Raw genomic sequence first — 72,089 nt, forward strand, 5'->3', positions numbered from 1 at the left:
TTAGTTTCATGATATGCATTTCCTTATATTTTGCTTTAAACTGAAAATACGTACATTTGATGGTACATGAAATTAAGTTCCTTAAATCAAAACAAACAGAAGAGATAGTTTTAACTTAATAGTTGATGTGAGTGAGTTGCAGGAAATGCCGGAGATGTAGTTTAGAAAAGCGCTGTTAGGCATGCAATACCTAACAGATCAGTAACATGCATAATGTGTGCCTTCTCCTTGGTGCCTCAAACAACTGACTCTCAAACATCTCTTCATACACCACAGCTTCCAATCTTCCACACCATTGATAACTTCCACCTATGTGAAGCATTCTAAACAGTCCAATCTCACATTCAATGTCAATCATCTAAAGTGGGCACTGCAGCCTAGTCTCTGACCTATTCTAAAATGTTTGGGGGGGGGGGGGCGGGGCGTAAAACCAATCACATCGTGACAGATGGTCAACTAACTCATTATCAGTGACCCATTTCATTGTCTCTTGCCCAACACCTGAACATGAAATAAATGTTTCTATATCAAATATAAGTAGTTAATAATGCCATAGTTGGTATATGGAGAGGGGGGGGGGGGGGGGGGGGGGGGGGGGGGGAAGGGATGGTGGCTGCAAGAGAATGGTACCCGTACATATTTTGTAATAGGTTTAACGCACAGCTATCTGCTCTTCCTCCTTTTCAAAATTATTTCATGGTTTGGATCACACTGGAGACAGTTCGACAATGACTTTATACCTAGGTCACATTTGCCGCGGCGGCCGTGCGGTCTGAAATATCTACGGCCAATAGCATTTATAGGACCGCCGCAGCAGTCCCACGGTCACATACGGTAGCGGTCACATAGCCGCACGGCGTATTTTGAATTTTTGGAGACAGAAAATCTGCGACTGCCGCACGGCCTTTGTTTGGAGTGATGACGCACGGTCGCCTAAAGGCGTCCTTGCGGCGGCCGTAGATTTTTGACAAATACTAAGGCAGACGCAAGGTAGCCGCAAGGTGCACTGAGGCGGTCGAAGGGGGACAATACGGCGGCCAGACTGATGCTACCGCTTCACCCCTGGAATATATAAAACGCAAGACTCCCGTACGCCCGACGCACGGTCGCCGTTGAACTGCTCTCCGGCATGGCTACCGCGTGTCTAATCGCTACGACGAACCTATACATGAAAACAACTCCGCGTTATAATCACACGGCGACCCGTACGGCCTGCAAAGATAGGAATACACCAGGGTGACCCTGAGGCCACCGCAGATTCTCTGCGGCCGCCGCAAGTATCTTTCGATTTCGGGGGCGTACGTCCGCCGTATCCTAGCCGTAGAGCAAATGTGATCTATGCATCAGTCATGTTAGTACAGGAATATAGGCCAAATCGGCAATAATTAATTTTTATAGACAGTAAATTCTTCGTGATTTAGGAAAATAACGATTGTTATAATTTATTAATACGTCTTCGGTCGGTTTCGGTTGTGTCTTGAAATCCACCTATTGCAAGCGTTGGCTGAATAGTAAATTAGGTATAATAGTTTTCATCATTTGGACATCAGCAACTTTCAAAAAGCTGATTGCTTGATAATAACAATCACAGTTGTAAACATTTTACATGCTTTGTACAAACAAAGCATTACAGGAAACAAAAAAATCATCTCGATGTCGATCATGAAATTACATCTAAACACATCTAAAATAAAATAAAATAATATCAATTTACCCCCCCCCCTTCCTCGCCCACCACCCCTTGCCAATCAAATTCAAATTAACATTTTATTGATTTCAATCAAACAGATAGGATCATTCTCATTTTTTCTTATACATCGGATAACAAATTTCAAGATTATAGTGTAACATAGATAATTGAGCGTAAGAGTAAAGATAGCATTAACCAGGAATGACACAAGTTAACATACTACTGCATGTCTCAAGAACAAGAACATGATTTATTCCATGACCTATGATCACAACAAACCAAGGATAGATCGGCTTCATGTTTGTTACGAACTGGCCTCGAACGTGATATATCTGCTGGCAACCGCCTGCAAATCATACAAATTTTAATTATCATTGATGAATTAAAGGGATAGTTGAGTTCTGTTTTCAGACCGCAAATGCCTTCAAAGTGCATGGTTATTGCTCTTATTCTTATCTATGACATTTATAGTGCCCTTTTAGAACCTAAAATTGCTATCCCTTTAATCAGGACAAGTCACAAACTTAAATCACAGACCTCGCTATGCGCCCATTCAGAGAGGCTCCGCTCAAAACACCTCCCTGGCTCAACCAATGTGAATCATAGGTAAGATATATCCAGAGGCGTCGCTAAAGGGGAGAGTGTGTGTGTGTGTGTGTGTGTATGTGTGTGTAGTTTGACGTGATGCTACGTAGACAACAAGGTGTCCATTCCCATCGCTTCTAGCCTGTGACGAGAAATACGTTACCGGGTAAGTACGCCGAAAACCAAAACACAAAAGTGTATGTGGGGGGAGGGGGGAGGTGCGACATGCACCCCAACTGTCAGGATATTGTCAGTAAAATTGCGCCGCCATGGGGGGAAATGAGAATAGGGGGAGGAGAAAAATGAGAGGGAAAGAAAACCAAAAAAGGAAAGGAAAAGAAAAAGAAAACATGGGTTTAAAATTCGCAACCACGTGATTCGAACCCGCACTCTTTTCAATCACGCTACTCCGATTGATTGATCAACCATGTTGCTCATTTATATAAATAGCTACGATGCTGACTAGTCTTGACGAATTAAACCGTATATTTATGTGGTCGAGGACAATGACCGTGTGCGCATACGCAAGTACAGTCAAACCTGCTTTAGTGACCACCTGTCTACAAAGACCACCTGTCTACAAAGGCCACATTTGTTGTTTCCCTTGAAAATGTTTTTTTCTCATTGAATCATGTACTAGAGGAACTTGTCTACAAAGACCACCTGTCTACAAAGGCCACTTTTTGAGTTTCCCTTGGGCGGTCGCTATAGACAGGTTTGACTGTACTATATATATAAATCGTAGGAAAAATAATTCAACCCCCCCCCCCCTGCCCCGGCCCCGGGTTTACAGGGTTAAATTTGTAGACATTGGGTAATTGGCATTAATATATTCGTCTGTAATTGGCGGTTATAGTTTTGTCGGTAATCGGTGGCTTCTACACCCCCCCCCCCCTAACTAAAAAGGCCTAGCGACGCCCCCTGGAATCTGATATGAACGCAGATACAGTTCAGGGATTTAACTTCAAAAGAACTCGATTATCAAGGACAACAAATATTTGGTATATGGCGTTCTTTGATAGGACACAAGTACCACACTTACAATAGACTCTATGCGTCATTTTTGTGTTGTGCCCTCCAATGCGTTTGTAATACGGTACTACTGTTTTGAAAGCAGAAATAAGTACTGGTACTCCGTTCGTGGTGTCCAGTTGAGTGGAGTGGTCATTCCTGGCATGCTAACTCTCTAGCTCATCACGACGATAGTGTGTCCCAGTGAAAAGGGAAATACGGAAAGACTTCATAACTATATACACTGATCAGAGAATACCCGAATATGTTACCCAGGCGAGTGAACTATGGGGATTTCCTACTCCTTGGACTCGCAGCCCTGAGCTTCGGCCCCAAACTTTCGGCTGGTCAAGGCGACAATGCTCGTAAGTTCTTTATCCGTTCCTTTTTCCTTTAAAAAAAAAAAAAAATTGTCGATTTGTTTTCATTCGCTCTACTTTTCTTACAAAGTTAGGTAACCATTTTAAATTGTACTTCTATCATGTCTAAATACTTTTAAAATCTGTTTTGCTTAAATCCACATGTGACATAGTCCACCCCTTCCTGTTTTTCTTCTCCGTCTCTCTCTTTCCATCTCATTCTCTCTCCTTCTTTCTCACTCTTTCTCGCGTGCTTGCTATATCTATCTATCTGTCCATAAATTCATTTATGTATCTCTTTCATCAGCTCTCCCTTCCTTTATTGTATATTCCTTTAGTGTGAGTAAACTTGATAGCTCTATACTCGGTTATTTTACCTGATAAAATTATTAGGGGGGGGGGGCAGTAGCAAGGAAAGGCGTAGGATAACCATAATTTTCCATATGCGCAAAAGACTTATATCTACTTGCTCACGCTTGACATTATATTGTTGCTGCTAATTTACTTTTTAATAAAACCTTTCAAGCCGTCGCCACGACCATGCACTACCATCACCACTATTCATTACTGCTACTATATTGGGCTTACTATGCCATACCATACACCACCACCACCACTAAAGATACCACCACCACCTTCACCTCCACCATACCACCGCCACCACCACTACCATCACGACAACGACTACTAAAACAACTACTCCGACTCATACTACTTCTACTAGTACTTCTACTACTACTACTTGTACTACTATTACTACTACTACTACTACTACTACTACTACTGCACTCTAAAAACTGAAATGTTAAATATTAATTTAAAAGGGCCGAAAAAAGAGTGACCACTCTTTCAAAATGTCAGATTGTTTCTTTCAACCTGCTAGGTTCAACCTTTATAGTGTTGGATTCAGCACGTTCAAAGTGTTAATCTACCATTTTGAAAGAGTGGTCACTCCTTGGCCCTTTTAAATGGTGATTTAACATTTCAGTTTTTAGCGTGTACTTCTACTACTACTACTATTTCTACTACTCCTATTTACTTACTAATCTACCATTACAATCTACTACACCTTTCGCTATATTGTGTACTAATAGGCCTTCTACTAACACGCTAGTTGTAATACAATAGGCATAATACTTATCGTTGACATTATAACTACTACAATTCAGAAATACGTATACGGATACGCCCTTCTACATGTATTATCATTGAGTGTTTTCCTAATCAACACTGCACGCAATTAACTACTAAAGGGCTACCATAAAAGTATACCATAAAAGTATACCATAAAGGGACGTGTATTACTGGTAGGTCAGATTAATTAAGGGGATATTAAGGGATATCAACTCGGTTTGTATCCGGTGAGTTTTGTTTTCTCTCTACTAGCATCCGGTCGTATAAAGTGAACATAAAACTACTTGCAGCAAGAAGCATTCAAATGCGAGTATCTTGTCTAACAGAAGAAGTTTTTTCCTTTTCTTTCTAGCAAACTATATTTTACACAGGAACATATACATTTGAAATTATTAGTTAATACATTAAAAAAAGATAACTTTGAATAGATTTAAATTAGTTGTTCAATTTGTTTATTATAAATTCTTACTATATTAATCGACTCTCTACTTTGTCTGTTTTCCACCTCTTTGACTCTAAATAATTCATATTTTATTATCATGTGGTAACTGTATTTTTTATTATTATTATCATTATTATAATTATATACAGGGCAGCCCAATCTGTTATGCACTATTATGCACATGTATGCACTGTTCTCCCATGAGGCCCTATACACGTATATATTTCATCTGCATATAGTGTAAATACATAAACTTTTTAGTAGACCCCTCCACATTTTCTTATTACGTATTGTTGTTCGACCATCTAGACCTCATCCTGTTCATTATGCTCTGTATTGTTTTCTCAAACCAATATAACTATTTGTTATAAACTAGAATAATTTGTGGAATATGAATAAATAACGATAAATGTGATGGTTTTATAGAATACACCATGATAATGACTTATCAAAATCGTGGGAGTAATTTTAGCTTGCAAATGAGCTACATACATCTTAACATGCAGTTGATATGCATTCATATTTGAATATCATAATTATTAACTTATCTCGCGTTGATTTCGATTCACGATAAATCTATCGACCACTTTCTGAAATCACTTAAATATGATTTTATATATATTGTCTTCTAAAGTTTACACGTCCATTTATCTATTGCGTATTTTGCAAATAAAATGATTTCTTTCTTGATTGTATATCATACAGTGTAAAGTCTGATATCATAAACTTTAATTCCAACATCCATGTAGTTTGTATGAATCAGTCAGAAAGTTGGGTTATCCCGAGGGAACTTGGTCCTGTGAGAGATTTTTCATTTTCTATATTTGACCGTAAGCAATGTCATCGGATGCATGACGGGTAACCTATTTATTGTAGCAAGGTTCAAGGTTCAATTTCGTTTTTAGCTTCATAGGCATGGCGTGGGATATAATCATAGCAGACGTGTATACAAAAGGCAGGCAAGCGTTAAATATCCCGACACCCTATACAGTGCGTCCCAGAAAAAACGAAACCGAGTATTATAGATGTTTTATCATAACTTAATCACAATTATAATTGATAAATGACACATATTTGTAAAGCTTAGATCCTCTTCTTTCATTTGATACATCTCATATAATGCACATTTCACGCATGAGTGATTAAAATGAATTTGAAGAGAAGAAACCAGAAAGTCATTTGGCGGACGGTATCTGAATTTCATAGAGAAAATCACATTTCCAGAAAGTTGAGTTTCTGCCCTTTCATACATGTATGACACCTCAATAAGGAAAGATAAGCTAGGAATAAAAGAAGTTCTGTTTGTTTAAAGTAGTGCTTGCATTTCCATAATTTTATAAAACGAATTCGTTTTCACTGGCTGTCTGCCGAAGCAACAAACGGAGTTAAGTCTTTTGTCAATTCTGCTTGTTGCTACGGCAGGCAGCCAGTGAAAACAAATTCATTTGATAAAATTATGGAAATGTAAGCACTACTTTAAACAAACAGAACCTTGTCATTCCTTGCTCATTTTTCCTGATTGAGGTGTCATATGAAAGGGCAGAAACTCAAATTTCTAGAAATGTGATTTTATCGTTGAAATTCAGATACCGTCCGCCAAATGACTTTTTGGTTTCCTCTCTTCAAATTGATTTTAATCACTCATGCTTGAAATTTGCGTCATATGAGTCGCATCAAATGAAAGAAGAGGATCTAAGCTTTACAAATATGTGTCATTTATCATTTTATCAATTATAATTGTGAATAAGTTATGATAAAACATCGATAATACTCGGTTTCAGAAGGAAGAAAGTTATATATATATATATATATATATATATATATATATATAGTCACGCCAACGAGACCGAGAACACATAAAGCGATCAATGCACTTTACCCTGATACCCAAGTCACACCAACGAGGCCGACACCAGACCGACACCAGACCAAGCAAACAATACACATTACCCTGATACTCTAGTCACGCCAACAAGACCGACAACAGACCGACAACAGACAAAGCGAACAATATACATTACCCTGATACCCTACCCACACCAACGAGACCGACATCAGACCAAGCGAACAATACACATTACCCTGATACCCTAGCCACACCAACGAGACCGACACCAGACCGACACAGACCAAACGAACAATACACATTACCCTGATACCCTACCCACACCAACGAGACCGACACCAGACCGACAACAGACCAAACGAACAATACACATGACCCTGATACCCTAGCCACACCAACGAGACCGACACCAGACCGACAACAGACAAAGCGAACAATATACATTACCCTGATACCCTAGCCACACCAACGAGACCGACACCAGACCGACACAGACCAAACGAACAATACACATTACCCTGATACCCTAGCCACACCAACGAGACCGACACCAGACCGACACAGACCAAGCGAACAATACACATTACCCTGATACCCTAGCCACACCAACGAGACCGACACCAGACCGACACAGACCAAACGAACAATACACATTACCCTGATACCCTACCCACACCAACGAGACCGACACCAGACCGACAACAGACCAAACGAACAATACACATTACCCTGATACCCTAGCCACACCAACGAGACCGACACCAGACCGACAACAGACAAAGCGAACAATATACATTACCCTGATACCCTAGCCACACCAACGAGACCGACACCAGACCGACACAGACCAAACGAACAATACACATTACCCTGATACCCTAGCCACACCAACGAGACCGACACCAGACCGACACAGACCAAGCGAACAATACACATTACCCTGATACCCTAGCCACACCAACGAGACCGACACCAGACTGACAACAGACCAAACGAACAATACACATTACCCTGATACCCTAGCCACACCAACGAGACCGACACCAGACCGACAACAGACCAAACGAACAATACACATTACCCTGATACCCTAGCCACACCAACGAGACCGACACCAGACCGACAACAGACAAAGCGAACAATATACATTACCCTGATACCCTAGCCACACCAACGAGACCGACACCAGACCGACACAGACCAAACGAACAATACACATTACCCTGATACCCTAGCCACACCAACGAGACCGACACCAGACCGACACAGACCAAGCGAACAATACACATTACCCTGATACCCTAGCCACACCAACGAGACCGACACCAGACCGACACAGACCAAACGAACAATGCACTTTACCCTGACACCCTAGCCACACCAACGAGACCGATATTAGACCGACTTCAAAATTAACATTACACTCTATAGCCAAGAATAGGTCGGTATGGAGTTGTGATTAAAATTACAACATTTCCTGTTGGTCATTGGTTTAAACGAAGGAAACAAACGCACAATATTGGTTGAAAACAGGAAACTACGTTTTGCATCGTATCATTTCTTGTGTCCAGGCGTCATGGACGTACGATAGAAAAGTGACTAACGACTTTGGAACTCTATTTTTTAAAATAATTTTCCAGAACAAATGCAGAATGATTCACAAGGCGTCTTTTATTGTAATCACTTAAGAATGCCTTATTTATTTTGTTGGGTAAAATAAGTATCCGCCTTGTTTTTCTTTTGAAATACTATTCAACTCCGTCTATTTTCGTGAATAAAAATTGTGATTAAAAGGATACCTTTTTATCACAATTTTTATTCACGAAATTAATAGTAGAAAGGAATAAAAATTAGAAACTTGAAATCCTAACTGCTCTTGATTTAATTATGAAACTGGATGAGCGATGACAATGAACTGAACATATACATTTATAACTAAAAAATAGCATACATATTATTTGTTCGCGGATAATATCAAGGAGTTTTAAAAGCTGGAGTCCTATATCTAGCTCATTCCCTTTGAACCATCTTCGAAGTATTTTGAAGTATGTCAGGCATGTGCTTAACTGGGTCTTCCTTGTAAATACGTAGGCAAAAGATTCCTGCCTATAGCTGCAAACTAACGGGCCACTTTCAAAGGGATATATGCTTTTGTAATGATAATTACTTTTCGCTACCACTCGTCTGATAATAGGGACTTTTAGATTTGCACGTCGACATAGGGGACTGCTACGTGTGACGTCATTTTAAGGCAATGAGACGTCCTTTTAAAGTGCCCATGACATCGAAATACAAGTGTATTCCTGTTGGTGTGCAGTCCTGCATACATCTCATATTTTGATATGTAAACTTCTGAATTTGTTTCATAGATTTTTAAATATTTTTTGAAATATTTGTTTTCAAACTTGCTAAGCTCCACCCCAAAACCTCCAGATCTCATTCCCCTTGTGACATCATCTGTCAGTCATCAATGAGCTAACTTGAGAAAGTGGCATGTAACTTTGCCAAAGTTGACCACCTGTACAATACCACACACAATAGCAACATATACGTTGCTATGTCAGACATGTCAGACTAAACTAATATTCTAGAATAGACAATGGTATGTAATTTCCCCAAACTTAGCACACGTTCATAATAGAATTGCATGCTTCCATAATACATCATCATTACCTTTGTCTTCCTGGTGATGCTACATCATGTTTGACATAGCAACTTGTATGTTGCTATTGTATTACGTATTGTAACAGGTGGGGAATCTTTAGATTGATGGGCAGAATGCAATAAATTTCTCAAAACAACTGAAATTATTCTTTGGGGTTAGTTCATCTCTCAATTGTTATTATTGAATTCGTACTTGTAATGCATTACCATACTATTTCCCCCCCGACTGTGACTACCGACCTTGAGCATTCTATTCTAAAACTTACTTTTCTACTCTTCTCATTCTTCTTCTGACTCCGATTCTCTTTTTTCTTACATCGATCATCCATATCATCTCATTGTTTTTGTCTGTCTAATTTTCTTTTTGATTATTATGCTTCAGCCTGATTACGTATGGCACATATCAAAAATAATTTTGAGGAACTTAAACTCTACAAGCTTGTTACATGCTTGTCTTTAAGTTCCTTTTTTTAACATGTAATTTCAAAATTATCAATGCAATACAAACTTATGCTGTGTATGTATCTTTATTGTTCATGAATTTGTTAATGTATTGTTTTTTTCATGTGAAATGAAGGAATTAAACTGAAAACTGAGACTGACTCTTCATAGGTTCTACTTTCAGGTTTACAAAGCTTTCTTTACTGTCCTTTTTGAATCCAAGTTAAGTAGTTTTTTAATTGATTTCAATTATTCCCAGTACATTAAACGAGTATAGAATATCTACACACAGCTCAAATATAGTTTTCATGATACGAACCTTGCACTACCAATGTCCTTTTGCATTGACAGTACTGAAAGGCAAGTCTCATTTTATCGAAACCATACCTTCAACCAGGCGCGTACGCAGGGGGTGGGGGAGGGGGGGGGGGGGAGGGGGTTGAACCCCCCTTTGGTATTCTTTATGTGTGTATTTCTGAGGACCCCCCCCCCCTTTTGGTATTTAAAAAAAAAAATTATACCAATGGCTGACCTAAAAAAGTTGACCTCCCCCCCCCCCCCAACGGAGCAAAATGTCAAATTTTCAAAAATTTTGAGACAAAAAAAAAAAAAAAAAAAAATCATCTTACCCCCCCCCCCCCGCTATTCAGTGGCTGGCTGAGTCGTTGCGAAATTTTCGACCCGATTCAGAAATGTTAACCCCCCCCCCCCCCCCTTGAAAAAATCCTGCGTACGCGCCTGCCTTCAACCAACCTTGATCAAGAGAAAAAAGTGAACTCTTTGAATAAACTCGGAAATGACTTGCAAAGCGGAAGCTCGAAAGAACCAGAAACAGAGTTATTGGTCAACGTGGATTGATTATCGAAGAACGGATATTTACATAAGCTAAAATCACTATGAACATGGCGGACAAAGAAAGAGGACAAAATATACAGTTCCTCAGGTAGAAAAGGAACATCCCTTCACTGCTATTATGTAAACATGTATAGAACAGGTGAATATGCATGTGACACCTGTTCTACACATTTTTACATAACAGCTGTGAAGGGATTTCCTTTGTTTACCTGAGAAACTGTATATTTTGTCCTCTTTCTTTGTCCGTCATATTCATAGTGAATGTTGGATAAATATTTGTGTTGGTTTATACGTACTGTATTCAGTGGTAAGTCGTCCTATTCCACTAAAATCCACCACGATACCAGGATATGGCCAGTGGTATACAGGATGACCAACAATATTATGTATCGCCATTGTTTTGAAAAGTATTTGGGTTTGTCATCGCACGTCAATTTTTTTTTTTTTACTGCAAACTACTTTAATAAACATTCGCTCCCAACATGTTGGAATGGTATATAATAGCCTCATGACAGTGCGACATGAAATGATCTTGGTTGTCATTTTGAAAAGAGAAGTTCCATCCATGGAATGTTGCACCGTTTCTCTACCCTCCCCTCCCCTTTCTCTCTCTCTCTCTCTCTCTCTCTCTCTCTCTCTCTTTTCATATATACAAATACAATGAATATATATCTATACACACATACTAGCACACACTCACACCCACAAACATATATATATATTATATATATTATATATATTATACGTAAAGAATCGAAGGATATATCATAAGAGAAAGTACACTGCACTTAAAACTGATTCATTTTTGTCAAACAAAAGGTGAATTCTGGTGAATCAATGGTTTTGATTTCGGATCTTTATGTTAACCTTGCGGTAAGAAAGCAGTGTACACGAAATCACGGTCACTGAACACACTGGACAAATATATGCTGGTTTTCTTCTGTAATGCAAATCTTATTGGTTCTTCATGCTATTGTTCCGAGTGTTAGAGTTTGGTGGAGTCACGCATTCCCGCCGTTCATCATAACCATGAATTGTGAATTCAGCCATGGAATTTCGAACGATTTCTTTAGATGTGCGTTATTGGCACTATTTCAGTGACACCATCTAAAAATCTCTCTCACTTTGTGAGTGTGTAGAATTGAGCTCCATCATTTTGTATTTGTATTTGTATTTATTAACATTTATTTCCTTCTCAACGGTACAATATGAAACACAATGTATATATAAATTATATATGTAACAATGATTTCAACATAGAGTATACAGTGAATAATTGAGATAACAGAAGGAGGCGAAAACCCGACTAAAGCATAGCTTGAGTTGGGAACGCCCATGATAAGTTACTGAGAGAAAATTATAGATATTATTATGAAAATTACGTATTTTATAACAGAACGTTGATAGGAATAAATGGATGAAAAACTGAGAAGAGAATTAAGTATAGGAAGGCATGTTCACTTATAGAGAGGAAGTTAACTCAATTACATATTCCGAATCCGAGCCCTCCTGTGCTGTCCTGGGCTCTGCATGTGTTTACGATTGCATCATAAAGTCTAAAATAGACAGCCCGTACATTCATTAAAAACAAGCAAAATCAACAAACAAACAGCAGCTTCATCCGACAACATTGTCATGGGGAAGATACAGATCGTACCTAGCAACAGCTAAGGCGTGTACGTAAGTGATCAAAAAAAAAATCGGTCATATAACATGTTATTGAATTCTACAAGAAGTCACTTGCACACATAAATACAAGAACATGTATTAATATCGAGCAATTAAATACATTTTTGGCTTACGGGAAAAAGTCTGCAAGGAGAGCTACTTCTGTATCAAATTGAAATCTTCGGGTCTAGGAGATGAATGTTGGCAGCGCTTCTCGTATTATATGTATGGGTTTCAGAGTTGCATTGAAAATGATAAGATCACTAAATTGTGATAGGAAGATGTTGTTTATGCTTTTATACATGAACATGCCCTGTTGATGCAAGTTGATATCACTGAATCTCAAACAAATAATTTGTTACAGACGGGACCAGTATGGGAGCGATAGTGCGTTCCGGATATTATACGAATCCTCTTCTTCTGCAATAGTGTAAGCTTTTGAATTTTGTACTTGCAGGAATTCGCACAAACAAGATTACAGTAAGACAAATATGGAAGTATAAGAGCACAATATAACATACGTAGAATGTGATTGCGCAAAAGATGTTTGCGTCTGGCTATAATGTCAATGTTTTTGGACACCTTACTTTCAACTTCGTGAATATGGTATTTCCAAGACTAGGAACTATCTAAATAAACGCCGAGAAATTTAACTTTATCTACCTTTGGCAATATGATCTTATCAAGAATAATATTGAAATCATTGAAATCTGCATTCTTTCTATAATTGTGAAAAATCATATAATTACATTTCTTTACATTTACAGATAATTTATTAGATGTGAACCATTCACATATATATGCAAGACCTGCATTTACTGTATCCATAAGAGAAATATATATGTGTCGTCTGCATACAGTATAAAAGCTAATTAATTAGCAGATTTATAACTATCATTCACATATAATATAGATAACAGTGGCCCAGGAAGCATGTTATACTGTCCTAAACTCCGAAATAGAAGATTGATACTTACATGGTAATCGAATGTTAAGATAGCTTGTGAACCATTTATGAGCTACACCACGTTTTCCATAACGATATAGTTAAGATAGTAAAATATATCTATAAAAACTCAAATTGCAAAATTAATTTGCTTCAAAGGCGTCTATGACATTATTAAAAAGACTGGTAAGAGCCATACATGTTGAATAATTCCTACGGAAACAATATTGATGTTTATTGAGAATAGAATGTCTGTCAAGGAATTCAATAGTTCTTTTATAAACAATACGCTCGAATAATTAAGAGAAGACTGACAGTACAGGAATAGGCTCATAGTTTTTAAATTCACGATTGTCACCAAATTTAAAGACTGGTGTTACTTTAGCTTTCTTTAGCTCATCTGGAAATACTCTTTCTAACAATGAAAGGTTGAATATATGGCATAGTTGTCTTCTTTATTGTTTCCAAAAGTACTAATGTTACAAATTTCGTTTTCCCTAGTAGGATATAACTACAAAGAGTCAACAGGTGGATCATTTATATACTGTAAATAATTCGTTTGGGTACCTGGATTTTATTTGCTAAAGATGGATCTATTCTTGCGAAGAAGTAAAAGGAGTTCGAAGGGGTTCTGTAGCGATGTGCCCGTTATAATTACATTAGATTTATTAAGTACAAATTTGTCATGGAAATACTGAGATTTTGCTTTACAAGTTAATCCTGTGAGTAGGTTACGATAATTTGTATACGCAGAAGCATTTTGGTCTGATGGGCTACGTAAACAAATTTTGTATAATTTATTCTTATGTTGGTTCGACTGTTACAGTTCATTCGTTATCCAACATTTTAATTTCTTTCTTTTTTCTTCAAATACAATTGGAAAATGCTATCATACAAGGCACAGAATATATTTAAAAAAATATTATTATAACTATAGTTTGGATCTTCTGCAGCATATACATCCCTCCAGTCGACTTCTTGCAAATCCCTAATTAATTAAGGCCTCAATATTTCTCTGATTTATAATTCTGTGATCGATGTTTACTTTCGATGATTTTACATTGGAACATTAAACTTTGAAATGGAAAAGACGGGCAAGTGATCAGATACATCACAATACAATAGACCAGTATCATGAGATGAAAGTAAGTTATTTGTAAGTATTATCTATGAAAGTGGCAGATGACTTCGTAATTCGTGTAGGTTTTTCGATAATGCCGTAATGAGACAGTGTTGAACATAAAAGTAAATCCAACCCCCCCCCCCCCCCCCTCCAAAAAAAAAAGGTCGAAAAGAACGCAGAAAATCAGAGAAAACAGACAGGTGAAAGTTTGAACGAAATCGCACAAAAGATAAGAAATTAATGAATTTTTTGAAAATTGTAAACACTATATGTATGGAAAATTCAAATTGGCTGAATCGGTCATGTCATTGTGATGTAGGGGCGAACAATTCCCTCATTTGTTCCAACACACGAAATGACTAAAATTACAACAACAAAACATCTAAATGAATGACTCGGGAGTCTCTTTTCTTTTTAGAGGAAATGTAATGAATTATTATCCATAATATACTTTGAGTAGTGAGCCAAGGAAGTAGACACTAGACACTTAGAGGAAAAACATAAATTAGTGATATTTTTACACGACGACAAACGGGAAAGTTGTTCGTGACTCCCATAGCTATAGTGATCTCATATGTCCAACATTCATAAATCTCTTATTATTGTTCCGATTTATTTCAAACTTTCGTCATTTCGTCTCTCTTATTTTTTTGCTGCTTTCATACAAATGAACTTATTACTAAGGTTGGATTGCCCTTTAATACACAATTTTATTTTCTGCTTTCATACAAATGAATTTACTTCCCACTTCGCTATAGCTCACTGTACCAATACCCCCCCCTTCGTGCCCCATTTAATACACTGTTTTATTCTATTTTCTTCCTTCCTTATAGCTGCCTGTATCAACGGTGACCTTCAATGCCCCATCAGCAAAGCGTGTTACCCCCCTCAAGCAGTATGTGACTCTTATGACGATTGTGGTACTGGTTTCGATGAAATCGAATGCCTAGAATTAGGTAAGTTTACTATTGCATCCAAATGTCAAAATTTGTATATGATCTGCGGATTCATTAAATGTTTTTTGAAGTGTATGACTAGGAAATGTCAGACAGCAAATTGCATTCACATATATTTTGTTCAATTGCTTGCCATTATCGTATACGCAGTCGGAAAGAAAAGTTTGTAATTTTGTCTAAATACTACAGTAGCAATATATCATTATCCATAATACAATGAAAGCACGAAGCATTCACTTATTTCGATGTCATTATTCATTATTCTTTGCTCGTAATGTCTAAACCTTATCCGATGATTTCTTATTGAAAGACTCCAAGTCTAACTTCAATCACTGACATTTCTGCCGTGCTTTTGATTTTCCAACGTAAAAATAGTAAACGCAATCTCTTGCACCACATTATAGAGCCTTTTCTTTTCAATGTAGGAATGGTATTGTTGAAATCAAAAGCAGTATTGTGATGAAATTCACATGTGCTTGTTACGATTTTGCCAAAATAAATTGCTTCAATGTTGATGGCTTAATTATTTGTGTTACTATGCTCATGATTTACGGATATGTTTACCTGGATTCGTTTACACAACCAAAGTGTGCACTACCTCCACTCCTTTGCGAGTGTTCCTACCATAATTGTAGTAAAAGAGATTGCATATGTCATATTATAGAGCTAGGATGGAATTGATTTGATCAGGAACGACATTGTGTGAAATTCATTTTATCTAGTTAAGGGTATGGCAGGTTAAATTGCTTCAATGTTGATCAGGGTTACCAAGGTAATGAGATAGTGGAATGAAAAATCCATTTCCTGACCCTGATCGGATCGCCATAACCACCACGTTCATTAGTGTTTGTTAACCTCAACATGAGACAGAGCGAAGTAAGGGAGTGAGTTGCAATTAAGCTTTTCATTTTAAAAGAAAGTGCAGGCCTGTAAATACACGTCGCATAGAGCAGAAGCCAGGATGGAACTGTGAATTGCCAGCCGAAGAGAAGTTTATGATATGATTATTACATGCACCCTAGAAGCATTAGAAACATAAATGGCATTTTCTTTTCTTTAGAATAGTACAAGTATAGTAAACTGTATAGTCACTTAACCTACACCACATATTCTGATTGTTTTCCAATCGGCTTATTGGATTGGTCGATTAAAATAATGACAACAAATAATAAATCATAAATAATTTCCTCTTAATTCCACCAGGGTAGTCTTGCTAATAATAGTTAATATTAATACCAATTTTTCTGCGAGTCCCACAATTATTATTAGTCAAACAATTGCCAGGTAACCTGGGTGGAGAGTGGCAAAATTAATGTGGATAGACGTTAGTGCCTGACTGGGATTCGAACCCTTAAAGGGATAGTTGAGTTCTGTTTTCAGACCGCAAATACCTTCAAAGTGCATGGTTATTACTCTCATTCTTATCTATGACATTTCTAGTGCCCTTTTAGAATATAAAATTACTATGAAGGTAATTTTAGACCTTAAAATGTGTAAAATAAGTTAGCCAATACAATAATACGAATTCAGCTCCACTTTCGAAAAAATACGGTGACCGTTAATTACTTCATTAATTAATAATAACAATACATGGGGCCGGTTGGTTGTGCGTAATATAACCAACACGAAAAAGCCAACATCGGCATTGGCTGAAATATAACGTAAACGGCGCTATTTCGTTTTTTCAACGGCTTTTTCAAATTATCGAATATTTGTGGTGGTACACAAATATTAGAAATCGTTATATTTATGGATATTTTAGCCGTCTCTGAACCGACTTGTATCAAACAAAGATGATTTTGTCATTTAAATTGTATGTTCTTTCAAATTTAACACTAATTTTTTCAATATCCCACAAAAAAGTATTTTGTATAGCGCCCTCTGCAACAGAACTCAACTATCGCTTCTAATCCTTGTATAGAGAGTCAAATGAATGAACAACTATACAACGTCACCCCAAGATGTTTCTGTGATATGTCTGGTTTTGTTGTCATTTCTATTCTCACCTCAATAGATGAATGCAATGAAACAATATATGCCCCGTTTGATAGCGACTGCAGTGCCGAAAGGAGTAACGGGACTTTCGATTCAAGGGGCCTAGACTTCAGTTTCAACGGGGAGTTTTTCTTCGGCATACCACCCTTTGAATCCGAGTCTCCAGTTTGGATTGACAGAGTAAGTTGAAACGAAATGAACAACACATGTATGCTGTGATCTAGTAAAGGGGCGGACTCATGACTTTGTAAACAGAAGGGGGGGGGGGGCATAGTTCTGAAAAAAGCTATAACATGCAAACAAGTAAGGGGGACATCGCATTTGTTGGTGAAACAAACAACATTGCCAAGCACATAATTAAAAATGATTTTGTTTTTCTCCACCTTTTCAGTCGAATTTCAGTCGATTTCAGTCGAATATTTTCATCGAAGGGGAGGGGGTTGGGTACTTGTTTTCTTTCGTGTATACCTGATGTATGCCACATGAATTTTAAAATAAGGGGCAAGAGCCGATTTTGCCTCCCTATTCCCCACTGATATATTGGACATGTCACATATGAAGTCCTACTTTGTAACTGTTGCAGACCTCTAGTCTAGCAAAACGCCGAATTGCATCACACACCTGGAAAGGAATACTGATATCATTTTTTTTGTCAATGATACCCGGAGAAAATAGAGTAAAAGAAGACTGAACAAAGCAAACAAATTCTGACGATTAATGTTTTTATATGATTTGAAAAGAAAATGCAGTATCTGGCTATTCATTGATATAAAAAAAAGCATTAAGCAACACACCCTGACTATAACAATATTTAAGTAGATAAGGGAAGAGATACTTTTAAGGTTGTTATAGAACCCCATATTTTAGAGCGCCAAGAGTGTGAAGTCTGAACAGAAATGAGAGTCAAACAGGAGCCCACTATTCATATTTTACGTTATTATCACAATGATGATGATGATAATTGTAAGTATATTCTTATTAATAGTAGTATCATTACTATTATTATTGTTGCTACTTTTACCGTTATTACTGTCATCATTAATATTACTATTATTAATTTTATTATTATCATCATTATCATCAATATTGTCATTATCATTAAAATGTTATTAATATCATTTATTTTTATTAACATAATGATGATTACTTTTATTTGTATCTTTTTTGTTTTCTGTTCCATCATTATGATTATATTTTACGTTGTTGTTCTATTTCTTCTAGGTGTATCTTAATTGGGGAAGGAACCGAAGCCCTGGCCATCTACCATTTTGACAGAACAAGGATTTTTCATGCTAAGGATATCATCCATCTCTGCCGTCGGTAATGTCACCGATTTAACAGTTGTTCCACTCCAACTGACAGCAAATGTAAGAACGAGTTGTATATCATTTTATAGTGTTTAATGATAAAGAGTCACTTGATTTGCGTTAAGTTGAATATTAAATTAAAAAATGGAGTCAACATTTATCCTAATGTTTTGTCGATATTGGAATGAATTATGCATTATATTATAAAACAAGATCCCATCATGGATCATGGATAATAATTATGAATAATAATGATAATGATGGTGATGGTGGTGGTGATGAGGATGATAATAAGAATGAATGATATGAATATCCTCTAGTCATCCGTTTCAATCTCTTCTCTTGATTCTCTTTCTTTTCTTTGATCATATCCTTGATTATTTATTGTGAATTTCCATTTATATTTCATATCCTTGATTATTTATACTACGTCGAGCGTACGCTACCCTACGCAGGCCTACGTAACTGTACGCGGAGGGACGCAAATGGGTACGCGAGATGGGCGCAAAAGATTAAATTTTTTTCGCGTACCTTCGGCGTAGAGACTATACGCAGAAAGTACGCCATTTGTACACAAGTCTACGCAACACTACGCTACTGTACGCCAAACCTACGCAACAGTACGCTACCCTACGCCAGTCAGACGAAGCAGTAAAAGCTTGCTGTGTACGCAACCGTGAGCAAACCTGTACGCCAGGCCTACGTAACCGTACGCCAGCCTACGCGTAACCTACGCAGGGAATACGCCGAAGCAACATTTTCTTTCATGAATACGCAGCCTAAAGCCATTTTCACACCGGATCTGCGTAGAGTTGCGTAGTGTTGCGTACCGACTACGCCGAAGTTAAGCTGCGTACTCATGAATAAATTGATGCTTCGGCGTAGTCCCTGCGTAGGTTATGCGTAGGCTTGCGTACGATGGCGTATAGTTACGTACCCTGTGCGTAGGCACCGCGTACCTACGGTGTAGGCAATTGGCGTAGGGTTACGTACGCTTGCGTAGGCCTGGCGTAGGGTTGCTTACGGTGCGTACGGTTGCTTACTGTGTGCGAAAATGCCATGTAAAAATGCAATAGACGCTCGTAGGAGCCGCGAGTATGGCCATTGACGCTTTATAAACATATATAAAAAAAAATATGTTAAAAAGACAGTTCAATGTATTGTATAAATGAACTGTGCAGTGTACAAAGAATTGTACATGTTATTACATGTGAACATAACTTGATCTAAGTATAATAATAACATTCTGACAAACTGTGACATCCAAGGGGCAGTGGGTCTCTTTTGCATGCGTGAAATAGGGCTGAAACGCCAATTTGCGTAAAATAGTGAGTGCAGAAAATAACATTTATAAACCTGCCATAAGTTTTAATAGTAAAAAGTGACATTTGGTACACGTTTTTGACCGTTAAATTTTCAGTTTTTTAGTAGGTATTAGCAACTGCTGAGGTTATTTTGCAGTAATGTTAATTTGTTCAAGATTTTATTTTCCCAAAAATGCAGACATTTTTGTTGATGTACTACGTTATTGTACAATGTATTATTCAAAAGGGTAATATATGAACTTTCTTTTGATGAACATTGCAAGGTCACGTGATGTGATTTGATACCTCAAAACGCCAACAAAAGAGAACTCTTATTTTGATTTTGATTTTGTTAACCATATCCCTTTCTTTCACTCATTTGTAAAATATCATTCCATAACAGTTTCCTGAAAGTTTGAAGACGATATCTGTTGTCCTTGGTCCGTAGCGTATTTGTGTGTGAAAATGTAATGATATAAATGTTAATCATTTATTAGATTTAAAGAAATACTTCTGACATACACACTCACTCAGTCTCACTAACAGAGTGAGACAAAATTATTTCTTTGCTCATTTCAATTAAACAAAATTATATTACAAACATACAAACAGGACCACAAACGTATACACAAGCAAACAAACCGACACAATACATACAGATTTCCACAAAACATAATAAAATTTTCGCATGAGGCATCAGTTTATGAATCTTATCTCTGTTTATTATATCAACGGCCTGAGATGTCAATTATCGCAAATTGAATAAACCATAACAAAAAAAAACATGTCAGTCTGAAATACCTTGTAGTAGTACAAACAGAATTACAAGCAAGAATGATCAATGATCAATACCTGCCAAGTTTACATCCAGGTATATTCAACAAAAAAAATCTTTATACCATACGTTTTTAATGCTCCGTCGGACTGGCGTAGGGTAGCGTATTGTTACGTAGGCTTGGCGTACAGTTGCGTAGGCTTGGCGTACAGTTGCGTAGTAAAGTCTACGTCGAAGGCACGCGACAAAAATTAAACATGTTTAATTTTTTGCGTTCATCTCGCGTACCCATTCGCGTCCCTCCGCGTACAGTTGCGTAGGGTTGCGTACGATCGCGTAGTCGGTACGCCATAGTACGCAACTCTACGCGGATCCGGTGTGAAAGGGGCTTTAAGAGTGCATGGTGGAATGTCCACTGCGGGATGTTATGACCAGTAAGAAAGAGAATACCGAAAAATAGAAGGCACGATGAAACTAGATGATCCAATCCAATAGTGCACTACATGTACAATATACAATCTAGCATTTCAGTACGCTGCAGTGAAAATAATGATAACTAATTTGGAAATTACAACCCTTGAAATGCATCACTTCTTACACACTGGTTTTAGATCGCGAATGTGAAGAGAACTCTGAAGGATTAATTTATATAGATTTGTTATCTATAAAACATCAGAGCCGCCACTAAATGTGTTTAAATGCTACATTACTTGAACTTTTACTTATCCCTATCCGTAGAGCTATACTAATACTTATCCTTACCCTTATCTTTTATTTATAATTTCCACATACTTATACTGACGGTTATTTATACTTATACTTACATAACAGGAATCTCTTAGTGAAGTTGTGAAGAAGCTACGTGAGCCCTTGGAAATTGACCAATCTGGAATTGGCAGCATACAGGTCAATCTCAGTTTCGTGAGGGATGCAGAACCAAGCGATGAATCTCCTTATACTGCTCCCGAGTTCCTCGAATTTGGCACTGTAGAAGTAGAATTCGTCAGGTAACACAAACAAGACTCAAAACAGAACAGAAACTCTGATGACATGTATATAGGTATAGGGAAATGTACATGTACAGGGCGGCGGGGACACCATCAAATAGGCCCAGGAAATTGTTATTCGGTTGAACAATTTCCAGTGAGCCTTGGCCGCAATTTATCCACTTCGGAATTATGTTCTACTTAGAAGATCAGCTTTGCACTGACATTATAACGTACTCGTTCATTGTATTAAAACAAAAAGAACGCCACCAGAAGTTTTCTGCACCAGGGAATCTGTACTATTAAGTGATTATTTGAATGAAATTTTAAATATGAGTGGGAGTGTCGTGGTCGAGTGGTTTAAGGCGTTTGACTGTAGATGCGAAGTTCGAGGGTTCAAATCCCGACACGGCACTAATATCCTTTGGCAAGATATTTACCTGCATTTGCTACTCTCCACCCAGGTGTTAAATGGGTACCCGGTAGGATGCGAACGTTCATGTGGTTGGACGAGCAAGTGTGCGCTTGTAAAATGGCGACTGGCTGGAATGCTCCCCAGGGAGTGGAAAATGTGCACACATTGTGTGCGGGTAAGCCTGAATCCGATGTCCGGGGTAATAATATATCTGTAAAGCGCTTAGGCACATCGTTGGATCGGTGTATTGTTTGAGCGCTATATAAAAAAAACGGATTATTATTAAATATGATAGCAGGCCTATCTCTGTTTTGAAGCGATTGTCATACTCAATTAAGGGACTCATTTCTCAAATCTATCCTGTTACCTCCTCTTTTTATTCTCCTTAGATATTTGGATGGATGCCCCGGTATACCATGCCTAATGGCAGCATGGCCCTACCTGAGAAGGAACGGTGCTACGCCGTGTCTGCCTCTCGAAAGGAGGCTATTTGTGTCATCTCTGTATGGAAGATGCATTTGTACGTATTCAAATACTTCTTATAAACTAAAATAAGAATTATATCAACCTACTTCGAAAAGATGATAGTCTTGCAATACATTGATTTTCCGTACCTTGATTTTAATGTGCTGATATAATGTGCAATTTGCTGAGTCTACGATTGGTTGTCAAAGAGTACACTACCAACCTGATGTATGTTGGTGATTAATGCGATTCTTTCTGAAGGATTTACCAGCATTGGTTAAGTAATCGTTAAATTTGTTGAAAATTGTCCATTTTAAATTGCTGTTGCACATAAGCCGAATTAACCTGGCTCGATATGATGATGCTGGATGAAATGCGGCGAAAATTAAAAAGACATGTTTCTTCTAAAACAGAAAATGATTCATTATAAGCGTTTTTTTGTTGTAATCCCTGCATAGCTTCGCCAGAAATAGCTCCATCTCTGAAAACCAAACTGGTTATCCAGGCGAGAACATCTTCATCTCCTGCGATGCCAGAGGGAAACCACAACCTGTGGTCTCCTTGTTACCGGTCGTAGATCCAGAGTCGACGGCTGAAGTGGGTCTATCACCATCAGCCAGTCAACTAGTCCCATTATCAAACGGAACCGACATTACGTAAGCAGAATGCATAACATAATCGCATAGACTTTCGAAAATTAACAAACCGTCCTTAAACTTGTTTTTACCTAATGAAATGAAACGTAATATACTTAATCCAAACATGATTTCTATTATATATTCAGTAGGGTATTGAAATTCCTTCGAGTTAATTTCTTTTTTTTTTTGCAATCGTGTTTCATATATATTTTATAAAGATGATACATCATGAGAACTGATGAATGCAATCATATAGCCCAGTTACTATACATCATACAGCTCTACAGTACCAAGTATGAGTATGAATGCAATCATATAGCCCAGTTAATATACATCATACAGCTCTATAGTACGAAGTATGAGTATGAATGCAATCATATAGCCCAGTTAATATACATCATACAGCTCTATAGTACGAAGTATGAGTATGAATGCAATCATATAGCCCAGTTAATATACATCATACAACTCTATATTACGAAGTATGAGTATGAATGCAATCATATAGCCCAGTTACTATACATCATGCAGCTCTATAGTACGAAGTATGAGTATGAATGCAATCATATAGCCCAGTTACTATACATCATACTCTATAGTACGAAGTATGAGTTGAATGCAACTATAGCCCGTACTATACATCATACAGCTCTATAGTACGAAGTATCAGTTTGAATGCAACTATAGCCTCGTAACTATACATCATACAGCTCTATAGTACGAAGTATGAGTTTGAATGCAATCATATAGCCCAGTTACTATACATCATACAGCTCTATAGTACGAAGTATGAGTTTGAATGCAATCATATAGCCCAGTTACTATACATCATACTCTATAGTACGAAGTATGAATATGAATGCAATCATATAGCCCAGTTACTATACATCATGCAGCTCTATAGTACGAAGTATCAGTATACGAATTATAGCCCAGTTATGCAGCTCCATGGGACGAAGCATCAGTACGAATGCAATCATATAGCCCAGTTACTATACACCATACTGTATAGTACGAAGTATCAATATTATTCCTGGCTTTAGCCAAGCCGTCACGATAGGGCGTTAAAGCATTCAAGGAGTCTCTTCCTATCGGGCATCCATTTACCTCACCTGGGTGGAGAGAGGCAAATGTAGATTAGTATTGTGACATGTTAATATGATAAATTCTAAAATCTCCCTGGTAGTTCATGACTCTAAATAAAGGTTTTTATTCAAAATGAGATATGATCATATGGTAATGACAATATAGGATTCATCCGTATATAATCGTTAATCCACTGTCGTCAAATAATGAGTGAATGCTTGTTAGTAGCCTACATATATGCAACTTCACCTTCCTCAATTGTTTCCCTTCTGTTCTGACAGATTTACCTGTACTGCTGAAAACCTTGCTGGTACAGCCACTTCAACGGTACAAGTAACAGCACTAGGTATGGTTACATTACGTTTTCCCAGTGACTTACCTACGGAGGGGTAAGGGGAACGTGCCCCCTCCCCCATCGCATGATGACAGAAAACAAAAATAAAGACAAAGGCGAGAAAGAGAGCAATGAATATGGGAAAACGACAAGGAAATTAGACTAAAGGACCCTTCCGAATCCTCCCCCATTCAGTAGCCTTGTTTATTCTCATCTTTGATTTTCCGAGATAGACCGGGTACCCCCTCCCCCATCATGCCAGTGCCCCACAATGCGTGGACCCATGCTACGCTACTTAATTCAAGACTTTATGTCCGACTCAACAGCACACAGCAGAGGTCCGTAGAAAATAACTTAAAACTTGAAACATGAAACATACTACCACTGACATAATTTATATACATTACAAAAAAGGAGAAAATCAATATTATACTGTATCAAAGAGAAACTAGATAAATACATTTACATTGTAAAAAATGTTACACGAACATTGTTTAACAAAATAGGTGTCAGACCAACTTTGAGGCAATTACAGGCCAATCATGGGCAATTTTTACTCAGTTTCTAGGAAAAAGAATCAAGCGTGATTGTCAAAGAAATTGTTACCCAATATGTTTACAGTGTTCCATTTTAACCATTATACGTATACGAATAAATCAAACATGAGATTTATTAATACAGCCTGACCACCTTTGAATAGTATTAAGTAGTATACAGTGTGCAGTATATAGTAATAGTATGCACGTATGTTGAACTGCGCTATTCCGTGGCAGCTGGTGCAAACTTGTGATCTTTTCTATGAATGCATTCTGTCTTTTATCATGAATCCTAGATTACCGATGTCCTGGTTTAGCTGATGCCATTGTGGACTTCCAGCAGAACCAGCTGGCGGAATGTCCATCCGTTCTTCAATTACCGGTTGATGGGGATATTTTCCAGTCTTTTTTTTCACTCAACGTCCTTCAAGACGGCATCTTGCAGTTCTTGCCCCTGGTGTTGTTCATGCCTAACCCAAATCTCCAGGTTCCTTCCGTCATTACGTTCCGGATTACGATCACAACCGAGCCGGTAATAGTAGCAGTGCCCTCGCGTAGAAGACGTGACCTCTTCAAGATTCTGTACGAAAGAGATTATCGCAACGTCACTCTCGACAATGGTGCCATCACTGTAGAATTCTCACCGCCTGTCTTCGTTTCGCAGTCCACACCTCTTTATATCAACCTGCTCACTATAGATAACACACCTCTGAATCTTCCATTTAACGAAGGATTGCAAGGACCGCTCTCATACCTCCAGTGTCCTCTGTCGCCTCCATTGAACCCTACTGACAATGCGTCGTGCTACGATCAGCTGGATATATGGGCCGCCATGGAGGAAGAGTTCGTCGGGTTGGGGTGTGCAGAAGATGCTTCTTTATCATTCCGCACCTCCGAAGCATGCCTACGTATTGGTGATGCCCGTAAGTCAAAATACATTCCCCAAAATATACATCCTGTAGAGTCTCCAATTATTTAAAACCTACATTAATTCAAATTGTTATAATTAATGGACCGCCTGTCGCAAACCTTTGAAGAAATCGTTATTTGCCAAATACAGGTCCTAATTGTACGCCCGATTGGCAAAAGCTTAATGCGCAAACAATAATATGTTCTTTGGATTTGACTAATGCCCTCAGTTTGTATTTTGATTGATTTCAAATTATAATGCATACAATTGTCAGTTCATCGTTGTTCTTCAAATTAGAGTACTTCTTAGTCAAATAATCCGAAGTTGACTGAATCTCGATCAGGCGAATGATCGTAATTTGTAATGCTTCCTATTCCCCCAGCTCTTAAATTTATTATTAAAATGACTGTTTATCCATCTTAAAGTAATCAAAATCCGAAATTCACTTATCTCTAACAATTTCTCATTTTGTCCTCATCTCTCTCGATAGAGCCTGTGGTCACCAATGAAGTGTCCGTTCCCCTTCTGCAGTTTTTCAAAAACTACGATATTCCCTGTCCAATAGAGGGCGCTGTACGTCGCCAATGGTTGCGCATGTCCAGTCGTGGATTGAGAACCCCCTACGAATCCCCGTCGCCGTTTTTACGCTTCCAACCGTTCACCGCTGGTGACATGGGTTATTACCTCTGCGAGGGGTATGGTGGCGGGGCTTACCGCGATGAGACAGTCACAACCGTTCCTGTTCTCCTGACTGTTGAGGGTAAGAAGCAGATGCGGATCCAGATTTCTAAGGGGAGGGGGCCCAACTTTTTTTTTTGCTACCGAAAATTTGAAAATCGCGCCGGCCGAAAAGACGCTCAGTAGGGGGGGGGGGGGGGGGGGTAGTGAGCACATTTTTTTTTTTTGGTCCTCGCAAATTTAAAAATTTACACCCCCCAAAAAGGTAAAAATCACGTGTTTTTACATGTTTTTTTTTCTCAAGGGGTGGGGGGCCCGCCCCCCCCTGAATCCGCCACTTGGGCTACGGGCCCGGCCCCCTAGCAAAATAAAACTTGTAAAAAATGAGATGGTAACTTAATTTGACCTTTTTAAAACAAAAACTAAGGCGGGTTCTGAACCTCCTGGCAAAAAAAAAAAAAAAAAAATCGTTGCAAGAATATTGCGGGAATACATGTAATTAAAGCTAAGTATTCAAAATATTCATGCAAAGGCCCACACTAGTCCCCGGCTGCCTAACAAACTCCTCTACATCTTGTGCTTGTTTATCTGATACACTCTCTCCCTCTCTACCTCTCGCTTAACACACACGCACACAGTTTCGCCCTAATTTCTCTCAATTTCTCATTATCTCTGTTTTAGGAGTGGCAACGATTGCCTTTTCAGTGACGTTCGATATCGACTATATTGACTTTGAGAACTCTGAAATGTTTTCTGAGATTGCTCCCATGTTCAGAGGCCCAGTAAGTGCATTTTCTCATCTTTAAACACCAAATATTCAATTTTCTCGCTTGGCTTGCTCGCCGAAAAGTATGAATTAAGTGTGCTGTAGTTAATGAAACCACACAATGACGTCAATCAACATCATCATTTACAAATAATGAAGAGATTACGCGCTCTTACCCTCTCACGCAAACAATATAGAGCCAAGATCAATTTTTTGCCACTGACCCGGAGCCGCCCCCGCCCCCCAAATTTAGATACGCCACTGAAATGAATCGTCTCGAACTTCAGTAACTGGTGTGCGGTTTGCATGCGACGAGCCATTTAAAAGTGATGTCATTCAAAACGTGTTATTTGAGCAGTACATACACTGCTCTCTGAATTACTGGCGTATGGACTAATTGTCTTTACCACTGTTCACAGGCTTAATTAGCGTAGGTAATAACGCATACGAATCTCGTGCAACGGGTATTATACTTCAAGATCAAGCGCTTTTCTGGAGAGTAAAGACAATTAACAATGAGAAACTTACATTTCACATATTCCTTTTGAGTTGTGTTAATTACGATTACAGTGAGAATCTTGATTGGAAGACATTCTGTAAAGACATACATCAATATGATAATAGTAATAACGACGGTGACAATAATAGTAATAATAGTAGGGTGATCACACTGCCTGTGCACACAGTCTGCCCCATGCACATACACATACACACACACACACACACACACACACACACACACACAGCAGTCAGTTGGTAGAAATAGCAATTTTCGTAAATTTATTTTAAAAAAACTGAACAATATTTTTAATTTTTATTTCACATATCTTTCAAGCATACAATTCTGTGTAGTTTCATTGTTATAGGCATGTGGGAAATACGTTAAATTATTAATTAGAATATTGTCTTTTCAGCCATGTGTGACATGGCCCGCTGATCGCCCATTGACTGTTATTCTGCGTGGTGAAAATGCACTTCAATGTATAAAACTCCCCTACAAAAATGCAATATCCTCATATGTTTCACTGATTAAATCAATTTGTTATTTACACTGAAGGTAGCTACAACTGTACTGGGGTCACCAAACTTTCTTTTTTTTTGAAATTCAGTCCTTGTGGAATGTTATGGCCTGTTGAATTGAATGGTTTCTCGGAAAATCGTCATAAATCCTCAAATCTGACATATTTTTGAAAAAAAACTATACTGTGATGTAGCTGAAAGTCTGCAAATTCTTATCATTTGTTCGGTTTTTCTGAATAATTTGTGAAACATATGAAATAGCTGTAACGGTGATCCATGTAATTTCCATCGCCATATTTTATTGGCATTCCAAAAATATTTGGAATTTAATGTTAATATTTGGTGTAAATTGATCTATAAATATATGTTTTAAAAAATGCCAACAAATGAACAGTTTGACTTTCCTATATATATAATAAGCTGAATGACCTAATTTGCATATTCATAATTTTTTTTCCTTCAAAAATTCCATACCTGTCTGATATACATAGGTTTCATTGATGTATCATGTTCGGTTTTGATTTTGATTACATATGCGCATATTAATTAGACGGACTCATATAGTTTATTTTCACAACTTTTTCATATCTGCAGATTCGCAAAAATGGCAAAAATGACTTATTTTGTTTGCTTCTGTTTTCAAAACGGTAATAGATATATTAATATTTTTGTATTTTTTACCACAAAGATGATATTCTAGTGTCTGATAATTTAATTTATTATTTGTGTCCAAGAAAGTGATGATTAAGTTGTCAACTTTGTCGAATTTTGCCATTTTTTACCAATTTGACCATTTCTGGCAGGTTTTTCGGTAATTTTGCATTGACCGATTTCAATTCTGTTTTTTTTTTTTTTTGAAGCTTTCATAAAGCTTGATCATTTGCAATCATCAAATAACATGTGTTTGTTGTACTTATTTTTGGTGTGCTATACCTAATAATAGGAATGATTGAAAGAAGAAGTAGAAGATGATGATAGTAACAATATGTTAAAATCAAACTTCTCATTCCATTTCAGTTACAGGAGGCCTTTTTTAATGACGACGGCGGTCTGATATCCAGGTCCTTGCTCGATAACATAGAGAGCAACGAGTTCCCCACCATCGTTAACACACGCAACGGCAGCACGGTCGTCGACTACGTCATCAACTTCAACAGCAGCATGTGGAACGACAGCGTGAATACGATTGTGAACGCAACTACATCCCTCCTCGAGTTTTCCCTTGCCCTGCCCTTTGGAGACGGTCAAAGCAGTAGCTCATCCATCGTACCGGGTAGCATCGTCGTGAGCAGTGCATGTACGCAGTTCAAATCGTTTAAAGCGTTTCTCAAGAGGGGATTAACTCAATGCAAATTTGTGAAACATAAATGCCCTAATGGATCTCAGCAGACGTTTAAAATGCAAGAGCATATAAACGTAACTCACCAATAGAGAAACGTTGAACTCCTGATTAAAACTCAATAGAAATTGTCGTCAGATTGCTTTGATTAGAGTAGATAGAATAACAAGAACCAAACTAGTCTAAGCTGATTTGATATTTTACTTCTCAAAATATAAAATAGTAAACATACTGATAGATGGAAAATAATCGGTATCCTTATTGAGGATCAGAATGAGCAAATGAATGACACAAACTTTATCATTAGACTAATATTCATTAATAAACTGGACACATCCAAATAGTAAGGTGTTTGGCCGTTGCACACGAGGCGTAATTTATCTGACGTAGGACTGCGTCAGCAACTGGCACGGCCTTGTGTTTGACGCACGATGTGAGAGTAACATTGTACAAAAAGTGAAGGCAAAATTAGCAGTATTAACAGAATGTTGTATTTCCGGCGTATATGGGCTAATTGCCTTCGAAATGACGACTCGGGTGAAAAGAATGTTGAAATAAGAAATATTGAAGTAGTGTTGGGACACAGCTTACTCCAAAAATAACTGCTGCTGAATGTTCTTTTGAGTTATTCCAACGAATCAGTTTCATCAATTTACCTCAAGTAAATCCAATCAATTTACCTCAAGTAAATCAAATCATTTTGTCCCAAGTAAATGAACCCTTTCTCTTTTTCTGAATGAAATGCTTAGCATCCTGCCTGGAATCGGTAGTCACGGGTACCTTTGGAACCCTGAACTTTCCCGCTACACATCTGGACCAGACCGCTGACAGCCAAGAACGGTGTAGTGAATACAGTAACAACAGTAAGTCGACAATCAGTGATGACTGTATGGGTTAGCCATTGAGGGGGCACTGGTATAATGAGGGGGAGGGGTGGCATCGATCGGCCTTACTTGGTGGATGGCCGACACAGTACGTAACAAGGCCATCGATGAGGGCCTGAAATGGAGTCCTGTCATCCCTTTTTTCATGTGACACCGTACCCATCTAGCTACATCCCTGATAACATCATAAATAGTATCTTGGGATATTTAATGAAATTTCTAAAAATTAAATCTATATAATTTGAAGAAAGCCTCAAGGCATGAGCATATAAGGCGAAGGAGGGGGTTGCAGCCCTTTGAGAATTTTGAAAGGACTAATATTCGTACAGTGATGTGGTGTCTTGGTAGGGGGTGGGTCGGATTCGTCTTAATATAGGTTGTGCATATCATATTCTTTACAATTTTTTGTTCCTGTTCCTTTATTTTCGATTTTCCCTTTTCTTTCTCTCACTTTTCTCATTCGATAAGGTAACTTAGTCACTTAAAGTCATACACACAAATATTTATTAATTGTAGCCCCCCTACCCAGAGCTAGACGGACATGTCGTGGGGATCTCTTGTCGGCAGCTGTCTGGGACGATCCCGTGTTCCTAGATTGCTTTGTGGGAGAAGATACTAATGAGGTTTTAGACAACATTGCTAGGGTAAGATATTAAGTATTTCATTTTCTTAAGATGTAACGCTCTCATTGTATGATTTGCATATAGCCAGATATTTACTACTGAGATGCAGGGTGATTTAGTAGTAGTAGTGTTAAATGAAGCATAAGAGGAAGAAAATAAAGTATAAGGAGGAGGAGGAGGAGGAGGAGAGGAGAAAAAGAAAAGAAGAAGAAGAAGAAGAAGAAGAAGAAGAAGAAGAAGAAGAAGAAGAAGAAGAGAAGAAGAAGAAGAAGAAGAAGAAGAAGAAGAAGAGGAAGAAGAAGAGAAAGCGAGAGAAAGAGAGAGGGGTGGAGTTGAGTGAGAGAGCGAATGGGCGACAAAGATAAAGAGAAAACGAGTATCATCTCTTTATTCTTAAATAGCTATACACCATGGGGTCAACGCTAAAATTCTAGTAAAAAAAGTCGTATGAAATTTCTTATCATATTTGTATAGATTATTTTCTGTCATATTCAGATTTACATACGTTTGTAGCGCGATTATTGGGCTTAAAAATGATGCAGTGTAGTATGCCTTCAGTCCCAATATCGAGCTGCTCATGTCATAGCATTTTGGCATCATCAAAGCCCCAGCAAATGATTATGATTTTCATCGTTTTTCATCAAAAATGAACTTATTTATGTGGCACACGTACTCGAAGTATTCTATGTAATTGAAAAAAAATGGTAAACAGTGGCGAATGAAGGGGGGGGGGGGGGGGTGCACAATTCGTTGCTCTTGCCCCCTTGCCCCTGCCCAACTAGTGGCATACCTTAAGTACACAACAAAAATATCTCCCAACATTATATTTCGGAATTATGCCCTCTTGCAAGATATGAATCAGTTTCTGAGTTATAATGCTTCTATCTAATTACAGGCAGTTGTGACGCCAGAGAATGTGACCGAATATTCTTACGACGTTGCTGAAGCGACCGCAAATGTCGCCGATATCAACGCGGAAGGTCTCCGAGCCATCTCCGATGCTCTGGAGAAAATTGTCAACGTCGGGAACTCATCGACAGAGGTAATAACACAGATTTTTCCATGATCCGACATATCAATTTTTGGCCACATCAAATATGTTGGTTTTTAGGGCTTGCATAGGTTACGATAAGAATGAGATTATGTTAATGGTTATAGGATAAGGGTAAGTTAGGTTTTGTATTTGATCCATGGTCGAAATTAGGAATTCGATTATTAACTGTCAATCAATTGTCGTGGGAACACCATCTTTACGAAATTATTCTCATGATTATTATGAATTATTTTGATCATGACACATTAACAAATGAACGGTTTTAATATCTATACTTCTGAGCTCCCTCAGAGATGTACTTGCAAAGTGGCAAACTGGAGTTAGCTTCTCGGCAACTGCCTCTTTATGATCGCGAAAACCATTCTTACGACCGACTTTGTCTACCAATTAATCTTTATACCATGTTTTGCGACACATCCCACCCCCAATTAAAAAGTAGTATATCAATGGCTGTCCAAATCACTTTAATATGATTAATACTGTGAGGTTTCCAACCAGCGCTAGTGCCCTTTGATGATGTATTTATATTCATACATTTCGGGTTATATAGGAAAAATTAATTAATCAATTGTTTTCTACCAGGTCACCAACAATACCCTCCGGATCGTCGACAACGCTCTCAGTTCTCCCGAAGAGGAGTTCGTTAACGCCGTCGACTTCGAAGCTCCGACGAGGATTCTCGACTTCTTGGAGCAACAGATCACCATCTTCCAGACCCAGGGCGACGGCAACAACCTCACCATCATCGGAAGGAGCGTAGCTGTGGTGGCCCTCCAGCTTCCGAAGGCCAGTCTGATGGAAGGTTTAGGGTTCGCTACCCTGTCATCGCCGGACAGTGAAGAGAAAAGTGACGTGCTCAACGAGCTGAATGAAAATAAAACGATGGTGTACTTCAATCCGGATAACATTCCGAAGACAACAATCGATGCATCCATTGTTTTGCCACCAGATATTCTTGAACTGTTGCCTCCATATTTATTAGGTGCGAAACACTACAAGTTAAAACCCAGACATTAAATACAGTTGCGTAATTAAACTGTATCCAAACTATAGTGTGAACTACAGTCGTGGACTTTAAATTCTGTTTCCTTCAGTTCGATCCAATGAACATTAATGAATCTATTTGTAATCATTTAGAAATATAAGGCTTAGGTTGTAAGCGAGCAGTATTAAAAGAGCGGATACATCTAGCAACACACGTTCCTGTAGTGTTAACTTGTATTTTGATAAGTAAGAGTGATAATGTCAGAACATCAGTAACAATAACAACATCAACATACATCGTACTATGGTGAGAATAAGAGAACTGTATATTTGACCCCCAAAACGTTAGATTGGTCAGTAATTTTGATATCTGAGATAATAGAAAAAACGTGTCACCATTTGATCAATATAAAAATTCACCAGTTAGAATCGCCCGAACACCACTTCTTGACAATCCCTTAAAATCAATTCTTCTCCAATCTTCTCTACCATACAGAAAATGGAACTGTTCCAGTGACTTTCTTCATATTCCAGACCAGTAAGCTCTTCTTAAGTCCAGACCAAGAATACGATCTCGGCGGTGGTCGTCGACTAACGGTCGGCACCCGGGTCATATCAGCGACCGTGGAGGGTGCGGTCATTCAAGGTTTGCCGCAGGGTGGTGAAGTGGAGACAGCCTTCCTTGAACTGAATGTGAGTTCGTTTGATTTATTAAAAAGAACAGCGTCAAGACTGCGAACTTTAATCAGTCTGAAATTATTTATTCTTTGCACAGTCAACACGTCATTTGTATAGTTGAATTTTATGAGATCCAATATGAAATACAATCTCCAATTTCCCTTTCAAATATAAAAACGCAAAGGGCTACGATATTACGCTAATGCAAGTTGCACACGGGGCGTACTTGTTGATACATGTGCCCATCGTCAACCTAAAATAAATGCAAACTAATCAATGACGGCATGTTGCATGATGTTGGTTTTAGGGAACCATAGAGAAACCCAATAACAAAACTTATCTCCTAAAAATTACTGTATATTTTTCAACCCCTTAACAAAAATAATCTTGATCCGCCTCTGTATTGTATGTCTGCTTCGTCCTGCTCCATACAGGTGACTCGAGACAGTGAGGCGGTGGATAACAGGACGTGTGTGTTCTGGGATAAGATTGATCAAGGAGGCCGATGGTCGTCAAAAGGATGTCGACGAGAAGACAACCCCGACATCAATAGGATACGATGTCTTTGTGATCACCTGACAAGCTTTGCCGTTTTACTGGTACATTATTATTTCTTTTCATGTCATTTAGTTTCATTAAACAAAAAACACATATAGGACACATGGAAAATATTTAGAAAAATAGTTAGCTATCTTCCTAAAAGTGTCACTGTGGATATTTCTCGGTATTTAAAAAGCTATCGTATTGTATACAGTGAAATATCGCGGTTATTACTACCCCTTTTACTGTTGTATTTCTCTTCCATATGTGGATTTGGAAGGTGCAGATTTGAAGGCCATTACAGCGGTAAATAATCGAACATTATCTCCACCAGAGAGTGATATTCGATCTTAAAGGGACAGTTGAGTTCTTGCTAAGACCACAAGTGCCTCCATAGTGAATGGTTATTGCTCTTATTCCTATTTATGACATTTCTAGTGCTTTTTTAGGACCTAAAATTGCTATGGAGGTAATTTTAGACGCAAAAAATTATACAATTCAGCTCCACTTTAAAAAAAATACGGTGACTGTTAATTAATTAAGTAATTAATAATAACAATACACGGGACGGCTGGCTGTGGGTATTAAAACCAACACAAGAAAGCCAACAAAATGCCAACATTAGCATCGGCTGGAATAAAACGTATAAGGCGCTATTTCGTTTTTTTCAACGGCTGGTTAAAAATCATCGAATATTTGTGGGGCACCACAAAAAATATTAAAAATGGTTATATTTATGGATATTTTAGCCGTCTCTGAACCGATTTTTGATAAAACGGGGTAGATGTGATCGATGTAAAATATTCAATTTTAAATGGATCATTTTAAGTGATTAACTTTTTCTCTCCGACCCCCGCTTTCTCTCTCTCCCTCTCTCCCTACCTCCCTCCCTCTTCTCACCTCTCTCCCTACCTCTCCCACTCCCTTCTGCAACCCTCTCTCTCTCCCGTCTCCCACCCTCTCCCTCTCTCTCTTCTCTCACCCTCCCCTCTCTCCCTCTTCTGCTTCCTTCGTTATTTTGTAGGATGTATCTGGAGATGTGGGCCTCTACGCTTTAGATGTGTTGGGTATGATCGGCTGTATCATCTCCATCATATGCCTCCTGATTACACTTGTTACCTATCTGAGCATGAAGTAAGTCATCTTTCCTAATATCCCCTCAATAATCAAACGTCAATATGTTACATGTTTGTGTAATCTTTGATTAATTGGAGATCTTGAGAACAGTTTAAAATGGGGTTCGAAGCGGTTTTTTGAACAATAATATTTAAATCAGAGCATTATTTATATCAAATATAAAGTTTCAAAGAGTATTTAACCAATCTGTCGTCATGTAAATGGATAGGAATGAATATAGCTATGACAAAAGATAGGCCTACTATTGCTCAGGAAATGATGATACTTTTGTGGAATAAGTGATTATAATTGATAAAATAAAGTGATAAAATAATTGATTTTCATTAATATCATTATTATCGTAAGCAGGCGCGTACGCAGGGGGGGGGGGGGGTTTGGGGGTTAAACCCCCCCCCTTTGGTATTTTTATGTGTATAAACCCCCCCTAAAAAAACCTAAAACCCCCCCCTTTGTATTTTTTTTATTTTTTTTTTTTTTTTATTATTATTAAAAAAAAAAAAAAAAAAAAAAAAAAAATTATCCCCATGAATGACCTAAAGCAGGTGACCTTACCCCCCTCCCAACGGAGCAAAATGTCAAATTTTCAAATTTCGAGGTCAAAAAAAAAAAAAAAAATCTTACCCCCCCCCCCCCCCCCCCCCCCCCCCCCCCCCCCCCCCCCCCGCTTATTCAGCGGTCGGGTGAGTCGTTGCGATTTTTTGGGGACCAAAAAAAAAAAAAATGAGTCCTCTTACCCCCCCCCCCCCCCCCCCCGCTTATTCAGCGGTCGGGTGAGTCGTTGCGATTTTTTGGGGACCAAAAAAAAAAAAAAATGTGTCCTCTTACCCCCCCCCCCCCCCCCCCCCCCCCCCCCCCCCCCCCGCTTATTCAGCGGTCGGCTGAGTCGTTGCGAAATTTTCGGCCCGATTTATGAATGTTAAAACCCCCCCCTTGAAAAAATCCTGCGTACGCGCCTGATCGTAAGCAAAAATGATGGTAATTCTACAAACACAATTCGGCAGGAATTGACAATAGTACAAGATTTCTTTTTAATTAATGGAGAAAAAAAAAGAAGTAATAGTTGATAGTGGTGACAGAAAGAAGAACTTGTGCTAGTCGAGTCTGGCCCTAAATATCATATACAATTTTTAAGTTGTAAATATTTTGCGACTACAATTGTTACATTTGTAGGTCAAAACCACTTTTGAAAACGCATTATACCATTTCATCAGTATGCAAGAAATAAAATTGATGGATTGGAGGATCTACGTTAATTGGAGGAAATCAGACAGCCCTCTTTTGCTTGATAATCATAATATTTCGCTTGTGAAACTTTTCGAAACTGGACAGAATTCTAGAGCAGCTCCCATAAATATATGTTTAACATCCAGTGGGATTGTTCCCAATCCCCTAAGCTTTACATGGCATAATTCTACAAACTGTAAACGAATATTGATAATCAAATTTGATAATCGAATTTAATCACCCCATTTCAATATAAACAGAAAACTACGCTCGAAGCAACCTCAGCGGATCCTGATCAACCTTTGCTTCGCGCTCCTCGGGCTCTATCTCGTGTTCGTCATCGGTATCGACCGCCGTTACCCGACCGCGGGTTGCGTGGTGGTCGGTTTTCTCATCCATTTCTTTCTGCTGTCGTCGATGTCGTGGATGTTGGTGGAAGCTATCAATATGTACCTCCTCTTTGTCAAGGTCTTAGACGCCACAGTGTCTCATTTTATGGTCAAGGCCGCGATTTTTGCTTATGGTGAGTAATGTGGAGGTGTCGTAGTATAGAGGGTCATTTACTTGACTCGCAATCGAAGGGTTAGAGTTCGAATCCTATCTCAGTATTATTGTCCTGTGGCAATTCACTAACTCATACTTGCCACTCTCCAGTCAGGTGTAAATGAGTACCTGGCAAATGATGGGGGATAACAAGTTAATAATTACACGACCCTCAAGAAGAACAGCATCGACACTGATGAAACTTCCCTGTGTAAACAAAATTATCATTATCATTATCAAATTCTAAAGGAAATGTATCTTAGTGGTCACTGCCCCAGCGAAAATGATCCCTCCCTTATTAGATTAGGGATGTCGGGTTAAAGTTAGAGTTGCAATATCTCTCTAAAAAAAAAATCGAGTGATCACTGACGTCACTCCTCTGGAGAGTGAAAATGTAGTGAAAATAGAGTTAACATTCACTCTTTTCTTAGAGAGCACTCGAAAATCAATCGATATTCACTCCTAAACAAGTGATCCCTGACGTGTCGTCACTCGCAAGAGAGTGAAAATAGAGTGAAAATTCACTCTTTTTTATGGAGAGAGTAGGGTTTTAGGTTACGGTAAATGTTTGTTTTGGGGCTGAAGTTAGGAATAGTCTTACGTTCCATTGTAAGTCATAAGTCCTATGATTTATTATGATTTGGTGAGGTTTACATTGGACCATCACAACCTATTACGTATAAAAGTATGATGAATGTTAAATGATATAGTGTGCTTAATGAACAGGGGCTGATGGGGCTGCATCTCACCTCCCGATAATTTTGAAGAAAAAAAAACCGCGATAATTCTGAAATTGTATCACCTCCGGCAAACGCCGCCTCATTCATATGGGAAGCGTGTTAAGCTATTTGACGAAGAAAAAAAGTTTGCCACTGTAAAAACTTCACAAGTGTCAATTTTTTACGCGCTTGCAAAATTTAGAAATCTTAAAAGAAATCCAGGGGCGGATCTAGCTTTTTGCTAAGGGGGGGGGGTTTGACCAAAATAATGACGATGCAGAGCATCGTCCACGAGCCGCGTAGCGGCGAGCCGATTTTTTTTGGGGTGTTTATTTGAACCCCGTAAGTGATGTTTTCCTGGCATCTATTAACACAATGGAGACCATAAAAAGCAGTGCATGATAACGTCTTTTTAAATCGAGTAACAGCTTAATACACAGTTATATCCAGCCTTTTTATCATGTGTTTGGTTAAGTTACCAGATGAGTTGAATATCTTCTCACAATATTTGCACTTGAAAGGGTTTCTCTCCAGCGTGCGTTCTTTTTTCTTTCTTTTTTTTTTTTTTTTTTCTTTCTTTTTTTCTTTTTTTCTTCTTTTTTTTTGGGCCGCCCAAGGGGGGGGGGGGGGTTTGAACCCCCTAAACCCCCCCCCCCCCTCCCCCGTAGATCCGCGCCTGAAATCAACATTCAGACAGCGGGAAGTCGGGAAATTGGATCCTTTCATCTGCATGTATATTAATTTGTTTACACAAGTCACCGGTTATATTTGTGTCAAGCTTATTTTTAAGTCTTTCTGACATTATATTGCTTTACAGGTTTACCTCTTCTCGTGTGTATCGTAACAGTAGCAGTCGATAGCTCCCTCTACTTGGGAGACGGGACCTAGTAAGTTAAATCTTTAAATTTTCTCATAAATCGTAATTCTGTTCTAAAGGCAAAATCATATTTTTGAAACCCCATATTAAGGGTATCCAAGGTCGCCATTTTGCATTATTCATGGAAACTGTGTCGGCTCGAGTAGTCATGCATTGTATATAAAATTGTTGATGAGTTTTGTTGTTGTTGAAAACCCATATTGACAAGGTCGTTATTTTGCGTCTTTTCATGGAAACTGTGTAGGCCCACGTATTTATTTCAATTTAATGATGAATTGTGATTTATCTGCTTCTTGTTGAGTTATCACTATCACTATCATTATATGTATATTATTATCAATCTGATAAGTCGTCGAGTCATTTTGTAGAAGAGAATAGTACCGTGGTAAGATGGTCTCTCTGTTCTAAAACTTAAATACGGTGTGTTTTTCTCTCTTCGCTAAACAGCTGCTTTGTGAAACCGGGTCCAGCCCTGTATTACGGCGTCTTACTCATCGTCGCTCTCTTACTTGCCGCCAACTTCATCATCTTTGGTATCGTCATGCAACGCTTGTCATGCCGCAAGTCCGTCGCTGCCCACAAGACCAACCAAGCCAGCCGCGGTGAGATGTGGCGACGGGTCCAGAACGCCGTCGCCATCTCTGTCTTGCTCGGTCTGACATGGTTGTTCGGTTTCCTCGCCATCGGTGGTGCCCGACTTGTCTTCAACATCCTCTTCCTCGTGTTAAACTCCCTCCAGGGGTTCTTTGTCTTCCTCATGTTCTGCGTCCGGCAGAAGGAGGTCCGTGAGCAGTGGGTGCGATGGATGCACTGCCACTTCGCTGAGGTCAAGCCCGGTCAGCGTCGCAGCGACGATTTCGTCAAGGCTAAGTACAAGAAGACTGGGTCGCAGGATGGTCGGACGTCCTTGGCGACGTCGAGCAGTCAGGGTATTCAACTGTCAAGTGGAGCGACAGTCAGCACAAATACTACATAGTGACTTCCAGGATATGAATAAATTTAGCATGAATAGCTTGCTAGACCAGCTGGCCAGTGAAAAACATAAGAATAAAAATGGCATTGATAGTAGTACCCTTATATGATCTTTTTAAATTCCATAATTATATTATTAGTGAATAATATGAATTAATTATACAATGTCTCATATCGAGAGCGAAACATAATGTACAGTTAAAAAACGTAAGCAATATTTATTCCTATATTTTTGTCAGGCCTATTATTCAGCCATAAGATTCAAAAGAATCTAAAGGCTTACATGAACGTTAAAGGGATAGTTGAGTTCTGTTGCAGAGGGCGCTACACAAAATATATTTTTGGTGAGATAATGAAAAACCGAGTGTCAAATTTGAAAGAACATAATATTTAAATGACAAAATCATCTTTGTTTAATCAAAATCGGTTCAGAGACGGCTAAAATAAAACGATTTATAATACTTGTGTACCACCACAAATATTAGATATTTCGAAAAATTTGAAAAAAACCGTTGAAAACACGAAATAACGCCTTTTACGTCGTAATTCAGCCAATGCCGATGTTGGCTTTTTTGTTGGCATTTTCGTGTTGCTTATATATTACCCACAATTAGCCGGCTCATGTATTGTTATTTTTAATTAAATAATTCATTAACGGTCACTATGTTTTTTTGAAAGTGGAGCTGAATTGGAATGATCGTATTGGCTAAATTTCACACATTTTGGGGTTTAAAATTACCTTCATAGCAATGTTAGGTTCCAAAAGGCATCTATAAATGTCATAGATAAGAATAAGAGCAATAACCATGCACTTTGAAGGCATTTGCGGTCTGAAAACAGAACTCAACTATCCCTATAACAAACATGAATCTTGCCTGAAACCGCCATCATTTTCATGTATTTAGTTGCATCAACGTTTGGAATTTTATATTAACTGAATAATAATGAATAATGAATAATAAAATCAAACAAAAAATAGCTTTGTTTACAAATTACAAACAAGATGAATGAAAAATATATTCTGCTTTAGCGCTTGATACCAAGAAGAAAACGCAAGTTGATTTGTTCTTTATGAACCACATGTGGAAATAAACTAAACTTTTACTTAAGTATACATCAGGGGTTGTTTGCTGGTTACAGGTTAGTTTATAAAATTGTCAAACTTAATTACCGTGTTTTAGCATTTTTACTTAATAAGCTATCTCTGAAGAATTAAGGAATCGTTCAGATCAGTTTTCCTCAATTTTTATCATTAATAATGGTCTGTTTTCACTCAGAGATTATCTTTAATTTTACATCTTTCATAGAAGTCTCTACCTTAGCAGCATTTTCTCTCATCTGAACAATGTTACCATGTCCCTTTAAGGGAAACCTTGCGTGATTTGCATCTATTGTATAAGGTTATACTTTCCGGGTGTGGTATGCCGGGTTCACCCAGCCAATGCACCGCAAAATTTCTGACTAGAGTTTTCAAATTTGGGAAAGGCACTGCTAAGGAGTCTTCAATGGATTTTAGTATTTGAATGTTCTTCTATGTTCCAAAATTACCCAATTCGAATTCACATTCTTTTACAAAATGCTAAAGGAGAATTCCGTCTGAAGAAAATCTGACAAGTGACAACTATTACGAATGTTATGAATTTTCCAGTGACAGAAGAATGTATGAAAACGATTATCTGATCGAGACAAAGAGGCAACTCTGTTATGAGTTTGTGACATCACTATCTATCACGTAGTTTTAATATTTTAACCATAAATTCCATATATTCCCAAATTGATTTCCTCGTTCCTTTGTTCGTGTTATATTGATATATAATTTGATTGCATTTATCTAACTTTATAGAAAACAAGACATAATGTTTTCAAACTAAAAAGATATACTCAAATGAAATTAAACTTTTATACATTTAAAATTCTGGTATCTATTATAGAGGTTTTTCATAGTACATGTAAAAATTTGTAAAATTATTTTTCTATAAGATATTTGTGTCATTTTATATATTTCTAGAATCTAAATTTATATTTAGAGCATATTTTTATTCTTAGTTTGTGCCTTTCGGTATACTTTTTAGTAGTATGCTGTAATGTATTGTGTATGCGTATTTCCTGAATTTTGATATCATGATGTTAACATTTGTCTGCTGAAATACTTTTACGTAATATTTTAGCTGATGTAACTTCGTCATTTCATGCATTATACCGTAAACTAATTTTGACTTATGCTATTATTATGCAGATTTTAAGGACATTTGCAGGATTTCCGTTGGAATAAAAATCATTTTCCCTTGATTAATTCTTGTCTTTATTTCTCAAGTATTATATTTCCAGGCTGCAAAACTGTTATAACCAACCATGACATATCATGTTATACAACATATTCAAGATTTAAGATAAAATATTGATATCTATAATTAATAGGGCTATTCCCTCTCCCCATTGCTCAATTTTTGTTTCTCTATATCTCCCTCTCTCTCCCTCTTCCTCTCCCCTCTCTCTCTCTCCTTCTCTACCTCTTCCCTCTCTCTCTTTCTCTCTCTATATATCTTCTCTCTCACCGTCTCTCTTTCTTTTGCTCTCTCTCTCTCTCTCTTTCTCTCACTCTATATCTCTCTATCTCTTTTTTTCTTTCTCTCTATTATCTTTCTCACTCTCTCTTTCTCTCTCTCTCCCTTTCTCTCTCTCTGTCTCTTCCCCCTCTCTCTGTCTCTCCTCTCTTTTCGTCCCTCTATATAATTATATAGGCCTACCCTCACTTTCTATCAAGCTCTCTTCCTTTTATGTTGCTTTTTGCTGATTATTATCATTAGATAACTTTAAAAACTCGAAACTGACCTCAAACATACTTGGCATATCAACAGCAACTACTTCATAGAAAGGGTTCTAGGACAATTACCCCCTGGGCAATCACCCCCGGAAAACTACCCCTGAAGGACAATTACCCCCCGCAGAATTACCCCCGAGGACAACTATTCCCATGGACAATTACCCCCAGAGAATTACCCCCCCCCCCGAGGACAATTAACCCCGAGGACAATTACCCCCCCCAGGACAATTAACCCCCGAGGACATCTACCCCAAGGACAATTACCACCCGTGGACAATCAGGATTCAGTAGCAAAAGAGGATCTGACACATTGAGAGATGGCTACGAGCCCATAAGATCCCCTGCATGAACCCATATTCGTTCAAAAACCATAGCCTGTCAGTTCCTCATTACTACACATTTCGCTTTTAATTACAATTTATGCAACGCTACTGCGGTAGCTGATTTCCACGAAGAATGTAAGTTTTAGGTAATTGTCCAGCTCTACTCAAAATGCATAGAAATACATTTCTCTGGAGCAGCGTTATTTCAACTTTTTGTTAGTCACGGTACCCTCTTAAGAAAGTCTCTCCCAAATTCCAAAGTCTTCGCAGACTATTTATTTTGCATGACTCTGGCACTCGTCAAGTGCTATGTAAACACATATGGGCACATTTAAGAATAAAAAAGGGAAAGACGTTTTCCAACTGGTAAAAAATTAGTTTGTAATCAATACACTAGAAACAATTTAAAGTATTGTATGCGGGCACCTTGCCGCCGAATGTACATGAATAAAAAGTGATGTATTCGGTTATGACCTTGATACACGAATATGAGGATATTCGGGCCTCTCGTTGCCCTTATTTATCATGTTTCTAAACGTAATGATTGTGGTAACAATGTAATCTCGAAATAAAAGATATAACACATATTCGGGCGCCTTGCAGTCAAAATACTGTCAGCGAGGAAGGAAGACCCTTTATTTTATTTTTGAATTTTTATTTTTCTCATTTCTATTTTTTTACAAAATCAACGTTTTCCAAATGTAACTAACATTCTCTTGCGGCACCCCGGTTGAAAAACGACGCGCTTGAGTTACAAAATCAAATGAGATGAATTACCAGAGAGCGGATATTTATTTTCTTTTGACATAGCACAGTACATATAACTTGAAGGCATTTTCTATTTCAAAATAATTTAACATACAAGAAAACATATTATACTTTAGCATGACAACAGGAATATAAAAATAACGTGAAGAAAACCTTAATTTAGGATCATGGATGAGAGCCCATTATACATAGAAAGACAAAATTGATACACGATCAGCTGATTAGTAAAAAAGTTACAGAGGATGCATACATGAAATCTTTATTTCTTTGTTGTGCCATTGTTGGTGAGAGAGGCTGTAACGCGTACTCATCTGCGCGCAATGTATTGTTAAATTTCTAAGAAATGTAATTTCTGTTCTTTACTCGGTAGCAAGACTACTTGGGCAACCCCCCCCCCCCCCACATCGAATTGAATAATTTGAAAAGACTGAAATAAACTTCATAACTAACGAAGAAAATGAAATTTTATGAAATTTTCTATAAATAGCAATTTGGAAAGAAGCTCGCATTAAACGTCACATTGTTACCGATTGGGTCGGTCATTGGGGGTAGTTGTCCTCGGGGGGTAATTTTTCTCGGGGGGGGGGGTATATTTCCGCGGGGGCAGTTGTCCTCGGGGGGGGGTAATTGTCCTCTGGGGGTAGTTGTCCTCAGGGGGTAATTGTCGTCGGGGGTAGTTTTCCATGGCTGATTTTCCGGGGGGTAATCGTCTTCTGGTTGTAATTGTCCTCGGGGTGGTTATTCTCCGGGAGGTAACTTCCCAGGGGGTAATTGTCCTTCGGTGGTAGTTTTCCGGAGGGTAATTGCCCAGGGGGTAATTGTCCTGATCCGCATAGAAAGTGTTTTATTTATTTGAATTCATAACAAAAAGTATAACAAGTTTTATCTTTAGCATTGTCCAGTGATCTTTATCATTGTCCAGAAGAAGCCCTGTAAATGATACCAAACTATACCGCCTAATGCGGTATACGGGGATTGGATATGCTGCTATAAACACGGGGTATGAATTTTTGTTTGAAAATCCATGAAAATTGCGCCATTTTAGATCTTGGTATTAAACATGGGTTACTGTTCTCTCCGGAACGATATACCTCTCCGCATGACGTATAGGTCTATATTCTTGCTAGATACCAGATACAAAAATAATTGAATTCCTTTTCTTTTTCTTCAAAGTCCTAATTTCTGCCAATTAGGAAAATGATCCCTAAAATGCGTTATGAGTTTGGAAGCTTCAGCCGCTCGTCAAAACCAATTCTGAGTATCCCCTTCCTCCTTCCCTCCCCTCCGTTAGTTCAAATTCTAATTCAAATTTAAATTCAAGTCTATTGATACAAATCCACAAGGTCGGATATCATCAGACACGAACAACAATACTTTAATGATGGACATAATACATACATTGGTACACAACATACGTTAGCTCAGAATACACCTAACTAATATCAGGTTCATGATTGTAAGTAAATTTAAGGTAATTTAAAAGTAATAGCCCTCATTTTCAAAGTATGTGGGTATTTAAAGCGAGAACATAATTATTACAACTCGGGCGGGATGCACGCATGTTTTCTGTCTCTCTGCATAAGCGTATAGCTATAATACACGTATTGTCAGCGCGGCGGTCCGTCAGCTTCATTTCTGGAGTGGCGGGAATTTCAAACCCGTCTGCGCTGGGCATGGTGCACAGGACAGGCTGGTGAAATGGACGCCTATCCTTGACTACACAGAGGAGCATGTTCCAGACAGTGACTGATAATTACGAGGTGTTATCATTTATGCTCCTCTATAGTTGTTTACCGTAGCCCCACCGTAGCCTATCATTCAACTTGGTTAACGGCTTTTTAACTAAGGTTAGACCAAATTGAACAACTTCTCACTGCAATTTGCACTCCTATTAATAACATCCACCTACTTATCACATTAACTTTGGTTAATTGTGTTGCTCATAAAACGAAGACTTCGGGTTTCTCTGGGACTGGGGAATACGATGGCGCGAGTCATTTGAAACTGCCCTAAACACACAGAGTGACCATGATGTTCTCTCTCCAAAATCATATGTAGAGGAAACGCAGGCGCGGATCCAGGATTTTCCAATAGGGGGGGGGGGGGGGGGGGGGGGGGCCGGAAATTTGAAAATTACGCTGACCGTTTTTCAACTCAACATACCAATACTGACAAGGTCATTTTAGAAGATCCATACCGGTATTTTTTTGACATTTTCATCGGGGGGGGGGGGGGGGTTGAAGCCTCTTGCCCGAAAAAGTAATTTTCTGGTTTCACAATTCGGCTACTGAGCGAAGCGAGCGAGCAAAAATTTTAGGATAATACGTATTTTGTGAAAATTATTTATCACCAAAATATACGAGAAAAAATATAACAAATTCATATTCGGACAGCTCGCTGTTCCCCCCTCCCCATTACGCGCGAAGCGCAGAAGCTTTAATGTTTCATGAAATTATTAGAGATAGAAGAGGATTCGTTGTACCATTCTCGACTCCTAATCCTTGTCTGAATTTAGTTCCTTTCCACCCCCACCCCTGCTCTTCCTCCCCCCCTCCCGCGCGAAGCGCGGAAGTTTTGACCTTTCATTAATTGATATTAGAGAAAGAAGACGATTTGTTGTACCATTCTCGACTCTTATTCCTTGTCTGAATTCAGTTTTCCCCCTCCCGCGCGAAGCCCTGAAGCATTGACCTTTCATAGTTTAATGAAATTATTAGAGAAAGAAAATAATTCGTTGTTCCATTCTCGACCCTCCATCCTTCTCTGAATTCAGATTCCCCCCTCCAGCGCAAAGCGCAGAAGCTTAACGTTTCATTAAATTATTAGAGAAAGAAGACGATTCGTTGTACCGTTCTCGAGCCTTAATCATTGTCTGAATTCAGTTTCCATACCCCCTCCTGCGCGAAGCGCGGAAGCTTTGATGTTTCATTCATTCATTAGAGAAAGAGTATCGTTCTCGACTCTTAATCCTTGTCTGAATTAAGTTCCTCCCCCTCTCTCGTGCGAAGCGCGGAAGCTTTGACGTTTCATTAAATTATAAGAGAAAGAAGACGATTCGTTGTTCCGTTCTCGGTTCTTAATCATTGTCTGAATTCAGTTTCCCCCCTCCGCGCGAAGCGCAGAAGCTTAACGTTTCATTAAATTATTAGAGAAAGAAGACGATTCGTTGTACCGTTCTTGATTCTTGATCATTGTCTGAATTCAGTTTCCATACCCCCTCCCGCGCGAAGCGCGGAAGCTTTGACGTTTCATTCATTCATTAGAGAAAGAGTATCGTTCTCGACTCTTAATCCTTGTCTGAATTAAGTTCCTCCCCCTCTCTCGTGCGAAGCGCGGAAGCTTTGACGTTTTATTAAATTATTAGAGAAAGAAGACGATTCGTTGTTCCGTTCTCGGTTCTTAATCATTGTCTGAATTCAGTTTCCCCCCTCCGCGCGAAGCGCAGAAGCTTAACGTTTCATTAAATTATTAGAGAAAGAAGACGATTCGTTTTACCGTTCTCGATTCTTGATCGTTGTCTGAATTCAGTTTCCATACCCCTCCCGCGCGAAGCGCGGAAGCTTTGACGTTTCATTCATTCATTAGAGAAAGAGTATCGTTCTCGACTCTTAATCCTTGTCTGAATTAAGTTCCTCCCCCTCTCTCGTGCGAAGCGCGGAAGCTTTGACGTTTCATTAAATTATTAGAGAAAGAAGACGATTCGTTGTTCCGTTCTCGGTTCTTAATCATTGTCTGAATTCAGTTTCCCCCCTCCGCGCGAAGCACAGAAGCTTAACGTTTCATTAAATTATTAGAGAAAGAAGACGATTCGTTGTACCGTTCTCGATTCTTGATCATTGTCTGAATTCAGTTTTCATACCCCCTCCCGCGCGAAGCGCGGAAGCTTTGACGTTTCATTAAATCATTAGAGAAAGGGTACCGTTCTCGACTCTTAATCCTTGTCTGAATTGAGTTCCTCCCCCTCTCTCGTGCGAAGCGCGGAAGCTTTGACGTTTCATTAAATTATTAGAGAAAGAAGACGATTCGTTGTCCCATTCTCGATTCTTAATCCTTGTTTGAATTCATTTTCCCCCTTCCGCACGAGGCGCGAAAGCTTTGACCTTTCATAGTTTAATGAAATTATTAGAGAAAGAAGATAATCGTTGTTCCATTCCCGACTCTTAATCCTTCTCTGAATTCAGTTTCCCCTTCCAGCGCAAAGCGCAGAAGCTTAACATTTCATTAAATTATTAGAGAAAGAAGATGATTTGTTGTACCGTTTTAGAATTGTTAAAAATGTTTCTTTGTCTGCTCCTTTTTTCGTCCTATGTCCTCTTATTGCCCCTATCGCCCCTAGCTACGCATGCTTTAAAGGGAAAATGAAACAATCATGATTGTGACAGCATACAATTAGGTCAGTAGAAATGAAAGGGGAAAAAAGATCTATTTATACACCAACCATGAAATAATCGCGACCGGGAGTGTCATATCTTAGTTTTGTGTTACATGCATATTTCTTTCTAGCTATATATCAAAATTTTTGCAATGTAGAATGCTGAAATTATGCATTCTAAAAAATCCTTTAGTCCAATATGTACGTTCTTTCCGCTACATGTATATTTCTTTCTAGCTATATATCTAAATTTCCGGGGGGACGTGTCCCTCTATCGGGCCCAGGATCGCCGCCGCTGTCCATTATCACTACCAACATGAGTTCAAATATAAGCACAAGCGAGTTGGTATGAGCTGAATCCAAATGAAGGGCAAAATAAGAGTTGTAAAGCGGCCCTACCGTTAATTTAAAATTTGACTGTTTAGTATATAGCTTCTATTTGAAAGACATCCAAAATATTGTGCCCTTTTCAATTTTTTTTTCAAAAAGCAGGGGCTGTTTGTAACGTTTAACTTTGAATCCGTGGCTCGAGATTTTATGCGGCCGGCCCGGCCCCCTCTATTCAATAACGTTTCCCAAGCCTTCTGGAATGACCCCAAATCTCCCGATTACAGTTTTCCCTTATTCGTCGTTACTGTCACTTAGCGCCATTTCCTTGTCTTTCCCCCTTTCTCACCCGACTTTTCTCTTCCCCTTCCCACCCCCCCCACCCACTCAGTATAGTTATCTAGGGTACGCGCATGTATGTTCCCTCTCTTAGTTTGAAAGCACCCCTTTATCTTCGGTGTGTAAAGTCAGTGCGGGCCGGATTTGTGTGTATTACGGGCCGGACTTTGTTGCGTGAAAAGTAACCCTTTATCGGAAATTTTGTGAACACAAAATCGGTCCCTCCGACCCTGAAGTGGGAGTGAGGTGGGGGGGGGTATCTTCTTCTTTTTTTTTCTTTCTCTCTTTCTCTCTTCTCTTTTCTTTCTCTTCTCTTTTCTTTTCTCTTCTCCTTTCTTTTCTCTTCTCCTTTTTTTTCTTCTCTTCTCCTTTTTTTTTTTGCGCCGCCAATAGGGGGGGCCGCGGCCGTTTCGCCCCCCCCTGGATCCGCCACTGAAACGGACAATCTTAACAGTAAAGGAAATAATGATGAAATCTGGTATATTGTCAGTCCAAAAAATGACAGAAAAGTGCGAAAACCCAAAAGACCAAGGGGCCGTTTCTCGAAACCGTCATAACTACAAGATCAACGACATCTCGCCACTGTCAGCAAAGTGTTTCACGAAGCCGTCTTTGCCAAGATGAGCGACAACTTCCGCGACAATGAGTTGTCACTGCTCCGAACCCGTCATATCTTTTTAATTCCTGTAAAGCGCCATGATAGGTAGCCTCTTGTCGATGGCCCTCGCGTTTTCGGAGTCCGTAAATTCTGGCGAGCGAAGCGAGTCAGAGAAACCGAGCGCTCGGTTTCTCTGACTCGCTTCGCTCGCTTGAATTTACGGATTTACAACAAAGCGAGGGCCATCGACAAGAGGCTACATCATAGGTCAGTTTGTTGCTATTCCATGGGCCGCAAAATGTACGATTAGTTTCACTATCATTTTGAGAAAAATATAGACGAGTTCGGTACTTAATTCTATTGGATGCAAAATGCAAATGTAAAGAAGTGATAATACAAATTATACAGACATTTTAAAAAGCTGAATATAAACATTAAATCACAAATCATTAAACTATAACATATAAATAAGACAGATAAGAATGTTACACACACCGTTTTCCATAGTCGATCCATAGTCTTTTCTTAGGATACCGTCATACCTTTGGGGCCTATGTGCATTATTATTCCCTCTCTAATTACTTCCAAATTATATTTTCAATATCAAATCAATTATATAACGAGTATTTATGAGACTCTAGAATAAAAACTGGCTGAGAAAAGGTATTTTGCTTAAAATTCCTCGTCACAATAAACAAAAAGTACGTATTGATAAACTATTACATTACGGTATCCTTCAACTAACTTTTCATTCGACTGTCGAAAAAAAAACACTCACGGGTTTTTCTTCAATTTAAGAATCCTTACAGAAATATGCAAATCGTTTGATGATCTAACGGCCCCATGAAAAACTTTGAAAATCACAAGATAAATTGGCAACTCATTCATGAGTCTATGACGTCATGGCCTCACTATCCACTAATTGTTTTTTTAAAATTGATAATATAAATTCCCAATTTTCCCAATATTTGCTCGCACCTGCATCAAAATATGTTTTTATATTTCAGTTAAATCATGAAAATGTGAATTTTGTTAAACCATTGCTGTTTTCACGAAGTGAGGGTAGTGAAAAAAAATTGCATTCACTTCTGCGTGACGATTTTCCTCACTACCGTCACTTCGTGAAAACAGGGATAACTATTTGATTTATAAAAATCAATGAATATACAATATTCAAAAAATTAATTCTTCAAAAATCAAAAAAGATTTTGTTTAATGTCATGCACGCAATATGATACAAATCATGTAACCTGGGCGAAAGCATGGGGAAATCAGGTTTGGGGTATAAAAAGGGAAATTAACGGGATAAAAATATGTAAAGCAATGGATAAATAGTAAGTTCCATAGTTTTTCATACTTTAACAAAAATGTATAACCTACTTAATAGTTCTCTCGATTTTACTCAAATTTGTGTTGCTCTGTTTCTCTTTTTTTTCTGCATCTATTAAAAGCATATTATTTTCGGAGTGGACTTGGCCTAGACGCACGCTTCTAATCACGTGCAAGGACCTGCGCAAAAGCAAGCTCACTGAATTAAAAAATAGCAATAAAAGGTCTCAATGTATGACCCTGACCACAATAATTCAAAAGGGGTGGGGGGGGGGGGGGGTCATTAGACTAAACACGAATGTTACGGAAGAGGAACTCTTAGGCCCGAATTTACAAAGGAGGTTTGTCGACAAACCTCCTTTGTGAATTTGGGCCTTAGAGTTTCAAAAGCCCGAAAAGGTCATCGCCGTGAAATAGTTCAAGAAGAAGGTTAATGAGGTTTTTGTTAATACTCCATCAGTCTTGTTCACATTTGAGCATTGAGTATTGTCCCCTGTACCTATATGCTACAGGTATCAAAGGTACGGCCACATAGAGGAGAGCTGTACACGGACGGTACAGGGAAGAAAACCCTAAATGTTGCCATTGTAAAGAAAAATACTCGGCCGCGTATAGGGGATGTCATCGTCAGGCGCGGATCCAGGGGAGGGGTCGAGCGGGTCTTGCCCCTCCCCTTGACCACAAAAAAGTCGCCCCCCCCCCCCTGGCCCAAAAAAATGTTTTACGTCATTAGCAGCTTAGAAAGAGGTCACAAATAATTAGACTTTGATTATTTATGGCTTTGCGTCAATATTTATGAACGCAAAATATAGAACTTAATAAATACTGAGATTCAAACCCACAATTCCGACTTTGTGTAACGATGTCCTTACCGATTGATGAAAGGAGAGTTTGCATGATTATTATAACCCTATCAGTCATTAACCCTAATGGTTACCATGTGCGCATGCGCAGGTTTAGCTAGCCAGACTCTTCTGATTGACTGTACTGGGGTCCGGAACTCTCGTGTGAAGAAAAAAATGACGCCCCCGCCCTCTTTCCCTTTCTCGATCCTCCCTCTCCTCTCTCGTCCTACAAATGATTATTTATCTCTTCTTCTCATTATCTGCATCCCCATGATACAAACTGTTTTATTCATAATCATGCAACAGGCCTTACATTAAGGCGTTAACAATATATTCGCAGATTAGATAAAAAAATTATTCTTATGAACAAATTTGTCGGGATCATACTTTGAATTAAGTTAATTAGGACAAATCAAAAACTAAAATCACTGCCCCCGCTATGCGCCCATTCAGAGAGGCTCAAACAACGTGAATTAGGTAAAATATATACCACAACGCAACAGTTCGGTCATTCGACTTCAAAAGAACTCGATGAGGATGACAAATATTTGCTATATCTAGGCGCGTACGCAGGGGGGTGGTTTTGGGTTTAACCCCCCCCCCCCTCGAGTTTTTTAATGTGTATGTTTTATGTATGTTATTTTGGAAAACCCTCCCCTTTTGAGATTTTTTTTTTTTTTTTTTTTTTAAATTAACAAAAAAAAAAAAAATTGCCCATGGCTGACCTTAAAAAGGTGACCATACCCCCCCCCCCCAACTGGACAAAATGTCAAAATGTTCAAATTTTGAGACCAAAAAAAAAAAGTGTCCCCTTACCCCCCCCCCCCCCCCCCCCCCCCCCCCCCCCCCCCCGCTTATTCAGCTGCTGGCTGAGTCGTTGCGATTTTTTTGGGACTCTAAAAAAAAAAAAGGTGTATACCCCCCCCCCCCCCCCCCCCCCCCCCCCGCTTATTCAGCGGCTGGCTGAGTCGTTGCGAAATTTTGGGCCCGATTTGAAAACCCTCCCCTTAAAAAATCCTGCGTACGCCACTGGCTATATCTACATAATTTTTTATATGACACACCGCACTCTCAAACGTAAATGCGTCATTTCTATTTTGTGCCCTTTAACGGCAACGTGTTAGTACGGTAATAATGCTACGAAATTAAAGCAGATATAAGTACTGGTACTTCGACCGATGCGTCCTGTTGAGTGTAGTTGTCTCTTCTAGCATGTCAACTCTCTAGCTCATCACGACGATAGTGTGTCCCAGTGAAAAGGGAAATACGGAAAGACTTCATAATTATATGCACTGATCAGAGAATACCCGAATATGTTACCCAGGCGAGTGAACTATGGTTATTTTCTACTCCTTGGACTCGCAGCCCTGAGCTTCGGCCCAAACTTTCGGCTGGTCAAGGCGACAATGCTCGTAAGTTCTTTTCCCCGTTTTCTTTTTCATGATTTTTTAAAACTAATTTTGTCGATTAGTTTTATTCGCTCTGCTTTTCTAACATATAAGGTCACAATTTCAAACTGTGCCTTTTAATTTCCAAATACGTTGAAATTATGTTTTGCTTGAACCTACATGCGACATAGACCCCCTTTCCATCTTCAGGGGCGGATCCAGGACTTAACGAAGGGGGGGGGGGCGCGCTTAAGAGCCCTGGAAAATGTTGAACCTTAGGATGCTTCATGGTACATTCTGAGGCATTTCTGAATGCGTAAACTGAACATTTATGTAAATATTTCTTTTTTTCTTTCTACAATCTATATTTTCGGATGGGAAAACGGGGTGGGGGGGGGGGGGGGGCGTGCGCCCCCATGCACCCCTTGGCCCGCCCCTGCTCCCTTTTTCTTTGTCTCTCTCTTTCCATTTCATTTTCTATCTTTATTTCTCACTCTTTCTCGCGCTTGCTGTATCTATGTATATATATCCATCTATCTATTTATCTCTCTATATCCATATATTCCTTTATTTATCTCTTTCCTGCTCTTCCTCACTTTATTTAAATCTTCCTTTAGTGAAAGTAAACTTGCAAGTTTTATACTTAGTTATTGTACCCCTAATGAACTTATTAGTGGGCAATAGCAAGGAAAAGGATTAGGATAAATATACACGCGTGCAAATCAAATCAGTAATGACCAAAATAATAACAAACATAAGGATGGGTCGACTAACTTATTTCAAGTGACCCATTCCATTGTTTCTTTCCAAACACTTGAACATGGCAAAAATTGATCAAAAACATGTGCATTCCGGAATTATTCTTCATATCAAATATAAGCAGTCAATAAATAGTGTCATAGTGGGTAGGGGGAGGGGGAGGAGTGGGGAGACAAGAGTATGGTACCCGTACATGTGTACATCGAAGCTGATTCGAGAACAGCTATCTGCTCTTCCTCTTATTCAAAATTATGTCATGCTTTGGATCACACTGAAGACAATTCGACAACGTCTTAGTCATGTTAGTACAGATTTGAAATATAGGGCAAATCAGAAATCGTTTAAAGAAAGTAAACTCTTCGTGATTGAGAAAAATAACGATTTATTTAAATACGTCTTCGGTTTTGGTTGTGTCTTGAAACCCACCTATTGCAACTGTTGGCTTAGTGTTAAATTAGGTATAATAATATGTTTCATCATTTGGAAATCAGCAACTTTCGAAAAGCTTTTTGCTTGATAATACAAATCACAGTTGCAAAGATTTTACATGCATTGTATAAACACTGCCTTACCGAAAAAAAAAATCCTCTCGATGTCGATCATAAAATTATGTCTAAACACAACTAAAACAACAATTATATTAATCTATCCCCTCCCTCTCCAACCAACCCTTTCCAATCAAAAACATTAATTTATTGACCTATAATCATGACAAAATTGAACCGTCCAAGGATACGTCTTCATATTTTGTTACAAACTGGCCTCGAGCATGATATATCCGCTTGCAACCGCCTGCAAATTCATACAAAGTTTCATTGAAGCATATGCCTACAATGAAACTTTCTGGTAATTCTAGCAATTCATCTCCCAAGAGGAGGATGAGGAGGAGGTGGAGGAGCATATGGAAACGTATCATCCGCTCAATCTGACCTGCGTGCATAACCCCCCCCCCCCCAAAAAAAAAAAAAAAAAAAAAAATCCAACAACCCCCCCCCCAAAAAAAAAACCCAACCCCCCCCCCCCCCCCCCAAAAAAAAAAAGAAGACGAAGAGTAGACGAAAGACTTCATGCATGGCTGATTGTCAACGAAACGGAGTTAAGTCTTTTGTCAATTCTGCTTTTTGCTACGACAGGCAGCCAGTGAAAAAGAATTTATTTGCTAAAATTATGAAAATGTAAGGGCTATTTTAAACAAATAGAACTTTGTCATTCCTTGCTCATTTTTCCTGATTGAGGTGTCATATGAAAGGGCAGAAACCCAACTTTCTAGAAATGTGATTTTCTCTTTGAAATTCAGATACCGCCCGCCAAACGACTTTTCGGTTTCCTCTCTTCAAATTGATTTTAATCAGTCATGCATCATAATGAGTTACATCAAATGAAAGAGGAGGATCTAAGCTTTCCAAATATGTGTCATTTATTAATTATAAATGTGATTAAGTTATGATAAAACATCGATAATTCTCGGTTTCGTTTTTTCTGGGACGCACTGTATATACAAATTCAACAGACTGATAAAATGAAATAGGGGAGACAAAAAGAAAATTGAAGGGAAGATCAAGGCATGAAAAGCAATATGTTAAAGGCTTAACTAAGAAAGATTCATCTTGATATAACTCATTAACTTTTCTTGGTTTCTGTATTGCCAATTGACATAAAACACACAAAAAAATTGCTTTTGAAAGTCATCCAAATAGAAAGAATATTGAAGGATTTACTTCTAAACTGTTTAAGTATATACACCTTATAAATTGCATACTATGAGCAAAGACTTCGCGTCATCAATGTTGAAACCAATAATTATTTTAAAAAATTCTTCTCCTAACACAATATCTTTCTGGAACAAATTCATTACCAGACGATGATTTTTTCCCAAAAGACTGCGACTTGGCGACATCTAGTAAGCAAAAAGTGTATGAACGATTCTGGTTCATTACAATATGTACAAAGCATATCAGAAGTAATTTCCCCTTTAACGATTTTCTGTAAAGGGTAAAACTTGATGAAGCAGATCGCTATTGATAATAATGGTATAAATACCACAAAACAGCGACATGATCAATCTCGCATGACGATTCATGCATGCCCCATCTGTCCACACGGAGAGGGATAGTATTGTTATATTTTGTGTGGGAATAAATCAATTAACATGGTAACTATACGTGGTTTTAAACATTGTGATAATTAGTCTAGTTATACAAATACAAATCAGATGTTGTGATTAAGATCACAACATTTCCTGTTTGTCATTGGGAAGGAAACAAACACACAATATTGGTTGAAAACAGTCCAGTACCATAGAAAAGAGACCTTGAACAAATGCAGAATGATTCACAAAGTTTCGTATATATTGTAATCACTTTATTTATTGTGTTGAATAACATAATTAATCGAGTTGTTTTTATCTTGAAATACTTATGTGATTCAACTCCGTCAACTTAAAATGTATTTTAGTGAATACAAATTGTAATAAATAGGTATTGTAGAAAGTAATAAAAAATAGAAACTTGAAACCCTTATTGCTCTTGGTTTGATTACAAAACAGGATGAGCGATGACATTGTATTTAACGTATACATTTATAATAAATACAAGTAGCATACATATTATTTGTGCGCCAATAAAATACAGCAGTAGTATTTGTGTGCATGTTTTGTTTTAACTATTCTAATACGCCGGAAGTAATTCCTTTTGACATCGGAGATTGTCCTTGTGTTTGTTCATTCCATTCTTTTCTAGGGTAACTACTGTATTTGTATCTCAAACATTAATTCTTTTGTTCTGTATGATAATATCAGTCTCTGCGAAGTCACTTTTAGCATGGAGTTACTGGCTAGCTAGTAACTCCATGCTTTAAGACACTTCATAGGTTCTTCTTTCAATTTTACAAATAGGTTTCTTTACTGTTCGTTTAGAATCAAATATTGAGTGTTTTTAATTGATTTTAATTATTCCCAGTACATTGAACGAGTATAGAATATCTATACACAGCTCAGCTATATTTTTGATGAAATGAACCTTGCACTATCAATGTTAATTCCCTTGCAATGACAGTTATACTAATAGAGCAAGTATAGCCAAATATATAATTGATACATTACCATTAGTCTCATTTTATCGAAACCATACCTTAAACTAACCTTGATCAATCCGGATATGAGAGAAAAAAATGATTTAAGGAAGAACGCAACAAAATATCCCGAACCCACCAATAAACCACGGAGTTGTACTCTTTGACTCGGAAATGACGTGCGAGGCGGAAGAACCACGGACAGAGTTATGGTTAACGTGGAGTGAACATCAGCAAAGAACGGAAATATAAGCTAAGATGTTGGGGAGATAATTTGTTTGTTGGTTTATAAGTACTGTATTGAGTGGTAAGTCGATCTATTCCACTAAAATCTACCACAATACCAGGATATGGAGAGTGAGATGACCAACAATATCCCAATTCCTCCGACCGCGGATGTACTATTTGAAAAGTATTGCCGGTTTTAATTTTTTTCCTACTCTTCCATTTCGCCCGTTTGTCAATAGACGTAAAAAAAAGATGTTTGTGTTTGTCATCGCACGTCAATTCTGATGATTGCAAACTGATCCATTAATACCAACAAAATCTCTAGCGACAATTACTGCTCCTCTCTGAATCGAATTCCTAACATCAACCCTTTACCCAAAACGACATATGTGCGCTGAAGTCTAATCTTTGTCTAAAACCTAATCGCAATCTATTCTTATACCCCTTCGATAACTTTATTCAACGAAATGGTCAACCAGGAGCAAAGGGAGCCAGAGCGTATGTCGGATATCTGCAAATTAAGGATAGTCATTTATAATGTGTCCCCTGTAGTCAGGCGCGGATCCAGGAATTTTGGAAAGGGGGGGGGGGCACATGGAAGACGGACAGCAGCTGCGCTTGCGTGGATAGGGGGGAGGTGCCCCCACCCCCTAGCTGAAGAATTTTTCATCTTTCAAACTCAATTCACGCGATTAGGTGTATACTTTTTGTCATCATTTTCATTATATTGGCATTATTATTTATCTGCAGTTGAAAAGAAAACTTGTGAAAATCTTACCGACTGTCCTAAATCCCTGACCATTTTAGAAAACTAGGAGTGAATCGTGGCTGGATACTCAAAATTGTATGTCATTCGACCGGTCCATTAGACTTAAGCTGAATTTATACTCGAAAACAAGCGTTTTGAAACGCAGCGGTATATGCGCGGTAATTTTTGGTTATGCTTGCCGATATATCGATTACTTTCTGCCGCAAAGTCATCGCATTTGAAGTTAAAATTAATGTAACTTTATTGGGGCACCACACTGCAGTATGCCACAACGCACCGTATTGCAATGCTAGTATGAACGGACTTTTTCTTTTGCCCAACTTTCGGCACAGCAACGATTAGCGGAACCGGGGGGGGGGGGGGGGGGGGGGGGGCCAAGCAAAATTAGAACAAATCAGGACAAATAGGGAATTTGAGAAGGAAAGTGAAAAATGTGCCAAAATGGGAACAAACATTTGACAAGGAAATAGGAGGAATCGGGAACAAAGTTAACACCGGGAAGTCTGTGGCTTGCTCCGGCTTAAAGGTAGGGTGCCTACCCATACGCAACTGGATGATGGGCAGCGCAGTACAAACACTCTAACCCATACTTAAGTTTTAACGTCCCTAAGACCTTTAATAATAATAATAATAATAATAATAATAATAATAATAATAATAATAACAATAGGCATATATAGCGCCGTCTATCTAGAAATTCTATTCCGAGGCACATTTATTATTATCCCGGCTTTAGCCAAGCTGCCATTACAGCCAAGCTCCAGCATTTCAAGGTATTAATTCATGCCAGGTACCCAGTTACCTCTCCTGGGTCGAGTGTGGCAAATGTAGATTAATGCCTTGCCAATGGACATTAGTGCCGTGTCGGGGATCGAACCATGACCTTCGAATTACAAGTCAAGTGCTATATGATCCGTATATTCCGAACATTTGAACATTAATACCGATGATTAATTCATGCTTTACTTCCAAATTATCAGATTGTATTTCCTGTTATTTTGAACCCTCATGATCTTTCTGTCCTCGTCCGGTAGCACATATGGAAACGTTTCCTTGGTTTTCGTCTCATAAAAGAAGTTAACCAAAAACTAGCTCCCACACAGTGTTGAGCGGAGGGGTGACGGGCAACTGGCTTCATCGGGCAGGTAGTGCGCGTGCATTCGGAACTTCCAGGTTTTGGAAAACTTCACTTTTTCATGCAAACATTTTCATTTGTTCCATGCACGCAAGTCAGATTGAGCAAATGATACAACAGTTTCATATGAGGTCACCTCAGATGATTTAGGGATCAGCAAAGTCTACAAAGGTCTCAGAGAACTATTAAAAAAGTATAAATTATACAAAACAGAGAGAGATTGAGAGAGCGAGTGCCGGGGAGAGGGGGAGAGAGAAAGCGAGAGGGAGAGAGAGAGAGAGGGGGGGGGAAGAGAATGGGGAGGGAGGAGAAAATGTGGAGGAGGGGAGAGGGAGAAAGAGAGTGAGTGAGGGGAGAGGGGGAGAAAGAGAGGGGGAGATAAAGATACAGACGGAGAAAGAGAAAGAGTACGGAAATATTGCCTCTGACAAATTCTACGTAGTCAGAACAAATTAATATTGGTCGAATTCCTATAAATCAAATGTTATGACAATTCGGTTTATTTGGCAACATCAAACACATTACAAATCATGAATACAGAATAAATAATAGGCCAGGACCTCTAAGAAGCAACTTATGCTTATACATGAGGCCCCTATATCAAAGTAAACACAATATAAAATTGAATAGCGAAATAAATAAAAACTTATGCCTCAGTCACATTTGCTCTACGGCTAGGGTACAGCGCCCGTAGCCCCCGAAATCAAGAGATACATGCGGCGGTCGCACAAGATCTGCGGTGATTACTTCTTCTTCTTCTTCTTCTGTACATGTCGACAGACTTGTTAGTCCATATAAAGACACGGAAACGAAGCACGTGGTCATAGAATAGAGCAATCTTTTAGGAATTGTAGCGCATGGGACCTAAAGGAATCAATTGATCCTGTGTTGATAACGCTATCAAGTAACTTATTCCAGTCCTTGCACGTACGAGGGAAATAGGAGAACTTGAAGAAGTCTGTCCTGCAGTACAACTGTTTCAAATGATGGCTATTGCTGGTTGAGGAACGACGGGATCTAGTAACAGCAAGAGGTGTTAGGGTCTTCGGGATGGCAGATTGTCCGCTCTGGATCTGTTTCATGAGGGCAAGTCTTGCAACTTCTCGCCGATGTTCCAGTGAGTCCCAATTCAGATCCCTCAACATGTCCGTGACACTAGCACGTTGGTTGTAGTTGTTGTTGACAAATCTTGCAGCACGACGTTGGACCATTTCCAGCTGCTTGATGTACTTGGTTTCATAGGGGTCGTAGACACTAGCTGCATATTATAAATGAGGTCTTACTAGCGCAAGATAAGCAGTGCTCTTGATGGTTCTCGGACAACCTCTAAGATTACGCCTTAACATTCCGAGAACCCTGTTTGCCTTCTTGGTAATGTGAGCATACTGGAAATCCCACTTGTATTTGTGGGTTAGGAAGACTCCAAGGTATTGGTGATGTTGAACTGGATCCAGGATTTGGGCATGAAGAGTATATTGGAAACTCAACTTCTTCCTCTTGTTGGTCATATTCATGACGAAGCATTTCTTAGCATTAAATTTCATCTGCCACTCGTCCCCCCATTTTTCAAGTTGATGAATGTCCCTCTGTAGGTTCTCACAATCGGATAGGTTTTTAACAACCTTGTATAAAATACAATCATCAGCAAATAGACGTATTTCAGACTGTAGATTTTCGGTGATGTCATTTATGTAGAGTAAGAACAGCAAGGGACCGAGGACTGTCCCCTGTGGTACGCCTGACTTCACGTCGTGCCAATCGAAGCTTGTACCATTAATGACGACTCTCTGTCTTCGTTTAGTGAGGAAGTTGATAATCCAGTTAAGTAATTTCCCACGAATTCCATACATATGTAGTTTGGCCGCCAGCCTTTCATGAGGAACAGTGTCGAATGCTTTAGAGAAGTCGAAGATTGCTATGTCCACCTGGTGACCAGAGTCGATTGCCTTAGCCCAATCATGGTAGGCAAGTATCAACTGGGAGGTGCAAGAATGATGCTTTCTGAAGCCATGTTGCTTGGGAGTAAGGATATTGTGACGTTCCAAATGCCGACTTATATGAGAATGGACTATATGCTCAAGAAGTTTACTGCATGTCGCTGTCAAGGATACCGGTCTATAATTTGATGGTAGGGCTTTATCACCTTTCTTGAACAGCGCGGTGATATTGGCTAAAAGCCAATCCTCAGGTAGATCTCCACTGTCGAAGGATTGTTGAAATACGTCGCGCAGTACTGGTGCTATTTCATTTGCAGTTTCCTTTAGCATCCTGGGACATATTCCATCAGGACCAGTAGCTTTGTTAATGTTTACTGTCTTAAGCAACTTCAGAACCCCTTCTACCGTAACGTTGACATCTTCTACAGTTGGCAAGTTGGTAGGAGTGAAAGGTATCTGGTCCAGGTTTTCCTGCGTAAACACCGACTTAAAGTAGTCAGCTAGAGATAGCGCCTTGTCCTTGTCAGAGACGAAATGGACTCCTTGGTGTCTGAGTGTCGGTATACCCTGATTCTCCATACTCTTACTTCTGATGTATTTCCATAAACCCCGAGGATTTTCACGCAGATTTTCCACAATGTTCTGTACAAAATGACGATGTTCTTTCCTAAGTTCCCTTTTTACAGCTTTCCTAGCCTCCTTAAATTGTTCCCAATGGGCAGTATCGCCTGACCGTTTTGCCTTTTTATGGATACGATTCCTAACTCTAATGAGACGTTTGATCTTGGTATTGATCCATGGTATTGTGTCACGCGTTGACGACATCTTTGATGGATTAATGACTCCTTCAAGTCTTCAAGACTTTTCTTTAACTTAGTCCAATTTTCATTGACGGGTCTTGATTCAGGTTCACTACTAAAATACTCCTGTGAAAATCTGGTGATCCCATCGCGCACTCTTCCGAAGTCAGCTTTGCCGTAGCAGTAGATCTTGCGACGAGGCTTAGGCAGCTGCTTTGGTCTGGTTTTGATAGAACATACAACCACATCATGGTCGCTCATTCCAATATGAACCTCGATTCCTTGAATGCTACTCGGGATCGAAGAGAACAGCAGATCCAGAATATTGGCGGTTGACTCAGTTGTGCGCGTGGGTTCAAGCACATGCTGTGTTAAGAAATGTTTATTGGCAATATCTAGCAGATGCATTTCACTTGAGTTTGCCGTTTGTATACCATCACCCCAATTGATGGATTTTGCATTAAAGTCTCCAGTCAGAACTACATGTGGTATGCTTGTAGTCTCCTGAGGAATTATATCCAACGATTCTTCGAGGTCCTTCCAGTCTCCTACTCGGCTGTCAGGAACGCGGTAATAACATCCCACAAGAAATGTTTTACCTGATGTCAATAGAATCTGGGTCCATATTATTTAAGTCTCTGTATCCAGATCAGGACGAGGTAAGCTAGCTAAACTATCCTTAACCGCGATAGCTACTCCACCACCAGAGCAATTCCTATCTTTCCTATAAACGATAAAGTTACTAGGAAATAACTCAGAGGAAGATATGGAATCATCAATATGCGTTTCCGTGACACAGATAATGTCCGGCTGATGTTCCTTGATAATGGCATGGAATTCTCGAACTTTCCCTTTAAGACTCCTTGCATTTAGACTGATGCACTTTAATTTATGGTCCAGTTTACATTTACTCCTACTTTTCTTGGTGGATGGTTGATTTTTTTTTCCACCAAGCGATTTCCCAGCAGGTTTACTACCACCTGTACTACCAGATCTCCTCGCTGGTGACTGTAGATCAGATTCACTATCCTGTGATAAGTTAAATTCTCTTAAGGCTTGAAAAGAATTTTCGTCAGATAATTGTTGATTAGAGCCGAATAGCGAGTCACTAAAGTTCATAAACTCGCAACATGGGCAGCACCAAGTAAAAAATGATTGATTCAGGAAGGATTCATACTCGTCTTCAGAAACATTACTACAGTTTATGTGTGACCACTTACAGCATTTGTCACATTCTAAAGCCCAATCATCGTCAGTTACTTCCGCATTACACATAGAGCATGGAAAAGCTGTAGCGGCTTGAGGCTGAGGCCCGGTTGGACCTGGCTGCATTTCAACATCACCACTCAGAATAATAACAGATTTTAGAGTCATAAATTGAGAATGAGAGGATTTATATGGTGTATTCTTCTGCAAATCAAACGATCTCTCAAAATACAAGCCCCTCTTCTTAAGCATTACATGTCTGATATTTCGAGTCACAGACAGTTGGGTAGCAAAGTATTATGTCTGATAATTCACTCCCAGTCTCCGAGACATATACGTGTGTTTACTTGAAAGATGATCATCAATTGGATTAAAAGTTGAATCATAAAAAGGTAAGATCCTACCGTAATGTTGATCCCTCAAGGGGCTTCGGGACAGGCGAAGTCCAGCTCCCGTCAGTGTGATGCAAACCAATAAGTTGAGACAAAGCTGTAATCCGAGGTTAGCTTCTGTAGCTCCAACACCAAGCCTAGACATCTTGGCAGGTATCGAGATGAACAATGGCTACTTCTGTAGTAATAATTAATTCAGCGTTTGGACCGGAGCAATGTGTGGATAACACACATGAATACCAGTGCTAAATATTATCAGTTAAGATCAGACTAAAAAGTCTATCTATCTAGCCTACAGTACACGCTAAAAATACGATGATGTTCTAAGGAAAATGTCCACATAAAATATGCATACTAAAAATCACATCGAATAAATTCCAAAGTAGAAAGAGGTGTTAAAAGTCTATTAAAAAGAGCGAAGTCACGGTAAAAGCAAGATGGCGGCGAAGCACAGCAGTGACGATACGCGTGAAGCCGCAGTAAGTCTTGCTGTACGGAGACTGCCTCTCGCGATCCCCAGAACTCCGGCGTCGGTAGCGATGGTGTTGGCTACTCCTGTGCGTCGATTGGTAAAAGCAAGATGGCGGCGAAGCACAGCAGTGACGATACGCGTATAGCCGCAGTGTGTCGTGTTGTACAGAGACTGCCTCTCGCGATCACCAGAACTCCGGCGTCGGTAACGATGGAGTTAGCTACTCCTATTCTACAACATTCTACTTTCTACAACATCCAAATAGTCGGAAACGCGAGATCAAAATCCGTTTAAATCCAGTCCCATCGGATCTAAAATTTTCCAAAAAGTTCTTAAAGGTGAGCTTTGATAGTAATAAAACTCGACTATAAAACTCTATTATTTTACAAAAATTTTGTGGATAAAACTAAAACTAAAACAAAATCAATCGATAAAAACAGGAGCTCTAGTAAAACATGACCGCTCTAGTCCATGATCAGTGCGTCACTTCACCTTAGGACCTATCCCTATCTTTTACAGGCCTTAGGGTTAGCCGTGGGATTATAGCGCGGAGTTATTACTTTTTTCATTTTTACGTTCGCCGTAGAAATTAGACACGCCGTAGCCATGCCGCAGAGCGGCTCCACGGCGACCATACGTCGGGAGTACGGTGTCCGTGCGTTTACCGTGTGGCTGCTCTAGGGTCTTGAATTACAATTGATTTTTGCGGACCCCAATAAATTACGGCGGCCGCAGGAATACAAGGAGTGCCTACGTTAGCCTATGTGGCATACCCTGCGGGCAGCGCAAGGCCCAAACATGGCTCCCGTACTCTCGTCGCACGCCATCCGTACGGCCCCGTGGCAGTTTGCGCCGTGCGTAGAGGAGGTATATATACCAGATTTGTTTTCATGTGTATACTATCATTTATATCATATTCGTATGCCCCACCCCCTGCAGCCGCCTTGCTGGCGCCTTGCGGCTACCTTGGGTCTGCCTTGACATTTTTCAAAAACCTACGACCGCCGCAGGGACGCCCTAAGGCAAGCGTGAATCATCACAGATTTCATGTCTCCACAAATTCAAAATACGCCGTGCAGCTACCCTAACAATAATGACTGCTACAGTATGTGACCGTGGGAATGCTGCAGCTGCCCTGTAATTGCTATTGCCGCAGAAATTTTAGACCCCACGGCCGCCGCGGCAAATGTGACTGAGGCATCACTGTGTAAATATACGTACATTAAGAAGAACAATGCCTGGATTACATTTGGCCTACGATTAGTCTACGGAGCCCGTATCCTGCCCGTATCCCCTTTTCCGTGCAGCCTCCGTGCAGAGGCAGGAGCCGGCCGTGAGATTTTCGTACGGATTCACTGGCTCCGCCGCCTCTACGAATTATTTCGCAGAAAGTTAAACAAATTTGAAAAATCGTAGTCCGTAGTCCGTAGACAGTCATGTCGTAGGTGTCATTGCACAATCCCCGCACGGAGGACTCGCGCTGATCGTTCAGCAAAGGTACGATGTTTCGGTGAACTTGGAGGGGAAAAAACGCTTAAAAACGGCACGGCGGCTGTACGGTCTCCGCGCAACCTTAGCACGGAAGCTGCTAAGGCTCCGTACGATTTCCGTGCTGAGGCTGCGGAAACTGCACGGCTACTGCATTAAAATTGCACGATTTCCGTACAATCTCCGAGCAGCCTCTGTACGGATTTGCCCCGGCCTGCCCCCGAGGGCCAATACAAGAAATGGCAAGATGCTCGTAGATAATGTAAAAACAAACATCGTAGCCCGTAGCCTCCTACAATGTCCCAAAAATCGCACGAAAAATCGTAGACTAATTTATCGTACGGCGCCCGCGGCAAATGTAATCCAGGGATAAGAAGGAAAAAAGACCGAACATCAACTACCAGCAGGTATCACCCATGTACATGTTTATGCATACACCCACAAACACACAAGAACACATAAAAAAGGGAGAATTCAGAATAAGAAAGAGAAGATTAGGGAAGGGGTGAGAATGAAAAAGATAATCCCTAGGTCACACTTGCCGTGGCGGCCGTGCAGTCTAAAATATATGTGGCCAATAGCAATTATATGGCCGCCGGCGCATTCCCACAGTCACATACGGTAGCGGTCACATGCTAGGGTAGCCGCACGGCGTATTTTGAAATTGTGGAGACATAAAACCTGCGCCTGCTGTACGGCCTTTGAAATGATGATGCACGGCCGCCTTAGGACGTCCCTGCAGCGGCCGTAGGTTTTTGACAAATACCAAGGCGCCCGCAAGGCCACCTTACGGGCGCCGTAGGGCCGTCTTAAGGCTGACTATTTTTTTGCTTTGCCCCCGAAATTTGAAAATCGCGCCGGCCGATTTTTTTTTTTTTTTTTTTTTTTTTTGGGGGGGGGGGGGGGAGGGGCGTCTTTTTTCGGCCAGGGGGGGGGGGGGGGGGCAAGACCCGCTCGGCCCGACCTGGATCCACGTCTGGCTGCACTCTATATACCTGGTTGGGTATCTTTAAACATGGATATGACCCACTTCGTGCATTTTATACGTATTCATGCACTGCCAGCACGGTTGAATGATGGAGTCTCATGACTTTTCCACATGAATGTTGAAAAGAAAAGTTCCATCCATGGAATGCTGCACCGTCTTTCTACCTCCCCTTCCCCTTTCTGTCTCTCTCTCTCTCTCTTTCTCTATCATAAATATATACGTATCTATATATTATACGTAAAGAATCAAAGGACATACCATGAGAGAAAGTACACTGCACTTTAAACAGATTCATTCTTGTCATACAATAGGTGAATCGTTGGTTTGATTTCGGATCTTTCTGTTAACATCGCGGAGTGAGGTAGTATATTGGGATCGAATCAGATTACGCTCACATAATTAACTTGTTACTGTTGGTACCAGGCGCGGATCTAGGATTTCTTAGAGGGGGGGGGGGGGCCAATTTTTTTATTTTTTTTTGCTCCCGCAAATTTGCACATTGCACGTGTTTGCGCTCAGATTAAACCTTTTTTGTACTTAGATGTAATTAGTTTAATTGGAACGTTTTTCAATGAATGGATAATCCACGATCCTAGTGTGAAACGCTTTTGACAAGTCCATAAAAATTCCTACAATTTGTTCTTTCATACAGATTCTATATTTAAATATTTTCCTTAAAAAAGGACACCAATTACGATATATAATTCATTCATACTACCTTATATATCATACTCTAACATAGATGATATTCACACTTTTCAATCAGTAATATTTATGTATAAATTTCAAATCAATATAATATTATTTCAAAATCATTCCATACCTTATGCACATACAATACCGATATTAATTTGTACCCCCATCCGTCACTCATCTGACCTTTACCTCAATAATCCGAAAGTTTTAATAGCCCAAAGCTCTATACGGCATCATGGACCCGACATTTTGAATAAGTTACCCCAAAACACAAATTAATGCACTTCCATTTATTTTGTACTTAAAGCCCATATGAAATGAAATCTTATTGCATAAACGACTTATCGTCAATGTTATGTTTCCGTTCGCGTTCTGCATTCTTATTCTTCTTCTCTGTCGCCTCCTTCTCCTTGGTCTTATGCCAAAAATCCCATTCGTTCTTTTGAAGGTTCCATGTCCTATTTGCAGGCCAAAAAATGAAAAAGTTAAATTCCAACGGCATTTGAAAGATAATGCTAATTTAGAACTTCCCTCAAAACGAAAGGGCTTGAAAATGTCTTTTAGTGAGAAAATAACGAGCGTTATTTGTCGAATCGACTTTAGTGATTGCAACAATTTATTAATAGTCTGATTTTCAGACCCTTGCACCGAATGGTCGTACCTTTTATGCTGCACAAAGATTCAATCAGTTTAATTTTGGCCATTACAAGAAGTGGGTTATTGATGTAGACCAAATAATGCTCATGTACATTTACAGCTCATTGTATGTATGTTATTACCAAAGGAAAAAAAAGTCAGTCACTCACTTAATAGTGTCTGACAGTGAAGTCTACAAAGGGTTTCCTTGCATAATTTGAAAAATAGGAAACTGCTAACGTTTCAATTTTATAGATAAGACATACGTGACATATTCATGGTTCCTGCAAAGTTCTTCAGTATTTGATGTTGGCTGCAAAAGGGATACACTACCGATAAAATGGGTATGGGTATAGATGCTTCAGCTGCACACCCCCGTCCAAGTACCCCCTCCCCCCGGGTTAGCCAAGAGTCAAATGTTAGTGCATTGACGACTTTCTTCAAACCCTCGTTCTTGTTGCATTGACGAATTATCGTCGATGTGTTGTGTTCTTTCGCGTTCTGCATTCTTATTCTTCTTCTTTGTCGTCTTCATCTTCTTATCTTATGCCAAAAATCCCATTCGTTTTGCACGCAGTGCTTGTGATTCCTATCTAGGTCCTTTCCTCCAGTCCGATTCCTTTCAAATTTCAGAGGCATAATCTCCGTTGTGTAATCTAGCCCTGCTGACTCTTCTTTTTCCGAAATCACTCATGCGTGACCGGCCATGCGCCATTTTATCCGTTTAAAGTCCGTTTTAAGGCCTTTCTTTCTTCCTTCCTATCTTCACTATCCTAGATCCTAAAGACTTTAAACAAATTCCTCTGTCAAGTCTCAGAGATGTTCATTCATCTGCGATGTATAAAGTGTCCATAAAAATGCCATCTAAATGCATACTCGAAATTCAAAAACGAAACCGACTTCGTCAAAAATCTCTAAAATTCTTGACATCTTATAATCGAAAATTGCCATAACTTTCTCATATCAATTCCGTTTTATCTTACTTCTTTATACAGTATCTTAATAATCTTAGCATTGCACATAGCCATAACCTATCTCCACTATCCTAGATGCTACACACTTCTAACAAATTGTTCTGGATAGTCCGAGAGAGCCTCTTTATTTTGCCATGAAGAAACACGTGCGTCAATGCATGCATATCGTTCTACGACGATTACAGTTTTAGTTTCAGCATTCTTTTTGTTTAAACTGAGAGTGGAAATCACAAATGCGAAATACGCATTCATCTTATGTCAGTAGTACAGCTACGCACATCTAGCATATACAGGGTAGCTAGCTTACCATTCTCATATTTGCATTTAACGGAAAATCAACCTAGAACATTTTCAGTTGCCTTTGTCCATCACATTTTTTAAATTGTTCAAACATTCAAATTTGCAATATAATAGGGTATTAAAACGGCCCTGCAGTTGATTTCTTGAATGTATGAACGAATGTTTTAAGTTGTACGGAACACATGTTTGCATGAAATCAGCTTGATATTCTGTTTGGAATATAAATTAATATTTGAAATGGTTTTGATTGTCTCTGTTTCTGTCTGTTTTTCTCTGTCTCTCTGTCTGTCAGTCTTTCTATCTATCTCTCTCTCTCTCTCTCTCTCTACATTTCTATCTTCAGCTCAGGAGTCTCCTTGGAGCTTAAGCATCAGCTCTGGATCACCTCTACTGTCATGTGTCGATCGAGGAGTTCCATACCTCCATGGCGAATCGTGGGCAGTGGACGAATGCACCACTTGTGCCTGCGACAACACCACTGTGACATGCGTGATCGAGAGCTGTCAGCCAACATTGTGCGCTGAGGTAATAAGACCGGAGGGAGAATGCTGCTACCGTTGCCCTCACAGTAAGTCTTTCGATGGTGATATGATCCGACGGTCATTTGAAGAGCCTGTTTACTTATGTATTTCAATTTATGCATGTTTGGTCATCCAAATCCCTACCATAAACCATCAAGACATGATAGGTGACAATTAAGGGGAACTAATTAAGTGGTTATTTACAATCTTTGATTTACTCGAAAACGCTCAAAGTGAATTTAGTGCCTTTTGGAATGAAACTTATTTTACTCCGACAGTCAATGTATGTTCTAATGCGATTGCAGTTCTAGTGCTATATACTTCTTCTTAGTCGATTTACTTCTACTTCTTACCCGAACCCTTACAAAAAAAATGTTCAATGGTATACCATTCGGAAGTTCCACTGAAAATACCATACGGATACTATTCACAAACACCATTTAAATACCATTCGGATACCTTTGAAATTACGCTCGCAACGTACCATTGGGCACCATTCATCTACCAGTGAAATACCATTCAACCTAATAATAATTTTTTGACGCTCATTTGCATAATCACCAATGGTAGATGAATGGTACCATTTACACCATTGAAATTTAAATATGAAATATGCAAATTTTGTACCATTAATTTACCATTCACCATTGGCATATATACCATTCACCATTCTCCAATGGTAGGCCAATGGTGTTCGGTGAGTGGTGTGCCAATGGTACACGAATGGTGGACAGTGAATGGTATACCAATGGAAAGACCAAAGGTGGATGGTAAATGATTTTTCAATGGTAGGCCAATGGTGGGAGGTGAATGTTAGGCCAAAGGTGAATGCTATGTGAATGGTATGCCAATGGTGTATGGTAGATTAATGGTAAAAAATTTGCATATTTCATATTCAAATTTCAATGGTGTAAATATCTACCATTGGTGATTATGCAAATGAGCGTCAAAAAAGTTATTATTAGGTTGAATGGTATTTCACTGGTAGATGAATGGTGCCCAATGGTACTTTGCGAGCGTTATCTCAATGGTATCCGAATGTTATTTAAATGGTGCTTGTGAACGGTATCCGTATGGTATTTTCAGTGGTACTTCCGAATGGTATATGAACATTTTTTGTAAGGGTCATAAAAAGCACTAAATTGGCTTGTTGAAAGTGAGCCCTTAACAAATAACAAGAATATACAGAACATATCATACATTGTAAGAAAAATATCAACAAATTATTACAGAAAAAACTTAAAGATAAAGACCAGTTATGATCATGCGATTGCATTATGAAATATTCCTTTTAGAAGTGAAACCCCAAACAATATTACAATAATTAAAATGGGAAGAAATGAGGGCTTGATATCACATTTTCAAAACAGCCTGAGGTAAGAAATTCAATCTGAATAAAACACCAATATTTATATAGTGTTACAAAGTTGATTTATATGGTGGTTCCAAGATAGTTTTTCATCTACAATTACTCCTAAAAATGTTGTACTTGACAGCCGAGTTATTGAATAAAACAAATTTAAATCCATTGGAATTTTGGTTTTAGTTCCAAACATAATATAATTAGTTTTATTGGTATTTAATATTAACTCGTTGGATTTCATTCACATACTTAAATTAATTAATTGAGTATTTACGAAATGAAATAAAGTTGTAGGATTACGACCTTTACAAAATACACTGATATCGTCTGCAAATAAAATATAACGCAAATTATGGGTTGAACATGGCATGTCATTAATATAAATCTTAAACAAAAGGGGGCCGAGAATAGATCCTTAGAAATTCCGCAACCTATTGTTTTAACTTGGGATTCAGCTTCATTAATAATTGTTAATTGTTTACGATCAGATAAATAACATGATAAAAGTTCTAAAGGTGTGCCCCTAATACCGTAATATTTCAATTTTTGTAATAAAATAGAATGATTTATAAGCTTCTTTAATTAACAATAACAGGCTGTTCAACTCTTCATGTAAGCAAATGTATAATAATGTACATCACAGAGTTATATGAGTGGGACCACAGGCACAAAACAGCAGTTACTCACGGTAAAGAGACCCATATCAGATCCAAAATTACTCCAAATCGAAGAAA

General features: G+C 38.9%; 1 protein-coding gene across 2 annotated transcripts; it reads left to right on the forward strand.

The window, feature by feature from the left end:
• The first annotated feature begins 3,272 nt into the window (after positions 1 to 3,272).
• LOC592144 (adhesion G-protein coupled receptor G4) lies at positions 3,273 to 40,896 on the forward strand. 2 transcript variants are annotated; one of them, XM_791682.5, is made up of 22 exons: positions 3,274 to 3,651; positions 15,598 to 15,720; positions 17,735 to 17,895; positions 18,937 to 19,082; positions 21,933 to 22,108; positions 22,892 to 23,022; positions 23,426 to 23,623; positions 24,973 to 25,037; positions 25,858 to 26,484; positions 26,962 to 27,231; positions 27,831 to 27,931; positions 29,953 to 30,232; positions 31,024 to 31,137; positions 31,675 to 31,802; positions 32,677 to 32,823; positions 33,418 to 33,817; positions 34,316 to 34,512; positions 34,932 to 35,096; positions 36,062 to 36,171; positions 37,659 to 37,921; positions 39,478 to 39,547; positions 39,985 to 40,896. In XM_791682.5, the coding sequence occupies exons 6-22, from the start codon at positions 22,904 to 22,906 to the stop codon at positions 40,511 to 40,513; spliced, it is 3,783 nt and encodes a 1,260-aa protein (XP_796775.4). In that variant the 5' UTR covers positions 3,274 to 3,651; positions 15,598 to 15,720; positions 17,735 to 17,895; positions 18,937 to 19,082; positions 21,933 to 22,108; positions 22,892 to 22,903; the 3' UTR covers positions 40,514 to 40,896. The 2 variants fall into 2 exon arrangements, with proteins under 2 accessions (XP_030827833.1, XP_796775.4); XM_030971973.1 differs by lacking the exon at positions 23,426 to 23,623 and having other exon boundaries at positions 3,273 to 3,651.
• The last annotated feature ends 31,193 nt before the right edge of the window (positions 40,897 to 72,089 follow it).

This window comes from Strongylocentrotus purpuratus, unplaced genomic scaffold, assembly GCF_000002235.5.
Source record: "Strongylocentrotus purpuratus isolate Spur 01 unplaced genomic scaffold, Spur_5.0 spur5_scaffold_6, whole genome shotgun sequence".
NCBI classification, from domain to species: domain Eukaryota; kingdom Metazoa; phylum Echinodermata; class Echinoidea; order Camarodonta; family Strongylocentrotidae; genus Strongylocentrotus; species Strongylocentrotus purpuratus.

Excerpts from the sequence above, each read along its gene's own strand:
- LOC592144 (XM_791682.5), top strand. The coding sequence starts at position 22,904 with ATGCCCCGGTATACCATGCCTAATGGCAGCATGGCCCTACCTGAGAAG. Across the intron at positions 27,932-29,952 it reads CTCCCATGTTCAGAGGCCCA|TTACAGGAGGCCTTTTTTAA; the intron begins GTAAGTGCATTT and ends ATTCCATTTCAG. Across the intron at positions 31,138-31,674 it reads TAGTGAATACAGTAACAACA|CCCCCCTACCCAGAGCTAGA; the intron begins GTAAGTCGACAA and ends TATTAATTGTAG.